This window comes from Cupressus sempervirens, chromosome 4 (genome assembly GCF_028749045.1).
Source record: "Cupressus sempervirens isolate cs-2001-9-10 chromosome 4, ASM2874904v1, whole genome shotgun sequence".
Lineage (NCBI taxonomy): Eukaryota > Viridiplantae > Streptophyta > Pinopsida > Cupressales > Cupressaceae > Cupressus > Cupressus sempervirens.
The window spans coordinates 206,843,791-206,915,879 of record NC_143121.1 but is presented as its reverse complement, the minus strand read 5'-3'; the positions used below and the strand labels follow the sequence as shown (position 1 = coordinate 206,915,879).

Here is a 72,089-nt window from a genome sequence, read left to right as displayed (position 1 = left end):
GAAATGTGCCAATAGTTTTGAAAAGAAGTTGTGCACTACCACTTAATTGTCAATTGCTATTTTAAAGCATTCCATGCATCATAAATACATTTTGATAGTATTTTAACTCATAGAAATGCCTAGAGAATGCCAAGCTTCCATTTTTTAGAGCTCCCAGAGACTTCCAAATCATCTCACAACTTCTATCTTTTTATCTTCTCATTCATCTATTCTTTTCTGTCATCTAAAGGATTGTGCACCCCTTAATTGATATAAATGAGGGTGCATACCTTATTAGCACCATTTAGAGAATCAATTTGTATATAATTATATTTTTTGATTAGTTTTTAGTATAATTTTTGCATTAAAATATATCTCACTCCTAACACAAAAAGAGGAGACTATTTGTTTTAAATATATGGATGTAATATGTACTTCAGGGTAGTATTTTAATGTAACAATATATGCTATTAGTGCTCTCATTCTGAGTGTAGTTATTCTTCCAAGGATGTGTTATTTTTGTCAATATATGTCCATGAATAATAATAGACCTAATTTCTTTATAGAGTTTTTATAATTGTGCGATGTTTTAGTTCTAGTATTTTCGTTGTGTTAATGAGTTCTACTATTATGACGAATTGGAGAAAGGATCATTTTTGTTCTTGCATGGCATTTTGTCTTGTATAAGAACACTTTCTATTGCATTGCAATTTCATGAAACATGAAACATCTTTTAGTTATTGTTAATGTTCCCATCAATGATTGAATCAGTGTAATTGAGGAAGAACTACACCTAATTTCATTGATTTCCTACTAGCTCCTTTGTATAATTTAATTTATAAACAAGTTACTTTGGCTTATGTCTGTTAGGAATTTCCCTTTCAATTGTTTTCTTAAAATCCCTCATTTCTCTATTTTTTTATTTTCTTTTCAAACACTTGGTTAAAATAAGAATTCATATAGTCACATTGATAAATTGTATTCATCATAAAATAGAAAAAATACAAAATATATCTGTTTGTAGTTATATTCAACAAAAATTATCTAGATTGGTTAGAATCAACAAAGGTCTCCTTGTGAACATATGCAGTTATCTTCATTTGAGTTACCTTGTACGTTGAAAAGCAACCATGTGGAACCTTGGAGTTGGTTATTGATTAGATATTTAAGAGAGATATTCAAAAGGGTCTCTATCATTCAACATCATGAAAAATGATAGCTCAACATGTTGTATGACCATACCACAACACATAAGGTGTCTTGTTTGAGTTGGCAATATGGTAAGATAGATATCTTGAGAGTTGTCATTTATGGCATGTTAGAAATAGATTATACTGGAGAGAGAGGAGAGAGGGGGGGGGGCGGGGTGAATTATTATTTTCAAACTTTTTTCCCAAAACTAAATATTATTAATTGCCTTAATACATGCATAAGGAAGTAAACCAATAATACTGAATACTATAAACAACCATACATAAAGAGATCTCATAACACCATATTTTGTCAACTAGGGAAACCCTAGCTAAGGTAAATCCCCAATGGGGATGATACCCACAAGATGATTCACTATATAAAGGATTTGGTTAAGCATATTGACTCTGTTAGGAGTCTATTAAGAATGTATAGTTTCTTGAGTCTCTATTAGGAGACTATGCCTTGTTAGAAGCCTCAAACCTTATTAGGAGTTTCTTTTACCCTGGTAGGAGTTGGTAGATCATATATAAATATGTGCATGAAGAGCCCACTACCCTAACATGCAACTATACAATAATTTCCTCAAGATAATAGATATACATATAATATTGGATCACTTGTTGTACTTCACAATTCTTCATATTATCAGTTCTTCATACAAGGGGTGACTGGACATATATTAATTCACATCATATCACGATCACACATATGCTTCACTTTGAAATTAAAGTTCTTTACTTATATCAATCATATGGATAAATTATTCCTTGGTCAGTGCACATATCATCCTTAGGGTCAGCACAACAAGACTTATTAATCAAAATAATTTTGCAAGTCATACAAGTTAATTTTCTAACATGCTATGTTCTATACCGTGATACTATATGCTATCAAAAAATCTTGTCATGTTGTTGTAATACTATCTAATACTTAGATAATTTTCCTTCACAAATAATCATGGTTAAACTACAAAAAAAAAAATTCCATAAATGTTAGCCACATATCTTAGCTTATTTGATTGATTGGCCATGTTTCCAACAATCTTTGCCTTTGGCATTGATGGAAACATTTTGGGTAAATTGGTTAAGTCCCAAAAATGTTGTCATACCACTCAAAGTAAATAGCCATAACATAGTAACAACATTGTATTCAAGTTTTGAAAGGATTACATCCCTTATAACTCTAATTAAAAAGTTACTTAAACCAAGACTTACTACTATACTTCAGATTCTAACTATATAAGTTATAATTACAATTTTCCTTATTTCTCCCCCATTGACATCAATGAAAAAGGTGCCAATAAATGATCTATAAAAACTAGTAGTTGCACCAAAATGTGGAAAAACAATCACTGAAGTTAGTCTTTAATTGTGCAACATGTTTCTTCCAACTCTCTTTCAATGCATCAGACACACTAATTAGTGCACATAGTGCAAATGCGGCTAACTCTATTGCATTCAAATATGTAGCCACAAACTTTTCATATAAGAACTTGGATTCCAAGTATTCCTCCAACTAATTTTCTAGAAATGTAACCTATGGTGATAAATGGTCTCTTAAAAGAGTGAATCTTTTGAGAACTTTCTCCATTTCTTCTTGAGTATCCTTGATGTTTTCATGAAGTGCTTGCATTTTATGCTCAATGGTTTCTAACTTCTGATTATATTTCAAAAAGAATTTAGTTAGCATCTAAAGCTTAGTTACCTTCTCTTTGATTTGCTCATCAAAATTGTGAAGATGAAGGTATGCCAAGTTGCAATTATCATAAGTCTATTTCTCTTACTTTGTCTCAATGCCTTCATGCATACATCTAGTTTTTCTATATCATTCCTTATATTTGTACACATGGCATTAAGAAGTTTACCATCATGCTTAGTTTGTGCTTGAATTCTAGCCATATTGATAAGTATTGTAAACTCATTATCAAAGGTTTTGCAAAAAATTGCTACTTTTTGTTGGATATTTGTAGGTGTGTTGATAGGACTTAGTGTCTTTTCCAATCTATCTAAAACTAAAGTCATAGTCTTCTCAATAGACTTGATAGATTTCTTATTTTCAAGAAGTTTACTTAATGAAAATATAAGATTTTGTGCCTCATCTTCTTCATCTGACTATACTACTACTACTGTGACCACTGCTACTTGTGTAGGTGGTGTAGAGGGTGTTTCTATTGCTAAAGGCACACTTAAAGTAGCTACTTCAATTGTAGAATCAATTTTCTTTGGAGAAGGTGCATTTTCTTCCTTAGGCTCTTGACCTTTTTCTTCATTAGATGAGTTATTATAATGAATAATAGTGCCAACAATGTTGGAATCAAAATCTTTAAATGGGTTCTTAGTTTTATCAACTATCACATTGGTGTTATCAACTTGCATAGATTCACTGCCAATCGTAATATTTGGTGAATCACTTGAAATTAGTGTTTTAGATGGTTGTTCAAAACTATGAGGTGGACTGACTACAATAGGATGTGTTTCCTCTGTCTACATACTCTTCTCAGACTCCTTAGGCATAGGGCTTTCCTTCTCTAGCTGCACACTCTCCTTTGGCATAATAGACATATATGTGACTATTTCTTTTTGAGCTTCCACATTTACTTCTTCATAATTTCCTCCCATGAGGAGAATGGATCTCTTCTTATTCCTTGATAATGGTGCTATTCCTTTTACAATTTCTATTATTTCTTCCTCATTATTTACAATACATAACATTTTCACCATATTTATCCTTAGTTTCTTATCTTCCTCAGTAACTCTTCTTTTTCTATTTAAAAGTCTATTGTACAAGTCTTTAGGAATTTGACCTCTTATGCTATCAAACCTTTTAACTTTTAGGGTCAAATTTCTAACTACAACATTCTCTAGCTATCTTCTATCCATATTATTATACAAGTCATAGTACTTGTTCAATTGTACAAAATTATTGTCATTGATAATTTTTATATTAAGATTTTCTACCTTGGGTTTCCATGGTTTTCTTCCTACTAAAGTCTTTGCTTCCTGATCTATTGGCTCTACAGGTTTGTCACCAATTTCTTCTTCAAATTTAGAAGAACTAATTTGCAAGGATCTTCTTTTCTTGCAAGGTCCACTTGTAGTTTTCTTAACTCTCTTTTTAGGAGGGGTTTTTGCTTTTTAAAGCCTTGTGGACTTCCTTGGTGCTGATGCTTCTTCTATCTACTTTGGATGCATCTAAGGTTGATACTATGCAACTATTATATATGGTACTATAGGTGCTTGCACACTTGTTTGGGCAACTATGGCCTCTTCAGTAGGTCTTACCACTACAATAGATGTGGAGTTCAATAGCTCAGATTGACCATTAGCCTTCATTTCAAAGTCTATCCCTTTTACCTATTCAAATTCATTTCTTGACATTCCTGATTCCTTCGAGATATAATCAATCACTTTTTCTACATTCTTCTTGGAGTCCTTGATTATCTGACTTGTTTTGACTTCTCTCATCTTCTCAATATATGTCCCCATCTAGGACATTTAGAACCAACTTCTAAGTGTAGGATAATCTATGCATATCCTTTAATTAGTTCATCACACATTTCATAGCCCATAGGTTTAATGAACTTAACTTTAGGAACCACAGCCTCCATACATGTGAAATCTATTTCTACCATGAAGCATAATTCATCCTTATACTTTTCTACTAGTGCTAGAGGTATCCTATACGTTTGCTTCATTTCAGCTTGGAAATATTTCATCATTCTATCAATATCATTATCTCTGACTATTTTTGGTTTGGTTCTAAATGCATGAGTGATAGTCTACATTGCACACTCACTTCTATCCCAATTTGTGATGCTAGGAAAATTTTTTGCTGCGTAGAAGAATATATCTATCAATAGGGATCCAAACCTAAAGACTACACTCCTTGACTTCTTGATCCTTGATATGTTATCTGACAACTGTGTCTAGATAATGTCACATAGATTAACCTCTTCACCCTTTAATGCCATGTAAGCTACATGAAGAAATCCTATAGGGACTGAATCTATCCTAGATCCATGGTTGAACTTATATCCCAAAATTTTATGAATAAGTCTCACTCCATCATCTTGAATGGTGTTGACCTTCATGTTTTTTCCATCAAAACATATGTTGAGATTTGTTTCAACTAACTTGCACACATTCTTTATGTTCACTGGATTGCATCATTTATTGTTTAAACATGTGACCTTGTGAATTAGGTCATTATCAATAAATATGATAGAATCTCCCAACCATAGAAGGTCATCATGAATTCTTCTCAAAATTATTCTTGTACATTAATGATTATCAAAGTCTATATAGGACATGTGCTTAACTAGCTTAAGTTGTTCTAGGTATGCATGTTCTAGTTTTAGTGACAAATCATTGTTGCACATTTTCTCCAATTGCTTATGAATCTCTATTTATCCTATGCTTTCAATTATATAGTGAATATAACCTCTTATACCTTTGACATGAAGTACATTTTTTTATATTTGCAAAACTTCTCCAATGGGGTCATCAAGTAGAGAAACAAATAGGTGTTCCTTGAAATTATATCTAGGTCTATTATTTACATTAAACACTTATTATCTTTCCATTTCTAAAAAATATAGTCAAAAAAATAGAAAATACCTTAATTTTGTATTTTAGGGTTTTCAACAATTTCACATGACTCCAAACTTCTTCAACACTTCAAACTTTTCTTCAATCTCACACTTAAGATTTTGCATAAGCAAATGATGTTTGTAAATCTTTTTGCATCCTTTAAATATTTGGCAATTTGTACTTTGCATTAAATGTATATTTGCCACTAGTCCAAATATTGTTTTTGTATAATAGAGAGGTTATTCTTCTTATATATCCTTATTATAATCATATTAAGCAATGCACACTTTACTGTAGACTTTTATCAATGTCTAGTTTATACTATTAACTGTGTAGCCTATGATATTCTCTCTAACGTTAGCTATTAAGAACTGACTCACTATTTTACTAAGAGTGCTTAGTGTAGGTAAGATGGGTCATAGATAATAAGTTATTTTACTATCTTTTTAGGTACACTAGGATGTGCTTCTTCCTAAATTGTATGACAGCTTTCAAGTTCTTTTTCTTTTACAAATGTTTCCTTGACTTATTCTATATGTTTCTTTATTTCTTCCTTATGACTATCATCATTTATTCTATTATTCCTTTTATAATTTTAATTCCTATTTAGGTTTCTTCTATCCATTCTATAGAACTTTGCTATGTGTCCAAAGTTATTACATAACTAACACACAGATACATTCCTTCTTTATTCATTAATATGGTTGTTAGGTGCTTTGCAATTCCTTGCAATGTGTCCAAGATTGTTGCATCTGTAACAAACATTTTTTCTTATTTCTCTACTTTCATTACTAAGAGATCTTCTTTAGTTTCCTATATGGTTAGTGTTCCTAACCATTCTACTATTTACATTATCATTATCAAATTTAGGTTTCTTACAATCTACTGCATGATGTCCATATCCATGACAATTATGACAATACAAATTTGAAATAGATTTAAAATATTTACCTTTGCAATCATCTCTAGTATGTTCAAGTTCATCACACTAGACATGAGATTCCTTTCTCTTATCTTGATTAGATTCTTTAGATTTCTTAGAGTGAACAACATTCTCCTTGTCTTTAGATGTGTCATCTATCTTTCTTATGCTTAGATCCTTTTTGACTTCAGGGGTATTAGATTCTTTTCTCTCAATAAATTTCTTGGTGGATTGTCCAAGGAAAGATCCAAGTCTAGTCTTGTCAACACTAGGTCTTTGTACATATATTTATTCTTCAATCTTTTCACTTCTGGTATATAGTTACTAAATTTTTTGTTTGGTTTGCATGAACTCACCTTTCACAATAGTTTTGTATTTCTCTAATTCTACATGCTCTAACTTGATAGATTCTAATTTAGATGTTACCTTTCTTAACTGGGATCTTAGATCTACATTTTCAGCTTTTATTTTAGAGTCATTCTTTCCTCCATTTTACTTAAGACTTATCTTGAGTTCAACTATTTTAATTCATGTTTCAAGATCTCATTTTCTTTCTTTAGATCTTCAATATCATCATCACTAGTTTCCTCACTAGGTTTTTTTTGCTTTAGGTCATCCATCTTGTCCTTTAGTTCACCAATGTAAGCTTTTGCATCTTTATATATGTCTTGTAGGCCATCTCTTACACCAGTAAGGAGATCAATTTGTTCAAGAGATACTTCAAGATTCTTCTTCAATTGTTCCATATCCATAGGAATCTTATTCAAGTTGTTAAGCCTCTTCTAGTTAACTAGGCTCTGATATCAATTATTACAAATAGATGATACTAAGAGGGGATTGAGGGGTGAATCAATGTTTTCAATATTTTTTTCCAAAACTGAATATTATTAATTACTTTAATACATGCATAAGAAAGTAAACCACTAATGCTAAATAGTATAAACAACCATATATAAAGAGAGCTCATAACACCATATTTTTTTTGTTGGAATATTCAAATATGGAAAGAATACTTATGAGAGGAGGGCGGGGGGGGGGGGGTGGGGGGTGAATCAAAAGTATCACACTTTAACCAATGAAACTTTTAACTGAAAGTAAATTGCATGCATGTAAATAAATCAAGTAAACATGAAACTAAGACATGCATCAACAACACATAACACTGGAATTTGGTAACCCAAAAACCCTCCAGAAATAAGAAGGTAAAACTAGGGTGGGGATGATACCCACAAAAATCACTGCAGTAATATTGTTCAACCACTTCTGATGGTCTGCCCTATTAAAGGCTTTACACTGTGTAAATAGTGACCTGGTTAAAGGATTTACAAACACTTAACATGAAGTGTCACCCTATTAAAGGATTTAATCACCTTTTGATAAGGATCTACAAATAGCTATTAAGCCAACCTATCTACATAGGATTTCCTTTCTAATACAATGGTAAGAGAGTATTAGGTATTATAAACTTGATAGTTTGCAATCCTTGATTGCTGAATGTAGGCACTTGTTCTGGCTCTTTCTTTGATTTCAATCCTCTGAGATCTAATTTCTGTTCATCTACTTTTCTTTGTTCTGATCAACTGAATATTGAATTGCTACCCTTACTCTCTATGTCTCCTTTCACTAAATTCCACTATGTTTTCCCCTTAACACTATTCTCCTTCTCTCATTATTTTTACAGTGAGACTTTCATATTCTTTAAAAAGAATTCGAAGACTTAGGGTTAGATATGGATCTATGATCCACATTGAATCTCAATTTTTCGCTCAATACTTGCCTTTTGTTGATTGGTTGCATGCCTTTCCAATTTTCTAATTTGTTACATGCAGATTACATAGGAAATGTAAAAGATTCATTCTTATCTCTAGATCTTTTGAGATTTACCTTGTGTTGGCTACAAAAATGGTTCACATCATAGTTTGTACAATTACAAACTCTTATGCTAATATTCTGAGTTACTCGGCCCATTAAGCATTACTGACGCTTGGCACATGCTATTTCTTGGATAGCTCAGCACCCAAACAAAATTGTATCACTCGGCACATGATATTACTTGGTACTTGATATTACTTGGCACTTGATATTACTCGGCACTTGATATCACTCGGCACTTGATATTACTCAGCACTTGATATCACTCAGCACTTGATATCACTTGACACTTGATATTATTGGATTGCTCGGCACATGACTGTGACTCGGCTCCTACTGTTTGCTTGACATGTATAGTGAAAAATGGTTAAGTGTATTGACAGTCAGCTATCAAAATTATTCTTTAAACCAACAATCTTCCCCTTTGACATGAGTGGCAAAAACACTTAGCTAAGATCCTATGATCTTGACATTATTTCATGCATCCTCTTATTTGCTTCAAGAATTTTAGGAACAAATAAAAATATACCTTATGACTCCCTATGAGTTGATTATCCCTTGTACACTCAGTGACTTTTGTCCTGTTTCTACATTCTGACCAATATGTTATATCAAAAATTCTCTTCAAAATTCTCCCCCATACTTAATACTTAACTTCTACTTAACTTAATCTCTACTTAACTCCCCCATACTTATTCTCCCCCTTTTTGACACTTAGGTCAAGGGTTCTATAGGTAAATGCCATACTTGGCCAAAAATGTACTATTTGCTTCAAGGAGTACCTTCAGAGCTGCATCCCAATTTGCTAGTGCAACATCCAATGACTTATACTGCATAGTAATCGCTGCTGCTAGGTGTACAAGTCCATCAGATGTAGAAAGATTGGGGTCTTTCTTGAGGATTGTCTCTGCATTTATTTGCTCCTTGTGAATTATTTCCAAATGAGGAGTAATAGAGGATTGAATTTGCATCAATTTGGCTTTGGTGGTTGCCTCCTCTACTGCTAAGACCACAAACTCTCTTTGTGTGTGAAGTGATTGGGAAAAATGCTTCTCACTCTGAGCTAGATTTGTAGGGAGTTGTATGCTTGAAATCTTTAGATTTCTCTCCAAGCTCAGTATTTTTTGGCTAGTGTCCTATGTGAATGTGGAAAAATCAAACAACTTGTTGTATAGGGAAAATATGTTTCCAAGTACAGTTTTGACTATTTCAATTTTCTTAGCCACCTCCACTTGTGATAGTGCTATATCACTAGATATTTTCTTATTTACCTTGTCTTGGAACTTTCTTTCTAACCATTCCAATAATTTGGCATTTTTTTCCTGGTCTTCACTAGTCACCTAGTCAACTATATTAAATAGTTGCTCTATAATTTGCCTTGACTCATCTAGAGACTGTAAGCAGAAAGTTCCTGTGAATATGTCTTTGATTTCATTCAAGGTATGCTTGTGCTTGTGTTCTCTTCTTAGTGCTTCTTGTCTCTTTCTTCTATCCAATGCACTTTTAATTTCATTGATCTTCTCTTTAGTGAGAGTGCTGGATTCATAGTATGGAATCTTTATTTCTTCATCAAGATGAGGAACTCCATAGTGAAGTTTCCTGACTGCCTTTGATGAGCTCGAGCTTGGTATCCTAATTTGTAATGGTAACCTATCAGTGCTCAGCTGCTAAAGAGTCTATGTTGGAGTACCAAATTTGGGTAATGCAACCAATGTTTGTATTTTAGACTCCTCCTTCTTACTTGTCTCATCTTTTTCTTCAACTTGTTTATCATTTTGGTGATCAATAGGTGGGGTTGAACTTACTGGCTATTTAGATGTTTCTTTGACTTCCCCCACTACTGTACTCAGCATCTAAAGTGTATCAGTGACTACACTTGGTGGAGGTGGTAGAGGAAGGAATAGAATACCAGTAGGTTATATGGTCGAAGGTGGTTATTGTGTTTTCACCTTGACTACCTTTTTTTTAACTACAGGATTCTAAAATTCATCAACACTGACCAATATAGGATCTGAATATAATTTTGCTACTAGTGTTGATTGGTCAAGGATTTTTGCTAAATTCTCTATAGTTAATGGATTGATGTTTGGACCAAAATTTTCTACAACATCCTTGATTTTGACAATCTCTGCAGGTGTGATGATGGCATGAGGAGGACTAGGAGGTGATAGCTGTGTGTCTTGCACACTTTGATCTTGTTGCTCAGCTATATCGTTCTCTTCCTCTTTCTCCTCTATATGTGCCTTTTCATCTTCCTTTTCTTCTTCAACCTTCTTCTCCACTTCTTCCTTTTCTTTTTCCTTGATTCCTGATACCTTCATCTCCTTTTTCTTGGCACTTTCTTCCACTTTATATTCTTCATTGTATACATCTTCTATTTTCTTGTAAACTATCTTCCACAATCTTGTGGATTTTGTAACTACATCCTCAATTTTGTTCTGCAAAATGCTGAAAGCTTTATGTTTGGGAGTAAATCTATTGTTATGCCTCTTGACTACATTCATTATTTGATCCTTAGTCAAATCAAGCAACAATCTAGCTAATGTTGATTCCCTTATCTCCCTCTCCATTTGCAAACAAAAATTCCATTTATCCTCTACAATTTTGTACAATTCTTTAGGTATGGATTCATCTAACTCTAGAGGTGTGTGCTTATACTCAGCCATCATAGCATACACTAATTCCTATAATTTATTTTGTTCCTCCTTGGTGAGCTTAGAAAAATTTAGGTTCTTTAAACCTTTCAAACCTTTCAAATCATCATTCTTGATCTTTGCGCATAATTTATCAATAGTAGACTAAGGTTTGTGCCTTACCACTTAAAATTGGTTGTTGTCCTCTGACTCAGTCTTCTCTTCATTTGTTTGAGGCTGGGAAAAAAATTTTCTTTTCTTCTTTAGCTCGGCAGTAGTCTTCTTTGAAGCTTTCTTCTTCTCTTTTGCCTCCTCTTGGGCTTTTTGTGCTACAGACCTTGTAGTAATTCTTTTTGGTGCAGGATCAACTACTTTCTTTCCCTTGGGTTGAGGAGCAGAAGGAGTTATGGCCTTTCTTTTGGTGACCTTGGTTCTAACTTGTGCTTCCTCAGCTTCTTCTTCCTTAGAACTTTCCTCTTTATCTTCTCCTAACCCTTGAGTCAGACCTTGAGGTTAATCTCCCTCATTTTCAATGTCTTGTTCTTCCTCTTTTTCTGTTCCTTCTCCTTCAACACCAAATTTTCTCTTGACTTGCCTTACCAATTTTTCTTTCTTCTTTACTACTAAGGCAGTCTTCAAATCTGTTATCACCCTTGATTTTACAACACCATAGGTTCCAAAGGCTTTTGCATTCTTATCAACTTCTTTTGCAAGGAGGGTTGTTATTGCTGTAGAGGCTTGATCAATATCGAGTTCATAACCTAGTGGCCTAAGCCATCTCACTCTAGGTATGACTTCTTGTATATAGGTATAATCAATATCTACAAGAAAGAAAATGTCTTTTTCATATTTCTCAGTCAATGAGACTGGAATCCTCATTCTTTGTTTCATGGACTATTTTAAGTCCTCAAAGTAGCTAGTCATTTGGGCATCAAAATTATCAGCCATCTATTCAATATATCCATTGATTTGTTCAACAATTGTTTTGTCTAGATTCTATTTCACCTTACCCACATAAGGGAATTCTTTCACTAGATAGAAAAATATGCACACCAAAACTGATCCAAATTCACACTGAGCTCCCTTGCTCTTCCTTATAGCTCCTAGATTCTCATCAATTTTTTGAAACATGAGCTCCGCTAGATCGTAGGTATGATCCTTTTTAATCTTTTTGTATGCAACATCAACTGGTATACAAGTCACATTGTTTAACCTGCTAGATTGATAGAATTTTCGTGAAATGATTCTCACAACAAAATCTAGTAGGGGTTCTATGATTGTATGAATAGTCATTCCCCTATTGTTCCATTTAGCACCCATGTTTTTTTTTATTACTTCCTTTTTGTCACTACGCGGGATCTTTGGCCGATGTAGGGTTGGAATACTAGTAACCCTATGAACAGTTTTCTTGGTAAATTTTGCTGGCCTTGTTTCTAACCAAAAGGCTCCATCATGTATTCTGCTAAAAACTATGCGTACCCATTCAACTTTGAAAATAATCAAAAACTCTAAGGTTTTGGTCAATCCTTTTCTCTTGACTATTAAGAACTTATCTTTCAGTATTTTGTTCTCACAGAGCTTGCCATATGCATTGTAAATTTCTAAATCTCCTATGGCTCCGATTTTGTAGTTATAGCATCTACAAACATCTTGGACCATGACAACTTTATCAAAAATAACTAATAATGCACTTGCAGGATCATTCTTGTATGCAACTTTTGGAATGGGCTTGAATTTTGGTTGCTTAACTTCATTACTAACCAACTATATTTGATGACTCCCCTTGCCCTTAGTGGTTCTAGACCTAGATGCCATTTTTTGCCAAACTAGGGTTTATAGTTTAAACAAGGTTATAAACACTACGTAGCTCAGCACACAAGTAATATACCTTAAATTGATGAAACTCGTGCTAAATCATTGTGGAAATCTTTTGCAAATGGCTTTGAGCTGACCTTGATCTTTTGTGCTCTTCTCATCTTAGCTTTGCATTTGAATGGTGAGAAGTGATCAAAAATCAAACTATATACCCTTCAAAATAGAGCAATTAATGCTTAGTGTGCTGACAACTATCTACTCGACACTTGAAGGATTTCAACATGACTCGGCACCCATTATGTTTCACTTCACTTAGCTCCCATTGATATTTCATAGCTCAGCATCATCTATCAACTCGATCACTATTAGTAACTCGACACCTAAAGACAATTTCAAAAAATTTTGCAAAACTCTCAATTTTGACTTAGCATCTTTGCTTATGTTGATTTCTTCTTTGCAGTTCTTCTATGTCTTGGGACTATTGTATGATGTAACTTAGTTTATCAGTCCCACACATCCATTCTTACTTAATTAGATGAAGTGTGATCACTTGACCCATTAGGTGAAGTGATCTTTGCAGTTGATGTTCTGCACTCATCTTTCTTCTTCCATATCTTATTCATCTCACTTCTGATGTGTTCAACATCTATCTTTGTCTTTTCATTGTTGAACTCAAAACTTGGTGCCTTCGACCTTGTTGGGAAATTCCTTCTGACATGACTAGTTTTCAAGCAACTGAAACATGTGGTTTGACTCAACAATCTTTTATAGTTCCCCATGAAATGTGTTCCTATGTAATTCTGGGGTATATGTCCATATTCTTGGTAATAGTGACAATTGTACCTGGTGTTATAATCCAAATAGTAGTGATTTTCATGGTTTGATGTCTTTGTTGGTTGATTTGATATCCACATAGGCTTTGATTTTCATTCAAAAGCTCTATGTCCATACTTCCTACAATTATGGTAGTGACCCTCAAATCTTGATGTCTGAATAGTCTTGGTTCTACATTCATGTACTTGATCACCTTGCTTCTTGCACTTATGACAATAGTTTACATTCTTAGGCTTATCATGTTGATGGGCACTCTTGCTTCTACATACATTGGATGTATGTCCTTTATTTCCATAGAAATGACATGAAGGTTTGACATTTTTACCTTTGATGTTCCTCTCTTCTAATGTCTTGGATGTCTCTCCTTCTTCAGTGCTAGAATATCCTAGTCCTGAAGTGTCATTGTTGGACCTTGGGGATTTTAGTAATTGCTCAAAATACTTGATGGCTTCATTGGGTTTGTTGAAGCTTTTTGAAATTTCCTTTTCTCTTCTTAAGTCATTTTGCAATTGTTCATTCTACATCTTCAATATAGAGATCTCAATGTCTTTCACATTGAGTTCATGATGAAGGTTCATCATTTGGGCAAGTGTATCCATCTGCATGTTTGAGATCCTTTTCAATTTAGTACATTTTTCTTCAATTCTATTTGTAATATTTTTTTTGTCATTTTCCATCATGAATTTATCTTCAATTGCTCTATTCTTTTGTTCAATGATTTCACATAACATTATGGCCTGTGATTCATGTTCCATATTGAGAGATCTTATCTGATCTACTTGAATTTCTTTTTTCTCCATCAGTTCTACAATTGCTGCATCAAACTCTTTAGTAACTCCATTGGCAAATATGTTTGTGGTATCAATCTCCTTGTAGTTTATCTCATTTTCAGCTATGGCTAAATCCTTTCTTCTTTTCAAGGAATTTCTCAATTTATCTCTAGCTTCCTCCAAGCTATGCAGAGCAAGTTGCACATCCATCACTTGGTTTTCAATGATCTTTCTGAGTTTGAAAACTTCCATCTTTAGATCTTTTAATTCAAGCTGTTAGGCTTTTTCTTATGAGAACCTTGATGCTCTAATACCAATTGTTGGAATATTCAAATATGGAAAGAATACTTATAAGAGGGGGGTGGGGTGAATCAGAAGTATCACACTTTAACCAATAACACTTTTAATTGAAAGTAAATTGCATGCATTTAAATACATCAAGTAAACATGAAACTAAGACATGCATCAACAACACATAACACTAGAATTTGGTAACCCAAAAACCCTCCAAAAATAAGAAGGTAAAACTTGGGTGGTGATGATACCCACAAAAACATTTGCAATAATATTGTTCAACCACTTTTGATGGTCTGCCCTATTAAAGGCTTTACACTGTGTCAATAGTGACCTAGTTAAAGGATTTACAAACACTTAACATGAAGTGTCACCCTGTTAAAGGATTTAATCACCTTTTGATAAGGATATACAAATAGCTATTAATCCAACCTATCTACACAATATTTCCTTTCTAATACAATGGTAAGAGAGTATTAGGTATTATAAAACTAATAGTTTGCAATCCTTGATTACTGAATACAGGCACTTGTTCTGGCTCTTTCTCTGATTTCGATCCTCTGAGATTTGATTTCTATTCATCTACTTTGCTTTGTTTTGATCAACTGAATATTGAATTGCTACCCTTACTCTCTACATCTCCTTTCACTAAATTCCACTATGTTTTCCCCTTAACACTATTCTCCTTCTCTCATCATGTTTACAGTGAGACTTTTGTCTTCTTTAAAAAGACTTCGAAGACTTAGGGTTAGATATGGATCTATGATCCACATTGAATCTCAATTTCCCGCTCAATACTTGCCTTTTTCTGATTGGTTGCATGCCTTTCCAATTTTCTAATTTTCTACATGCAGATTACATAGGAAATGTAAAAGGGTAAAAGCACAAACTTGTGTCACCTTTTATAAAGAAACGTGATATCAGAATGTGACAGTTCAACATTAGTGACAAAAAAAAATGGTATTTGTGTTTAAAATATGAAGATGATGTGAACTAATGAAATGTGTAGAATTGGATGAATTTTATGCCTATAATTTTTATAATTATTTTGAATAACAATTTATTCACTTTATTTTATTTTGAAGTCCCTTTTTTAACTGTAAAAAATATAGGATGTAGTTCCCATCAAATTAGTATATGCAAATCATCTTTTTTTGTTCTGATTTGAAAATGTCTTATAGACGACATGTATAGCTAGTGCACAAGAAAATAAATAATTATTTTTGATGTATATTTTCTTTGTTATAAGTACTCAAGTTTGACCTTATTAGAATCCAACAATTTTTTCCTCCCGTCAAAACTTTCCTATGAAACCTATACCTTTTTAAAAAAATTACATATTTGTTAAGATGATTCTCTCCTCTAGAGATAAATATAATTTTTTTGTTTTTTTGATATGATTTACTATTTTTTTTTCCTTTTTTGAGGGAGCATCTTCTGAAATGTTAAAATATCATCTTATAATACTTTGAGATTATAACATATTATAACTAATCAAAACACTCAAAAATTTATATAATGATGATATTGAATCTGAGATCTATAAAAGGGTATTTTTAGTTTTTGAAAAAAGTTGAGTTTTGATAGAGAAATGAGATTTGACCAAAATAGGTTTTGGTATCACAAATGGTGACATAGATCTATGCTTTTACCCAAAAGATTTGTTTTTATCTCTAGATCTTTCAAGATTTACCTTGTGTTGGCTACAAAAATGGTTTACATCATAGTTTGTACAATTACAAACTCTTATGCTGATATTCTGAGTTATTGCTCATGAAGCATTACTAATGCTTGACACATGCTGTTTCCTAGATAGCTCAGCACCCAAACAAAACTGTATTACTCGGCACCTTATTTTACTCAGCACTTGATATTACTCGACACTTGATATTACTCGGCACTTGATATTACTCAGCACTTGATATCACTCGGCACTTGATATTATTGGATTGCTCGGCACATGATTGTGACTCAGCTCCTACTCTTTTCTCGGCATGTATAGTGAAAAATGGTTAAGTGTATTGACACTAAGCTGTCAAAATTATTCTTTAAACCAACATTTTTAACTAGGGAAACCCTAGCCAATAGAAAACCCTACTGGGGATGATATCCACAAGATGATTCACTATATAAAGGTTCAGGTTAAGGATATTAACCTTGTTAGGAGTCTACAAAGAATGTGTTTTGAGTCTTTGGTAGGAGACTAGGCCTTGTTAGAAGCCTCAACCCTATTAGGAGTTTCTTCAACCCTGTTAAGAGTTGGTAAATTATATACAAGTATGTGCAAGAAGAACCCACTACCCTAACATGTAACTATACAATAATTTCTTCAAGAGAATAGATATACATACAATTTTGGATCACTATTTGCAATTCACAATTCCTCTAATTATCAGTTCTTCATACAAAGGGTGACTGCACATATATTAATTCACATTATAGTGCTCACACTTATATTCCCATTACATATTATTGAATTGCATTCACAATCTCACATTATCACGATCACACATATTCTTAACTTCACAATTGAAGTTCTTTACTTATATCAATCATACCAATAAATCATTCCTTATTCATCTCACATATCATCATTAGAGTCAGCTCAAAAAGGCTTAGTAATCAAAATAATTTTGCAAGTCATACAAGTCAATTTGTTGACATGCTTTGTTTTATACTGTGAGGTATCTATATCAATATTTCTTCCATAACTTGAACTCGGTTGATTGTATGGACATGTGCACTGGTATACATCATTAGGATATCATGCATCTATCGTTAACTATGCAAGAGAATATTCTAAGGGAATATTTTGCTATCAACAAATCTTGTCATGCTACTGTGACACTGTCTAATACTTAGACAATTTTCCTTGACAAATAATTAAGACTAAATTTTTAAAAAAATGTTTCCATAAATGACAACCATATATATCACCTTATTTGATTGATTGGCCATATTTCCAACATGGCAATGTGTATTCAACATTTTATTTATGCATTTAGAGTTTAAAAATTGTCTAAGTGTTAGATAGTTTACAACAACATAGAGAAAGATGTGATGAGTATGGATGACTTATTGAGAGTCATCTTATGCTTAGTTGAGAAGAGATCTATGACAATTTCATGATGACATGTATCAATGCACAAATGTGTATGGAGTATACGATGTGAGTTATGATTGAAATACCAGTATGAGTATTCGATGGAGCAGAACAAAGCATAGAAAATAATTGAGTTGTAGAACTTAAGGAATTATTTTAGTAACAAAATAATTAATAAGCCATGATGAGCCAACTTTGTGGATTTTATTCCATAAGTTATTCTATATTATGTCAAGTGCGTGAAGATATAAAGGTCGACTGAGCAGAGATTTACTAATATGCAATGTATAAGTAAATATATTATCTTATGAAGATAAGCATGCAAGATATGTCTATTGATGCGAAGTCAACAAGATGAAATGAAAACTATATCTAATAGATTTGGCATCAATTTGCAATGGCTATGTGTCACAATTATGACAGCAATGTGTTGTCACTGTGACAGACATTGATGTCGTACTTATTTAGTCACAATTTATGACGTCTACCACTTGCCCTTGCATTTGTGAAGCCTATCTATCGCTATGTAGCCACCTTATTGGCACATCAACCCCATCATAATTCTTGTGTTTTCCATCTCAATTTTGATGGGGTTGTCGTCGCATCTATAGTAACTCCATCGCAATTACTGGGGTTGTCGTTGCAATTGTGACGGTAACCCTAGCAATTGCGGTAGAATCACTATAGATATGACGGCAACCCCGTTGCAATTTCTTGGGTTGCCATCACAATTGCGACGGTAAAAGAAATAAAACAAAAAAAAAAAAATTGTGTTTGTTTACTTCGGTGCTCTATTTTTCACCCTGCTTAACATCATGTTCAACAGATTTATAAAGTGGTCTATTACTATGATTCACCTTCCCATGTTCTACAAGCAGAGAGATTCAAAGTTGTATCTTGCCTGGGCTTATTCACTTCCTACATGGGTCATGAGAGTTCCTCTCTCACTCTTGGAATCTTCCATATGGGTCATTCTCACCTACTATACCATTGGCTTTACCCCAAATCCCCAAAGGTATTAGATTCAAGACCATTCATTTCCTCATAATGCCATCAATTTAGCACTTGATGACTCTAATCCATTCTCTCATGCAGGTTTTTCTGACAGTTTTTACTCTTATTCATCCTACACCAAATTTCTCTCTCACTTTTTCATTCAATTGCTACAGTTGGACGAAGTAAGCTTGTGGCAAACACCTTCAAAAAATTTGTACTCCTGATTGTATTAGTCCTTGGAAAATTCATTGTATCCAGAGGTACCATACCATTGTCAACAAAGTAGAATAGATTCTAGTAATCCATACTTAAAATAATTTGACATTCCTCATGGATCTTTTGTTTGCAGAGGACATCAAGCCCTGGTGGATGTGGAGGTATTGGATATCTCCTCTCATGTATGCTCAAAATGCCATTGTAGTGAATGAATATCTATCAATGTGTTGGTTGAAGGTTAGGATCATAGCTGTGTTATAATGTATATAGATCAGAAAGGGGCATTGATGTTTGTTTTGTGTTTAAATTGAGAAATGTTATGATAATGTGATGATCAGTTATTGTTGCAGCATGGAGCAATCAATGAAACAATCAGTGTGGCAATATTAGAAGCTCATGGATTGTTTCCTGAAAGCTACTGGTACTGGATGACCATTGGAGTACTGGCAGGATACACAACTCTCTTTAACTTGCTCTACACCCTCACATTGGCCTATCTAAATCGTAAGTTAAATTCTTGATATTCTCTTTATCTTGATTGTATTGGGTAATTCAAATTATTTAGATTGTAAGTTGAATCCCTGAAATCCCCTTTCTCTTAATTGAATTGGGTGATTAAAAATACTCAAGAAAATAATGATCTGCCTATCCATGTAAATCATAGTTTTTTTAGAGTCAGTTTTTCATCAACATTTTGCATCACATCCTGAGGATGGATCACAGAGTGTGTTTCAAAATATTGATGAAAAAATCCTTTAACAATCGATTCTAGAAGCATAAACTGAAGAATTCTTATAAATTATAGAAACTTACTATTAAATCATTACTTATGCAGCTCTTGAGAGACCTCAAGCATTGATTCTAGAAGAAGACTCAGAGGAAAGCCAAACAGAAAGAGGGAGACTACAAGAAATGAAACTTATCTCTTTAGCTGGAAGTAAGCTTGTTTGAAAGGTTTTTCTATGTTGTTTGAATAAAATTTGGAGTGGGTAGGGAGGGATTATCATTAATGTTTCTAAGGTGTTGTGTTTGAACTTTGGTCTCAACAATTAAAAGGGGAATGGTGTTGCCTTCTATCGCAAATTATGATGCATTGTTGTTACACTTTTTCATGGCTCTACTTGTCCTTACTATCCTAGATGTCTGATATAGATTTGTGGTGACATTAATCTTATTTGTCAATGGAAATGCAGTCTCCTGCTATCAATAAGAAGTGTTGAATTTTCTAACTTTTATATTATTCTATAATTAATTTAGGAGAAAAGTGGAGAAATAAACAATAAAACTCCTTATAGTTTTCTTTATGAAATACAAATTATAGCCATTCTCTTCATATAGTTACATGTTTTTAAAAGTTATAATAGATACACTAAATGCAATCTTACACCAACATGCTAACCCAAATTATCATTCTCATTAGTCTCTACCTCTAGTCATTATATTTGTTTGAGAAGTATAGTACTCATACAAACTATCATCACAACAGGAGCATAAAATGCTCCACCAAATTGATGCTACAATTAGCATATATGGCTGTCCATGATTGAATTAGGCAAAATTAATTCACCAAATAAACTATCTACACTCAATACTCTATTAGGTATATCACAATTAAAATAAAATTGATGGATCCACACAGTGTAAGCAAATGCTGCATAATAATTGATATAATATTACAACATAAGCAATCCATGTAGAGAGTGTCATGATTGTCTCATATCAAAGTTGAACTAAAAGAAATTACCATTTTTGTGGGCAATAATAAAATTACTTGTCAAGTACTCAATAAATTTTCATACATATGAATTCAGCTATACGAAGAGTACAAGTTAATATTTGGCCAAAGACATAGTCTCAAAATTTGGCAAATAGAGAAAATGCTCATTCAAATATACAAGGCTCGTAAAGCCTAGTAATTATAACTTCTACAATTAGTGTCAAAAAATCAAATTCTTGAGAATTGGAGAAATTACCTGGTATGCAGTGTCTGTGTCGTCACTCCCTTGTTCCTGTGACGAAAAATAAAGCATTGTCACATCATGCGGCATTCAAAGAAGCGAGAGCAAGAAAACAATTTGATAGCTGTGAATATGCAGGTAATAAAGGCTAAGAATTATCATTATGTATTGTCAATGTTGCAAGTTTGATAAAGCATGTATTCAATTGTAGAATTACCTAGAAGCCATTGTAAAGTCATTATCCATTTAACATATGTTTGAGTGAATAATTGCTATCTCAGTATTCATTTTTATATTTATATCATAGGCTTTCTTTTGGTTGTGTTGCATATGACCTTCTTCATGGTGAGTTTAGCTTGTAGAATTTCTGCTATTACACGGATCTAGCCAAGAAAATAGAAGCCAGAATTGTAGGAAAGAACAGAGAAAATAGAACAGCACATAGTGACAAAACAACTAGTTCTATAATGAAAAATGGAACTGCCTAAATTACAATGATGGAATCCACCAAATATAACAACACATTACGGTGATGATGTTAAGAATTAACATTAAGTCCTCTTCACAATCAAAGCATAAAATCCCACAATTTGAGAAAAAATAATGCAAAATATTGCATGATAGATTGATGGATCAAATTGGGTCTTCCATAAATTACCTTTTGAACTAAATTATCACCAACAGATCACCGTTAGGAATGAACTAAACTGACAGTTGGAATTTTGAATGCTAAGAATATTAATTTATATCTAATTAAATTTAAATAACACTCTAACTTTGTGTAACCATTTACTCAGAACTAAATCCTTGGTTGCTAATATGGCCTGTGGCAAGTGCTTCTCTCTAGGAAAAATTAAATGACCATCATAGTTCCTAGTTTTTTACATACCCTACAAACATTTCCTAGATTAAACATTTCATAGTATTCCTCTATTTTACTCAGTTTGTGAGTAGCATCAATAGTTTGACAAATACTACAAAAGCATGCCAATAAAAGATATTATTAATATATTACATGGAAGCACATACAAAGTGATAAATGATTGTTTTTCTTAGCAACAAAACATAGAACCTATTATTGCATTTAGTCACAAAGCTATGAGCATTTGATAATGATGCTTCAAATGTAGCTAATTATGACTCGCTTCTTAATTATTTTCTCTCTACCCTAAACTTTCACAACAAGATGTTTATATCTTGAAATTTAAAAAAATTAAAATAAAGACTCCAATGAAGCATTCAGTCATGAAACTATGAGCATTTGCTCATGATGCTTCAAATGAAGCCCTTTATGACTTATTTCTTAATTAATCTCATCTCTATCATCAGCTTTTACAAGGAGATGTATGCATCCTATATTTATAATAAAAAAATACAAACAGACACTTCAAAATGTCAAATATTATTATATTAGTCCAAACAAAATAAAAGATATTCTACCATGCCTAAATATCGTAAACAATCTTTTGTCATTTTCCTTGTCTCAATAGTTCCTACACATGCAACTTCTAGCTTCTCTGAAAATTCAAGTAGTCTTGGATTTTCATCTAGTTTTTCCTTACCGTAACAATAGTAAAAGAAATTAAACATGGAGAAGATACTAGAAGTGAATCTAGATCATTCTTAGGATGAATGCTTGTTAGATCTGAAAGAAGTTAGTGGATACATTATCATGTAGATGTTGGTCAAAGCCATAAATAGAATGTGGATCACCCATCAATCATTGAACTTCTAAACTAGGTGCTCATACCTATGTGCAAGCCCATGTGCTAGTTTCACCTCCCTTTTGATGAACACGAAAATTTTGAGTTACTATACCATGAGCTACTTCAGACTCAATAGTCTTTCCATCAGGGAAAACCTATGAAATAACTAAAATTAGGAATGATTTGTGAAGAATGGATTTACTAGTTTCAAATTATTCTACAAGTCCCACATGGATAATCGTTGCAAACAACTAAAAATATTCTATATGTAGACATTAAATTTGGGAAACTTCAACAAACTGGGAATGCAATTAGACTTATGAAAATAGACAGAATTAAAACTGCATCCAAATTTTAGTGATCGACCAGAACATTTTTAGTCTTCTAACAGAATAGATGTTCTACATTGTTAGGAATCTCTTGGCTCTGTAGAAGATTAAGATTTGAAATTTTGAAAAATGATGAGGCAAAATTAACTCAGATACAGAGGATTTTGGATCTTCGCTAACAACCCAGAATAGGTCCTCTTAAAACTGGAATACATGAATCATGAGCCCAACTTGAGCCATGCCATTGTGCATGTTTATATTCAGTCACAACAATAAATATTAAAAACCTCTGAAAGTTTCACTTTTGAAATATAAGATCTTCACAGCCACAAAAATACACAGAATCATGGACACATCTGCTAGACATTTAAATGCATGCAGTTCCACCAATGGATAAAAGTGGGAGCACATAATGTCCATATAAAGATGTCTTGGTGTGTACATGTAGACAAGCTTGCTTGAAAATGAATGCCATGAAAATGATAGGCAATACCCCAAGTAGAGGATATGAAAATTGAGCTTAATTTAGAAAAATATTTAATTAGAGCATACAGCTCATGAACCAAATCTAAACCAACTTAAAGTATGAAGAAGAATCAAGGTATAGAATATGATGAATGTGTGCATGTTGGCTAAAAAATAACATAAACACTACTAAATAATCCCATGTTTAAAAATGATTTACCTTTAAGAAAACATATACACCAAAAAAATAGGTAATTGAACATAGTTATATATAATAGTAAAGTGGATTACAATCTCACCAGGACAGATGTCATCAGACCAAGAGTTCCAAATCCCGAAAATAGAAAATCTAGTTAGGTTTGCTTCTAAAGAAATTAATCATGTTTCCTTCCTTAAAAAAATGATTGATATATGTAAGATTAGATATAATGATCAATTCAAAGCCAAATTCAATTAAAAATAGTATTTTGCACCACTAACCCTATGCAAGGAAATCACTCTGCACATCACCGTTATAATTTTGGCATGCCCAAACATAGGCACCATCACTCTTCAAATCATAGGCTACCATGTCATCAATAAGCCTATGCTCATACCTGCTCATGAATCAATCATTGAAAGAAGTTATTGTGTGCTCGATGGAATCAATATAATCAACATTGCAATCTTCATATTATTGTGCCAAGAAACAAAATCAACCAGATTCCTGTTGTGTCATATTTAGCTTTCCAACTGGCCTCATATACCTCATAGAAGATATCTTTAAACCTACCAATTTAAGTCACATATAAGAAGAATCTTCGAGAATATGAGAATCCTTAAGCTAGAGAACGATAAAGAATGATAACATGAGAAGTAAGGTGTGTTAGAGAAAAAGGTAAAAATAAGATCATCAATCCTTGTCATTCCTATAATGTCAACTATAATGTCATTCCTAAATGACTCTAAAAGACCTTTTAAACCACTCTTCACACACCTATAACCTTAACTAACCCCATTCAAGGCTAAGTTAGCTTATGTTGCCAATGTTGGCAATTTTACAAGATCTTGCACTTTGAGTGCATTTTACATCATTTAGGGGCTTTAATAGCCTATTACATCATGTAAACACTACCATCCACCCATAACTCTTCCTAGGACACCCTAGGACTTCAAATGACCACTTACATCATATTGACTCCCTATTTGTGCCAATTTGAGCTTCACTTACATCTTATTGAGCTTCACTTTGTTTCGAGAATAGTTTAATATTCTCTACTAAACAGGGCCAACCACATGAAGGTGGAAGCTCATTTGGCCCCACCCCACTCCCCCTAACATCACTCTACATTCCCTATTAACATCTAACATTCATTCATTCTTTCAACCATTAATAAAATGTAACATTCAATCAATATCACATGATAACATTCATTAACACATTAGGTTCATAAACATGCAACATTCATCAATATTTTGCATTAACACATAATTCATGAACATTCATTAGCACATAATTAAATTCATTGAGACATGAAATTCAGTCATTATCAATTAAGGTATGTAGATGACAATCGTTTCTTTTTTTTCTTTCTATTTCTTTTTTCTATGTAAGCTCTAAGAGGAGCATCAGTGTCATCATCAATTACCCCCTCATCAGTTCTTTTCTCTATTCTTGATGATCTCAAATTCCTATGCTATTGCAAAGGGGGGTCCTCTGCAATAACAAATAAAAGAGTTAAATTAAAAATAATTTATTATAATTGTTACACATATTTAATTATTTTAAATAACATAACTGTGGCACTCTTTACCTGATTTGACTACATCATTTTGTCTAGACTCAACATCAACATGCTCATGAACATCCACCCCTCGATCCTCTACAGTTGCTATACAAAATGTTACGTTAATCCAAACACCAATTGCAATTACATATAAAAAATTTAACAGCAAATGTACACCTCCACTAGTGGGATGCACATCATGCAAACCTTTAGCATTCATAGATTATGTAGAAGGATTGTCAAGCTGCATTCCAATATCCTACGCATTGTTATCATTGCTTGCTTAAAATAGATATACTCACTTTATATTGGAACTTAACATCAAATAGACTAATTGGTAAAGTATTCAATTTGAAATTAATTTTATTTAGCTTATTTACATGTGGCTCAGATGCATCATCATTAGAACCTTCCACACTGATTTCAGCTCATAGCCATTCAGGCACAGGTCTATAACCTTGTTGGAAGCCAATTCTCTTATCCTCTTTTGTGAGGCATTTCTTGAACTTTGAGCCCTACATTTTTGCATGGTATGGTGAATTTTACTTGCATTGTTTCATCAACCAATGGAGGGTAGTTAAAATATCAAAAGGAAATACAAAAGTTGCAAAAGTTGAGGATTAGGAATACTTGCAACTCATGCTTGAAGTTTTGAAAAACCACCAGAGCCAAGCTTGTGTGTCCTATGCTTTTCTAGTCTTGCCTTTGTTTCCTTTGATGTGTCAGGCAATCCATGAAAAGTTTGAAATATGTTAGATAGTATAAATATAGAGGTTAATTAGTACATAATTACATTCTCAATAGTATCACATACCTTGGCGGTGTACTCTTTACTGGTGTAATTGTATTTGTCTTGTCAACTTTATACTTTCCATCCAAAATCAGAGCCTGCCACTTAGCCTCAGGAACATAGGGTGAATGCTCATACCTAGGGTTATCCCATAAATTTTTTCTATACTGGTCCCTAATATACTTCAAACATAAACCACCTTTTTCAAGGAGCTTGTTTCTCTCAAATGCACGAGGTCCAAAGAGTTGGGTCATGCTCTCTATAAGATCATCCTTCAACTTTTTGTCTTGGAGATTCCACCTTTTAAGTAAAAAAAAACATGTTAGACTCATAGATGAAGTGAAGCTACCTTTAATATAGTTCAAGGAATGGATGAAAAAGAAAACTATTCTAGCAATGATATGAAATCAAAATAGTGGTTTGGGGTTTTAGTTAGGATATGATGTTCTACCAGGTATGCATGGTGGGCCCCAATATTTGCAAACACTCATCACCAAGTTTTTTCCAAAAAACATCATTCCCTACAAAATAATCATGGGATCATTAGTTGATGAAGAGTGATCAAAAACTAAATTACTATTATATCACTATAGAAGAATAACTTTAAAGTACCTAGAACTTTGGCTAGTTTTAATGGAATGCCTTCATCGTCGCTGATGATCAATATGACATCCTTCACCATTCCCGTACTAGGAACATAGGAACATCTAGGGAATGATGCTTCAACTCATATTGCAAAAATTTTCATAAGTTTACAAGTTTACAAGGTTACAAGGTTACATAAATAAGTCTGCAAGGTTACATCAATAATTCACAAATGGTTGACTTTCTTTCTCGCTGTTTCTCAAGATGTGATATGCAAATTCTTTAGGTAATTCATATTAAGCAAGCTAGCTAGTTGCTGGTGCTCAAGATCTGCTACCCCTTAACCACATAAGTATTCTATTGTTGTTTTGTCACTAGGGTAAGGATGGGGACATCATACATTAATGAATTTGACTTAGAAAATTACACAGCAAAATCCTAATAACAATATCACAAATTGACTTTCTATGGAAATATGTCCTTCTTATGTATTGAAATTTCTATGCTGTGTAAACATCAGTGAAACAAAATCAACAATTAATGTATTTTTCAGTCTTATTTTCTACTATGTCTTGCTAACAATAATTTATCAAGTAGCAACTTCAAAATTTCAATAAAACTTATGATCTTTCTTGTTCAATGATTCCCATTCTTCGATTTGGGGGATGATTGCGTGTAGAGAATATACAAGGAAATAAGAAAGGAGGTAGCATAAGGGTATGAGAGAAGCCTACATGATTGATAATATTCATAGGTTTATGTGGAGAAGTTTGTATTCTTTATGCCATTAATTGTCAAATTGTATGGAAGGAGACTCTACATATTCATATTTTTGTTAAAGTTGTGCAAGGTTTAATTGCATATCTTAGTCAAGTGAATTGTGAAGGAGATTATTATCAGATATATTCTATTTATTGATTTTTTAAATTTATTGTTGCTACAAATATAATATTTCTGTGTATCTATATTGTATTCTGACATTTGAAGTGATTATGGAATGTTCTTTGTGTGGGAAAGTTATTTACTACATTACTTTAGTTTTTGTCACAGAAGATGTGCTTTATGAAAATGAATTTATTTTGTTTTAGTTCTTGTTTCCATGAAGACTAGGTTGGATTTTGTTGGTGATTGTGGATTTCATTGCCATCAAATCATATTAGAGCCTATGTTCCTAAGTGTGCAACCATCTTCATCAAAGGGTGGCAATTGGCACTAGGATCTACGTGTCAAGAAGGGTGAATAGTAAAGAAGTTGTGCAAAATAATTTGTTTGTCCTCTAGAAAAGATGAAGCTAGGTAAGAAGTGTGTAGATTTTTTCCACTAAATGGAAGTGAGTGGAAGAGATCTTGGAGAGGTACCTCTTCTAGAATCTTATTGGTTATAGAGGATAGAAGTGACAACAATTGAAAAAGAAGGTAAAAAGGTGAGAGTTGGAAAGACTTGAAGTGATTGATGGTGAAAAGAAAGAAAAAGAAGAGAGGATTTGTTATTAGATGGATTTTGACAATCTTGTGTTGGAGAAAGATTGAAAGAAGAGATAGATGAGTGTGATTCAGAGGGAAGTGCAAAAGTTGAGATGAGAAGCACCAATGGTCTCAAAAGTGATGAAAGAGGAGATTAAAATGGATAGATTTGCATCAGTGGAGGAATTTCCTTTGGAGGACGTGGATGAAGCAAATTAGAATGAAGGTCCAGTGTTAGACAAGGGACCTATTGATAAGAGAAAGTTACTTGAGGAAGAGATCAAGCACCTAAATGGTACAAAAGTAGGGGAAGCTGTAGCAAACCAATTGAAGGCAAAGAATGTGATGGAGAAGAAAATGCCTCATAGGCTGAGGAAGTGGTAGAGGAAGATTTGTGGGCATAGTTTTTCACAATAGAGCATGAGTGGATGGATAAACTTGGAAGGTGTAAGACAGATGGGATAGTGAAGATGAGGAAGATGTGATTGCAGCAGTGAAATATGGAGAGCTCATGGATGATGGAGCAGCATAAGAACATGGTGCAAATTTTGATGAATTTTGTGATATAGAATTTGGTTTACCTTTGTTGAAGGTAGGGAAAGATGATGGCAGATTTTCTTGTGGGATTCAATTGATTACATATAGAGAAAGTTGAGAATGTTATATGGCATCCATGGAGGTGGTCATTTTGCAGTGGATATGATTCCACAAAGAAGGGGAGGAGAAGAGAGATTATGTGGAGGAAAAGAAGAGAAAATTCTTTGGATGAGGAGGTTGGACTATGGTGAGCACAAGTCCACAAGAGTGAAGAAAAGAAGAGAACAAACTATGTAGGTGGATGGTGAGAATCCCAAACAAGTGCTGGAATAGGTAGAACTATCTCTATCTATGTCAATGATAGATTTTTGTTACAAGTTGACATAGTCTAAAAGAGTAGTCCTACTATGTAACTCCATTTGTGAGCCATTCTCACCAATCTTTACCTAGTTGGGGAGTTTGATGTATGAGCATCTGATGCAAATCAACAACTGACCACAAGGAAGCTGATCATTCCTTTATGTTTGAGGAAATTTTATTGCTGGGCATCTCATGTTCATTTTGTAGCTATTTTTGTTGTATGTGGACAACATTTTTCAAGTCCAAAGGTTGTCCTCAGCACCTGATGCCTCATTTTATTAGTTTCTTTTGCTTTTCCTTAAGTTTTTTTGGAAAACTTTTATCTTCTAAAGGAATCACAGATGTCCCTATTGCTCACTTGAGGGTTCATTCTTCAGTGTGATGGAAACATTCTAGTAATTAAGAATATGTTTTGGAACAAGGATTAGGATCATCATGTCAATATAATATTGCTAACCATACATATTTAATGAGCCTGTAAGTTGATATATAATGTACTCAAAGATGACATTGTAAACACATAACACTTAAACACATAACAAAAGAGAGAAAAAGAGGGATTTGTGTAATAGTAGATGGTGCAACAGTCGATGCCTATAAGTTGCATGTTGCCAACTCAACAGTCAGAAAGAGATTTGTGGTTGTCTTGGATGGAGGTGGTATCATCATAGGATCTGAAGCTGAAGAATAAAATTGTTAGAGTGTGCATAAATATAGAATGTGTGCATAAATTTAGTCTTAATTGCATGTATTGTCAATGATTATGATAATTCCTATATATATTCAATGGAAAACACAAGTGGGGAATGGAACATGCGGTCTACCTGAACCACCTGCAAAACCCTCATCATGGGAATGGGGCTCAAAATCATGCAAAAAACCCTGTAAAGACAACACATTCATATTTTAATTAATGTCATAAAATAGCATAACATAAAAACCATTATTGAACTCCTATTTTTAATTAAAAAATTTATTAATCTTAGTTTTAAGGTTTTAGAGGTGTGCAACAATTCAGATGCCCTATTTTGTATTTCCTGAGTAGTAGGCTTAATGGTTTCCAAACGTATAATTTCTCTGCCAATTTTCTTTAGCAACTTTTTAATTGAACCGATTGAGTCATCAATCTCTGCTAAATCAATATAAAATAGGTCCTCCTTAAGGGCGGGCTACTGAGGGACTATAGGTTCCTTTCCCTCCCTCTGACCACTGGCCCTCTGTGACAACAATAGTATTAGTATTAGCAAAATTACTCCAAAACAATGAAGAAAACAACATTAAAAAAATAACATTTTTCTTCTATCTAGTCTGCACAATTACAATGAGTTTTACCTGCTCATGTGTAGATGAGCCGAGAACATCACCAACATATCCTCCAGGAGGTTGCTCCATATTGTGCCCCTATGTCAAAGATCAAGTATAAAAATGTTAGCCAATAATTTATTAACTAAATGGTATGTTGGAGTCATTGATTAGAAGTTGGTTTAATAGTATGTACCACCCCATGATAGTAGCCTCGTTTGTATCTATGTGGTTCAAATTGTAATAAATAAGAAGCTCTTCCCCTGCACGTATTGATTTTATCACATAGATGAATACATGATTTCCCTTGCACGCCTCAAATATGCAATTGGGTTGCTTTATAGTTGACTCGGATCATGTACTATTTATAAAACTTGCAATATTCCCTGTTTCTTTTGGCCTTCCATCAATGTATATAGCCACACTTTTACTTTGATTATTGTCTTGCTACTGTATATAATTTGTCGAGAGGGCATACCTATGCATCCAACTTTTGTAATCGAAACATGGTCCAACATACTCCATCAATTTAGAAACTTTTTTGTAAGAAACCTTTATGTTGTCCATAGAAAATAGGCCCAAACCATGTAATGATGATGGTGCTATGCGATATATCCTCTCGTTAACACAAAAATTAGTTTTTATTGGAGGAAGTTCCTTGGGTACCCAATGTTTCTATAGATGTTGGTACCTCAAGGGCACCTTGATGTCGCCTTCCATCTCATCATTATAAGAACATGACCCCCCTTGAGCAAGGAAAAATTTCATGCATTTATTGAATTTTCTTCTAGTCCTTTGACCTTTAATTAATCTCCCTATTCTAGATAAACTGCATGTCTCACTTTCCTCTTCTATTCCTATATTTCCCTCACTCGAGGAACACACTTCTGAAAAATTGCTATTCACTAGTACCTCCAAATGGGAGAGATCTTAGAAGACATCAATCTTACTATTTATAAGTGTATTAAGTAGACTGACTATAAGGAGTATTGACTTATACCTGTCGATCCATGAGACTATGCGGGATGCTCCTTAAAGGGGTTCAGTTTCCTGCAAATGTAATTCAATTATCATGAGCATAATCACATCATTATCATAAACACATCCATCATAAGCATCACATAAAAATTAAAAACATTATAGGTACATCACATAAACTATGTAACCATATAAGACAAATATATTTCTATCAAGAAATTAATATTAAATAGATTAAGGATTGATGGAATACCTCTAAATTTCATCATCATCATCCTCGTCGTCATCATCATCATCATCATCATCATCCTTCTCATCATCTTCATCATCCTCATCATCGTCATCATCATCATCATCATCATCATCATCCTCATCATCATCATCATCATCATCATCATCATCCTCACCATCATCATCGTCATCGTCATCGTCGTCATCAACATCATCATCATCAACATCAACATCATCTTCATCATCATCAGTAGCAGCATCTACATCATCTTCTACTTCTTTGGCATCTTCTTATTCCATCACATTATACTTTATTAGCCTTCCTCTTGGTTTGTCTAACAACAAATGACCAACCCAGTTTATGTAGAACCTCTGAGTAAAATACCTGCTGACATTGGCTTGGAAGAACATAGGGCTCATCCCCAACTAGCTCAAATAACCTTCTATTAACCATTATAAATCCATTATCATGTTCAATAATAGTTCTATCAGGATCATTTGGATTAATTCATAGCCTATACCATTTGACAACGAAGAGTACTAATTTGAAGGAACTAAAGTCACACTCTAGTATATCATCAAAAATGCCATAGTATCAATTTTTAGACTCTCGAGGATGTAAGTCATATCTAGATGAAATATTAGTCACTTAAAAGACTGTAGTTATTCCTAAATCACAAGTTTTCTTCGTGTTATCCAACACTTTGACGTGAAATTTTTGATCATTACAGAACATAGCCTTGTGGTCTTTAACCTGCAATAATATGTGAAACATGTCAAAATTATTGTATCATGAGTTGATAAATATATGAGTTATTAATAAATTTGTACATACCTACAAATCTCTTAAACCACGTGCTAAATCTATTTCCCTTTGTGTAACATTGGAATCTCCATTATGATGAGCTTCTTTAACCAATTAAGATACACCTTCCCATGTTAATGCCTGACCAGAATGTTGACATCGTTCAATCCATACCATCATCCAATCAAGATTTTTTGCAATATACAAATGTAGTGCATCCCACTCTCGAGCACCTGTACAAGAAAAAATAGACAACTTACAACCGATTTATTTTAAAAATTAAGAAATAATTTATTACAATAACATCTTATAATTTATTACCTCTCACTTTCCTCAATGTACCTTTCCCCATCAAGTACTCCCTTTCTAATTTTTTAAAAGGCTCCAGATCCCAAATGTGATCTACACGGATATTTGATGCAAACTTAGGAAGATATTCAATAATGTACACCATAGTTTGGTATACCATATATCCCTCTACCATAGAACCCTCAAGATGTGCTCTTTATCAAACCAAAGCTTTCAAAGATTTCAACTGCCTCTCAACCATCCACATTGACCTAGTGTGTATAGGTCCACACAATTCAATCTCCTCAACTAGGTGTATGAGGTAGTGTTCATGTGCATTGAAAAAAGTTGGAGGTAGACACTTTTGCATTTCACATAGTAAATGAGGAATTCTTCTCTTCCAATAGTTTATATCTTCTTTATGGATTTCTTTAGATGACAACCACCTACATTGAGAGATTCAAGTCACAAAAAATATATAGATATGAGACTTTACAAAATAATATACAATAGGTTACATAGCAAGAAAATCAAATCACGAATATAATAAATATATACAAAAAATTAAACAGATACTACTGCTTACCTTATGTATTTTCCAAGATCGTATATCACTTGTTTGATGTTATTGTTGAAGGGCTCTGGGAGAGATAGAGGAAGCATGTACTACAGTAATTATAAACCAATCATTTCATTATTTTCTAACATAACATGGCGAATAGTACATGTATTTTATGAATATATTATAAATAAAAAAGAACATAACTTACCTTGATGAAAGTATGTCAATCATGCGTTTTGAGCCCTAGCCCAAATTCACTTTTTTTTGATATGAGATTGTTTATGTTCACAGAAAATCTTGTGGGAAATTGAATTTTTCATATGACTTCTTTAATGGTATCACTTTGATGCTCCGTTAATAACCAAGGAAGGGTACTTATATTAATTTGATCTCTGTTGCTATTTGAGTGAATGAAATTCTTCAATGCATGATTGGATTCATGAATGTCATTACAAATTTTGACAATTTTTTCTTTGTCATGCCTTCCATCCAATATTTTTCACAATGTCTCTGTTATATTCTTTCCAATATACATAAAATCAAACAAATGCACAATTTTTAAGTTCTCATAGTAGGACAACCTGCTAAATTATCTAGGATAGCTTTTTAGTCCCTTTGGAAGGTTGTCAGTATTACCTTGATGACCTTCATGATCATCAATTACATAATTAGTAAACAAAAATCACAATAGAAATATATAAATTACAAACATAAACCATTAGGTGGAACGACATTACCTCGACAATTAATTCTATTATATTCCAACTTCCATAAGCAAGGTGTCACTCTTCATGGCTTTGATGTGGTCTCTTCTTTCCCATTGAAAAGATTTTTTTTTGTACTTCAATACTTATGATTCCTGTAGAGGAAGTGTCTACACTCATCAAACACCTTTCCTAAACTTTTTGAATGGCGAGATTTCATTTTTGGACCACAAACTAGACATGCAGATTTTCCCTTTGTTTGAAGACCTACAAGATAATGATATAATTGGATTATTAAATAAGTTGATTTTTATAATTAGAATTATTGTGTGAAACTTGAATTCACTATAACATACCATAAAAATGTCTTAGCCCTAGGGCATCATGGATTGTCCATGCAAGTATTGCATGGAATTGAAATTGTCTTTGTCCTATTGGTCTAGACATGTCATACATAGTGACACCGTTCCATAACTCCACCAACTCGTCGATAAGAGGCTCAATATATACATTCATATCTTTATCTTGATATTTACCTACTTGAATGAATAGTAACATTACATAATTATGGTGACCATTTTACTGCAAGATTTGCAAGTACATGTAAATTAATAACTATCAAATGATAAGATACCTGGAACAATCATTTCCAACATAATGTGCTCCCTCTTTATTGACATCCACAGAGGAATGTTGTTGTTGATAACAAAAATAGGCCACACTGAGTAAATAGATCTCATCTCTCAAAATGGATTGACACCATCAGTTGCCAATGAAAGCTTAAGATTATGAGGTTCTTCTTTGAAGTTTTGCCACTTTTCCTCTATGTGTATGAATGTTAAACCATCTGTAGGGATTCGAGTAATGTCATCCCAAATTCTATTGCATGCATGATAATCCATAGATTGAGCTAAGCTACTACACCTGAATAATTGCCGCATCCATGGAATAATGGGCATGTAATGAAGTACCTTTTGAGACACCTTTTTTGTTAGTTGATCTATTTGATATCTACTTGTATGACATATAGGGCATTGTGTTGCAAATTCATGTTATTTATAACATATAATATGATCATTAGGACAAGCATGTATTTCTTGATACTCCATTCCAATATCTTTCATAACAATAGATAATTCTTGATATGAGTGAGGTAGAATATTTGATGATGGTAACAGAAACTCGCCTATCAATCTATAGGAAAAAATATAAGTTGTTAATATAAACAATATTAGTGGTACATTATTCACCCTATGTTAACTATAAAGACATATATGACATACCTTAACATACATGACATTGTTATGTTAGATAAACCACTCATAACCTTCAAGTTCAACAACAACAATACAACCAGAGAGAAGAGTTTTTTGGAAGTCTTTATATAGGGGCTTGTATGCCTTCTCAAGTAGAGGTACATCGAGGCTATCATCATCATCATGATTAGATATGCTTGGACTAAATGAGTCATGGATCAATATATTTATACCATCATCTTCAATTGTGTTTTTTGGTGCATGATCATCATCTTCCATGGGATCATTATCTTCACCTTGGATATTTGCACCTCCATGTGTGTCCACTTCGAAAACTATATTCTTTGGATTGTTGTGGTTCATATCATGTACTTCCCTGGGGAGATCAACCTATATAAAATTGATTAACATAAATAAACCACGATCATCAACTCATCATCAAGTGATTTCATATGTATATAAATTGTTAAAATGGTATAATGAACGAATTACCAGTGGATGATAGTTATGCCCCCCTTCAATGTGACCATTCTCCCTATAATGTTTCTTAGCTATTTTGATTAGCAGTCTTCTATGATTTAAGCCCTTACAAATTTTTCAAGGACAATAACATTTTCCATCACCTTTTCTTTCCAAGTTAGACCACAATCTAGCGATTGTCTCCCTAATTTTTTTCTTCACTTATATTATCTGACATGATTGTTCTTTGCAGAAGAAAAAATTAGGCTATGAAAACTTTGGTCTACAACTTTCACAAACTAAGAAAAACTACCAAAAGTACGCAAATCTTCTTAGACCTAGATAAATACTTTAATATTTTAAAAATACTTTCTTTGACTTTATTCCTAAGACATTTAATCCAATCACCTTTTATAACATTCAATCAATTGCTCTAGGAAATTTTTTGGATAAGATTATTTGTAAAACATTGACCAACTGCCTGAAGGTCTTATTTCAAGAGACCTTACAACATTAAGCCACTAAAAAATATGCAATTTTCATGCTCGATCCCGTGGCTATATAACTCGTGCAATGGCCTTCTTGCTTAGCTGTAGAAGCTCTCCAACAATCAAATCATGCAAGCTACAAGGCCTAACAGAAATTTCAAAAACTATAAGCTAAAATTCTAGTTAAAATATACATTAGATTAAAAAATATGCAATTTTCATACCAGAGCACATGGCTATATAACTCGTGCAATGACCTTCTTGCTCAATTGTAGAAGCTTTCTAGCAATCAAATCTTACAAGCTAAAAGGATTAACAAAAATTTCAAAACATATAAGCTAAAAGTATAGTTAAAATATACATTAGATTAAAAAATATGAAATTTTCATACTCGAGCGTGTGGCTATATAACTCGTGCAATGACCTTCTTGCTTAGATGAAGAAGCTGTCCAGCAATCAAATCATACAAGCTACAAGGCCTAACAACAATTTCAAAATATATAAGCTACAAGACAAGACATATTATATGACATGAAAAAAGGAAAAAAATTTACAAGTTTTAGCAAGACATATTAAACAACATCATAGTGCTAGAGAGATCACAATTATATGAGTCAAACATAGTCATGAAAAAGCACATAAATTATCTGGTTATTGATTTGTTGACATATTGTTGTTGATAATTCTTTGTTATTATCTAGTTTGGAGATTTGATATATACACATTGTTGCTGTTTAAATGCTATTTAAGTGCATATATTTAATTACATTATTATTATGATGGTTTAAATGGTGATCAAATATGAAAGGGTCAATGTCCTAACATTTGAATATATATGAATGATTACACCATCCAAATGTTGCCATTCTGAATAATCTAGAAGAATTTAAATTTTTTGGAAGGGATAGGGTTATTATAAGAAATGTTGATGCCTTAAAAGACTTATTCATTGTTCATTAATGTTATTTTCTCTTCACCAATAATTGAGTTCTCTGCGATTTTCAGTCTATCACAAGTTGATTGAGTGTGCATATGTGCATGATTGGACATTTGTCATTTTGAGGTTATATTCTTTGTGGTAATAAACATAAAATTTATATGTACTATTATATGGCTATGTGATGTGAAATGTACTTTGGGTCACTTAGGGATTCATACTCTTGGTTGAGATGCCAACTGAGTATGCTTGTTGTACATTGCCTTTCTTGTAAAAGGGGATCGATGAGATGTTGTGGATATTGTGATTTGGTATATTAATATATTGGGATATTTCTTGGTAATGTGAGATCTTATTGAGATCCACCCTCTTGGCATGTTCACCAATGGAGTCATGTTATTATATTGTGTGATCATCTTGGGACCTGCACTCTTGGTGAAGACCAATCAAGTCTTTTGAGTTTATATTGTTACCTTCTCTAAAAATTTTAATCCATGCATGACTTCTGAGGGTAGTATGCATAATAGAATCCCTGAGCACACCATGAGCAGTTTCTCAACCCCCAAGAATACCAAGAGTGCTACCTCAAGGCAATGGGTGACTTGTGAGGGTAGTTTCACAATTAAATCCATGAGCATAATACCATGAGCACTTCCTTAAGGCAATGGGTGAATATTAACTCAGCTTGTGGGCAAGTTTGCTAAATTTTCTTATAGTAAGAACAAGTTTTTTGTGTTGCACAGGGTACCAACAAAATAGTGTATAATATCTTTTTCTTTACCTGGCTTTCAATAAGGGCTGTCAGTGGAAAGTAATCAAAGAGATCTGTAAAATACTTCCATACATTTGCATTTCCATATTTTTGCAGACATTCATCGTAAAATCCATACCTGAAATTGCAAGAAAACAAAATAATTCTTGAACACAGTCAAAAAATTAAGATAAATTACATAGTCATGAAAAGGCACATAAATTAGTTATTATATGCAATTAAAAGATATATAGTTAGATAGGGACATCCATAGGGCATATTGGAGAAATGAAATGATCATATAGATTTCATATAGGATTTTGAAGATGATAGTGTTCTAAGGCAAAGAATCAGGAATCTACCTCCAGTCAAAAATGTTACAAAGAGAATGCACTTTTTTATATTGATTGTTTTTAATGATTTTGCTACTACTTTGCATAAGTTTTTAGCATGATATAGCTCTAAAATAATTGCCAACGATTTTATTTTGTAGTTTTGGTGGTGATGTGTTTATGTGGCTTGCTTTGGGTTGCTTCTTTGTTCATGTTCAGAAGCATGTTAATTGATGTGCATGTGTCATCAATATTTCCAACAATGTTGTGTTTAAGTTCAAGCACTTGTATTATATTATGCAGTAGGCTAATCACTAAGTAATGCACTCAAGGTGATCATTGAAGGTTTTAGAAGCTACAAGGAGCAGGTGGCGACTGAGCCATTCAGTCCCAAGCATATCTTAAATCTCTTTTAGCAAAGTCTGAATTGTAACATATATGCTTTATTTGTATAGAATCTTTATCTTTAAAAGGTTGTTTAAAATTCATGCTATATTATTGCTGTCAATAAAATGATACTATGGAGGAAACTTTACAAGGTTAATGAGGTGCAAGGGTGAATGCTTTGAATCGATAAGATAGGTACCATACCAGGTCACATGTAGAACATACCTGTAAGTTTGAGACAGATAGTTAGACTTTTAACTATAATCGTACTCATATTCCCTCTTCTTTGAAAGAACCCATGGACAAGAATCTATGTGTACTTGATCAAACAAAACCATGAAAAGTTGTCTTAGATTGCATAAAACAGAGATATGAAAAATCAGTCATAATTTTGCTCACATAGGGAATTTATTGAAAAAAATGCCGAATACACATTACAACTATGGATGATTGGTGGGGTCTTTTTTTTGCTGGTGACATTTTGGTTATGGGAGCCAAGTTTAATCCCATTTTTAAGGGTTGGGGATCCTTTAAAAAAAATTGTGTTCTTTTGGAGATCCTCTAAAAATCCCATTATGGTTGTGGGATCGGTTTGGGGAGTCTTCTTAAACCCTAGAGTTTCAAATCACTTTCTAATGATCATTTCTATGAGGTATGTGATTTTTAAAAGACTTGGGAATCCTATCAAAATAATTGTGCAATCAAATTCAAAATTTGGGAGCATTCCAAAACCCCAAAGTTTTAGTTGGATTTTTGATGATTGATCTTCTAAGGTTGTGGGTGATGATATTTTTGAGAGCCATGTTAAAACCCATAGTAGTGGCTATGGGAGCCAAGCCAAAACCAAATGATGAGGTTTGTGGAGCCTTTCTAAACCCCGTGGGTCCCCTTGATAGATAGAATGATTATGTTATGTGTTGCTTTAACATTGTGCTAACTTTTGGGCAAGTGGATCTTTGTTTAACTTTATTTTAGTTGTCAATTGTTTTCTTGTTTTGGGTTGTTGTCTTATAATACTTTTTCTATTGTAGCTATTTATTTTAGTGGGGTACCATGTCCCCTTAAACATTTTATTGTAAAGGGTTTTGGATCCCCTTCAAAGACTAGTTTTTCCCTAATAAAAAATATTCCTTAATGTTCCAACTCATCCACTTGAGTTATCCTACATTTGAGATTCAAACTTAATCAACTAATTACCATGGAGAGTTGGTTCTAATGACTACATATCCATCATGTATTGATTTGCATCTATAGACTAACTTTCAAAGTGTGGAAATCTTTATTTTTGTAAGGATCAATAATTACTTTAGTGTAGATTAGGCTTTTATTTGTGAAGAGTAGATTCAAAATTTTACTATAATGTTCCCTTGCTATAAAGACTTGTGAACATATGATGATTTCCCTTTAAACTAATGATATTAGAGTTCCTTCCTTGATGTTTTTCAATGTCCCAATGAGTCACAATCTGATTTTTCAATTTGATATCTGTCTAATGATATGGGTTTTGTATAGAATGGCCCAAAATAGCTCTCATGCGAAAAAACTTCAAGAAACCTATAGGAGATATCCACATATAAAGTTCTAGGAGTATTACTAAGCATGATATTTTATAGAAGCATTTTTTTAGAAGGTTCATATTTCTATGAACATGGCATTGATATAGCAGAAGTAATGTTTTGAAATTCGAAGGCATCAAGTAGAATTTCTTATCATAGAACTATACTAAGCTTTCCTATGATGAATAGAACGTGGCTAATATATTATTGAAGAACCAACAAATGATCTATTCAAAATTTCAAAGAGAGGAGTACAACTCTTGTAGGATCTAAAATAAAAATAACTTAAGATTAGTCCACAACAGATGTTATACACAGGAAAAACTATATCATCAGCATGCAACAAAGAGTAGTGTTAGTTTAAAAGCTATCACATTTTCAAGACACGTTAACTTCATTACACAAGTGGGAATATTTTTAATATATAAATAAAAAAATGAAGCACAAAGTTTACTACCGGTTGAAGCTTTGAAAAACGGTAGCATCTACATTAAGAAAAAAATAAAAATTATGTAAGGAGCTTTCAGAATAGAAGTATGGTACTGGTCTTCACTGAAATAGTTTTTTCTAAGAGGCACCTAATGACCATGTTTATGAATTTCTTGAGTAATAGTAGGAATGAAGAGTATATCAAATATTTCAAAAATATTTTCCAATGCAAGAGATTTCAACATTCTTTTTAAAAATAAATCTATCTAAAAGCAAGCTTTCAATTTTATTAACCTATGACATGTTGACAAGAAATACTAAAAGAGAAATATTTTATTTAAAAAATCACAAAGAATTCATCAAACAAGAAAGTTACAACATCCTTTGAGAATAAAATGAAGACTTAAATTATCAAACAAAAGTAACAATATGGTAAGAGTAAGAGGAGCAGGAGCCATTGATAAAAAAATTCAAACAATACTTCTTGACATGCACCTCTCATAAACTATTTAGTTGGAAATCGATGCAACTAATTCCATGCCCTTGAATACGTACCCTTGAATCAGAGAGGAATCCGATGCATTCACACTTCAATGGGAACTCTGAAGGGCAATCATGACACATGAATTGATCGATTCTTTTGCATGAACCCTGTAATCCATAGAGTCAATGTTTCTCCTAAAATCTTTGCACCCTCTTTCTTGTTTGGCTATAATTTCCCCTTAATTTCCCCTTACTCCACTCAGAATGCTCAACTCTCAATGGTGGTGCCTTCCTTCATAAACTCTTTCGCTCCATGCAGGGACCCTTGATCAGAAACTCTTGAAGTGTATAATGACAACCAACATGAACTTTTTTTCTCTTATAACCCAATGATGTCGCAATTACAACGTCGTTGAGCTATAACTCAAAAAAAAAACCCAAAATAACATAATATTTGCCCACCATCGCAAATTGGCATCACAAATTGACCCCTAATCTATTAGTGTATAATCTTATGTATGATCAAAGCAAGTACAAATTAAAATAGTTAGAAAGTATTGTATGTGTATCTATTCCTGTGAAGAACTTCATTGTATAAATGCATGTTAGGGTAGTTGGCTCTTTTTTCATACATTTTATTTGATCTACTAGCTCCTAATAGGGTTGAAGTAACTCCGAATAGGTTTGAGGATTCTAACAAGGCCAAATACTCTAACAAGGACTCAAGATACTATATGTACTTCAAAGACTCCTAATAGGGTCAATATCCTTAACATGATTATATTTTTTACTAGATCATCTAGTGGGTATTATCTCCATTGGGGTTTTCCCTTGGCAGGGGTTTCCCTAGTTAAAAAATAATTGTGTTATGAGTTCTCTATGTGCATGGTTATATTTATTTTTCAATGTTTTTGGTTTACTTTCATATGCAAGCTACAAAGTAATTAACAATTCTTAGTTGTGGGAAAAAGTTCTTAGTGATTCACCCCCCCTCTCAGTATTATTTATTTCTAACAATTGGTATCAGAGCCCAATTGCTCTAAAGAAGTTTAACAAGTTGAGTAAGATCCCTATTGATATGAAATAGTTGAAGAAAAATTATGAAGAAGCTCTTGAACAGATTGACCTTCTTATAGAAGAAATAGATAACCTGATAGATAGATATGAAGATGCAAAGTCTACATTGGTAAACTAAAAGACAAGACTGATGATTTGAAATATGGCAAGGAAACATTTGTGTAGACTAATTACAATGATGAAGTAGGAAATCTCAAGAAATAAAATGAGATCTTGAAACATGAATTGAAAATTTTTGAAATTAAGTTGAGTCTTAAGAAAGATAGTAGTAAGAGTGAACTTGAACTAAAAAATGAGAATGTAGACCTTAGATCCCAGTTGAGAAAAGTAATATTTGAATTAGATGCTATCAAGATTGAGCATTTAGAATTAGAAAAATAACATATCATTTTGAAAGGAGAATTGACACAAGCTAAGTGATAGTTAGGAAACTTTATTCCAGTAGTGAGAAGATTGATGAACAAATATTTCACCAGAGACCTTCTTATGATAAGAAAACACTTGGATATCTTATTGGAGATAAATTAACCAATAAAATTGAAATAAGAGATCAAAATCTAGTTATTGGTTCCCCTAAAGAATCAAATTTGAGTAAAGAAGAATCAAGCACAACTATTGATGTATGAAAAGAGATTGAATTAGTTTATTTGTTAGCAAAACATGATGAACCTAAGAAAATAGAGAAAGGTGATAAACCTAAGCAAGATGAACCACCCAAGGAATTAAGAAATGAATTTAGAGGTAGATGTTTCGTATGCAATTAAGTTGGTCATATGAAAAGATATTACATAGGTAAGTATTTTAAACCTATTACTAATCTCTATTGTTATAATTGTCATGGTTATGGGCATAAAGCATTAGATTGTAAGAAACCTAAGTTTATGGTAATAAAGAAAATAGTACAATGTTTATTAATACTAACCCTATAGGTAATGAAACAAGGAGATCACAAAGAAAATCCAATGATGGAGAGAAACCTAATGGATAAAAGAACAAGTTTGTGTGTTACAAGTGCAATAAACCTAGACACATTGCATTAAATTGTGAAGCACTTGAAAGTGACAATCGAACCAATTAGAGAAAAAAATGCACCTATATGTTAGTTATGTAATAACTTCAGACACACAAAAAGATATTGAAAAATGGATAGATGAAGTTTTAATAGAAATCCTAACTATAGAAGGAACAAGAACAAAAATGACTAAAGGAATGAAAATGGTAGTGATACCACTCAAAAGGAAGTAGTCAAGGAACATGTTGACGAATTCAAAGAGATGTTTTTGATAGCTAAGGTTCTAGAATGATGTTATACAATTTTCAAGGAACAATATTTCAATGCACCTAATAAAAAATTGAAGTCACAAATTGTTTCTGACTCATCCTACCTAAATTAAGTAGTTTTAGAAGAGGTAGAGTATCAGTAGGTCAAAACTAGTGTTAGAGTGTGAGTTGCAAGTTGCATAGTTAATAGGATGAAAAGGACATTGAGAGGAAGCTATGGTAATGCGTTCAAGTCTAGATATAATTGCAATAAGTGAGAATTTAGAAAACAAGCTTACTAGTAAACTAAGACAATGTTTGAATTTGTGGTAAATACATATTTAATGCACAATGTAATTTGAAATGATTTAAGGATCATGAACAAGATTATGTGTACCATTTGTTAATGTGCAATGTCTTGAGAAAATTAAAGAGTGATTTGATATTAAAGTAAAGCATAAAGAAAGATGTTTAAACTGCAAAGTTTTAGGAGCCCTAAAATGCAATTTTAAGGTATTTTATAGATCTAAAACTAAGGTTTTTAGTGTATATAATTGAATTGTAATGGCTAATCAAATAGTTTATAATGTGAGTGAAATGTCACGATATGTATCATTGAAACAACCATTTTTTTCACTTATGGATAACCCATTAGGTGTATTTTCACAATTTCTAGAAAATATGCTTGATGTTGAAGACATTAGAAGCTATATACATTGAAATTTGAGAGCATAGGTGATAAATATTTAGATAAGGACTTAGGGAATATGTGTAATAGTGACCTATCCTTGAAGTCTACATATGCATACCTAAGTGAGTTGAACTTGGTAAAGTATATGTTTTATATGAAGTTTGACAACAATGATTGGACCCGAATCATTCTAAGTAGGGTATATGATGATATGTTCTAGTTAGGATATGTGCAAGTTGAAAATAATAATGACCTAGTTCACAAGGTCACCAGGTTGAGTAAAGAAGGATGCAATCCCATAAATGAGAACAATCTTAGGAAGATGGTTGAGACTAACATAAATACAAGATTTTATGGAAGGAATATGAAGGTAGATTCAATTTAGGACAAAGAAGTGAAATTATTGAGTAAGATATTAGGGTACTATTTTAACCATGGCTCAAGGCTAAAATTAGTACTAGCTAGATTCTTACATATAGCTTATGCAATGGAAATTTAGGGAAGAAAAGTAAATTTGTGTGAGATTATTAGATTATAGTTGTTAGAAAATATTGAAAAAGTGATGAAGAAAAAGGGCATAATCTTCAGATTTGAGTCCTTACAAACTCATTTATTATTTTAAGAAACAATAAAGTTCCTAGGAGTGGAAAATTGGGATAGCAATGAGTGTACACTAAAATTCGTGGCTCAATGCTATAGGTCAAAGCTAGAGAATGTCAAAGATCATGACATAAAAAAAATGATGAAGAGTTTCCATATTGAAATGAAATAGAGGTACAAAATACTCCCATCCATGGTAGAGAAGTACAACGATGATATATGCATCATGGTGGAGATAGACAACACATGCATGGAAGCTTTGGAACCAAGAGTTAAGTTCATAGAGCCCATGGGATATGAAATGAGTACAAAGCTTATAGAAGGGTATGGGCAGATCATACTTCAATTTGAGAGGGACACAAAATTCCCTAGATGGGGAACCTATGATGAGAAGATGAGGATAGTTCATTCTAAACTACATATAAAGGAAAGAAAGAAGAAATTTGTGAAAGTAAGTGATTCCATCCTTAAGGAATTAGACATGACTCAAGAGGAGTTCAATGAGGTGAAGTGAATTTCTCTAGAGATGAAAGAAAGTGGGTAGTCTAAAGTGCTAGTGGCAAATCCTATTGTTATTGTAGGACCTTCAAAAGGTGTAACCTTTGTACAACCATCTGCATAGATGCCTAGGTTCCCATTGCACCACATGTAGCAATTGGACAAGTGCAATTAGTAAAGACAAGAAGTGAACAACCTAGGCGGCAGCCGGAGGTCAAAACACTTGTTGTGTAGAGGAAATTAGTGAGATTGGTGAAATTTAAGCAAGAACCTACACCATCTATTCAAGAAAAGGGTCAAGTAGACCCCCATCAAACTACAAAAGAGAAGGAAGAGACTACAAGTCAATGATTCTAAATAATCTAAGGATGAAGCTAAAGATAGGCCAGAAGAGCAAGGAACCCATGAAGGCAAAACTCCAACAGATAAGAAAGCATGGAATCCAAAGGTAGAAAATATTAACATCCAAATTATTAATGTTGAAAATTTTATAAAATTAAAAAAGTATTATAGTTTGTATAATGATATGGATAGAAGGTAGTTAGAGACTAGTATTGAAGAAAATGGAACAAAAGTGGAGAAGATCCATAGTATGATTAGAAGAATGGAATCATATAAGGAGAAGGTAACAAAAAGGTTTTCTAGTCTTAGAAAATCCTTATCTCCAAAGATTGGAATTTTGTAGAGGCAACTAGAGGAATGTCTCTCAACAAATACCTCATATGATGAGTTTACTTAGAGTAACTTGAGCACAATTGAAGTGGCATCCTATGCACTATGTATACTAATGAATATCTCTAATACAATAAAGGACAATTGGAAGAAGGAAGTCAACAAGATAAAACTTGTTTATGTTGATTATTTTTCTAGATTAATAAGTTGATCAACAATAGACTGCCTAGTTTTTGGATATAGTTTTTGACACCTTCGCTATTGATGTCAAAGGAGGAGTAATATGTAAAGGAAAATTGTATGTATGTATTACATATATAAGGGGGAGTACACTTATGTATCAATGTAAAGGAGTGATAAGAAATGTAATGATCCATCAAAACATCAATAAAATTGCCATGATTTGAAGGAAACTTTGTGTAGTAACTTTATTTGTTTTTGTTATGTATGACATCATTTTGGGATATAGCCAATTTTCCCAAATGTTTCCATCAATGCCAAAGGGGGAGATTATTGGAAATATAGTCATATAGATATCTTGACAATTTTCATTTATGGTAACATGTATTCAACATTTCATTTATGCATTTAGAGTTAGAAAATTGTGTAAGTGTTAGACAATTTGTAGTGACACGTAGACAAATATGATGAGCACAGATGACTCATTAAGAGTTAGCTTATGCAAAGTTGAGGAGACATCTATGACCACTAGTATATTATAAGTGAAAATTTCTCCAAAATTTTTTACCAAACATTTTTTTGGTTTTTATGCCCATGTTGGTCAAAATTTCAACCAACTTGGGTTGAAATAACAAAAAGACAATGTTTATTTGTTACTTGATACTTTAATTTTCATTTTGTTTCAGCACATGATTGGAGCATCTGGTGTGTGGCATTCATTGAAGGAAATTTCCTTTCTATTTGGAGTAGTTGGGCCTTCCTTGTTCTCCTACTAGTGGTCATGGATGCTCATCAGTGTCAATTTCCATATTCTCTACATTCCCAAATTTCTATACAAAACATTTTGAGGTATGAGTTCCATTCATGCCTTTCATGTTTCTATTTCCATAGTCATGGCATTCTCGAATTTCTCACCACTCTATCAATTTAACACTTCTTGCAATGTCTTCATACTCACAATGCTATAATTTTATTATTTTCTCCATTGTTGCTTTGTCCAACTTGTAACATCTCAACAATTTTAGGATAATCAAAGATCATAAAGTTTCAAAATCATCTAACAATGTTTCTAGTTAATAAGACCCTTCTATAAATGAACTATCTAATGTTTTGAGATTCTTGAATCCATTTGGAAGACTTGAGCTAGAAAAGCACTTTCAGAGAAAGGTCTCCAAGAATGTAAGCTCCCCAAACCATGATGGAAGACTCACTAAATTGTTACATTCATGATTTTTGTGTGACATTGGTTGTTCACCATCTAAAATCACACTGTCATCTTAAACAAGATGGTTGAATTAGTTCCCACAATCTCTGGATTGTTTAGCTTGTCAATTGGAGGTAATTTCATGTTGCTCCATAGTTATAAGTCCTATCATCACCTTGAATTGGTATTCCAATATATTTTAATATCTAATTGATTTAAATTAGAAAAGTTAGGAATTTAAAATGATGTTTACTTACCATGAGAGTTGGAGAGGGCCTCTACGATGATAACTCTTGTAGGGATTGCAATGATCTTTAGTATTTAAGGTATCACAATATTTATTTCCTAGATTCAGTTCTTTGATATAGAAAAATCATATATTCTAATGCACACAACCTCCTTTCTATTAGTATTCCTACTAGCAACATAAACTTATAATAGATAGAGAATAACATAATAAATAAGATCTTGCAAGGGATATGTTGCTTACTGTCTCATGGGAAACATTAGATAAGAAGACAATGGTTTCCCTCTTATTAACATCAAAAAACCTAGATGTGCCAAAGACATTAAAAGAATTACAAATATCAATGAAGGAATTGTATGTAGAAAACCCATTTCCTACACACCCACTTGCATCTCCTCCAACTATGGAGTTGAAGAAATCAAATGAAACAATCAAAGAGACTCCTCCTCCACTAGTTAAAGTGGAAAGAGAAGAAGAAGAATAGGGGTGTTCATTATAGCCATCCCCACAATAGGCATCTCCACTTCCACAATATCTATATTGACTACAATAGAGTTCATTACTACATCCACATTTTCCACCCTTTATTGAACTAACTTACTTTGTATGGTTCATTATAGGCAACACCTTTTGGTGATTTTAGATGAGCATTCTAATAATATGAGCTTTTGCAAAATATTTTCAAACATTTGAGTTTTTCAATATCTTCTTGAGTAAGATTAAGGTAGTGTAGAATGCATGGACTATAAACTAGAGATATACTTGTGCATTACGAGTTTCCTAATAGAAATACAAGTGACAATTGTGTTTGTAATAAATTGAATGACGTGATGACTGACATACATATTATTGTGTAGTAGTGACATACATAACAAATGCATATGTTTTGTAGATAAGAATATGAATGAATTTAAAAATGAGGGATAGAGAGAAGATAAAAGTGAGAAAGAGAGGGTTAAGGTTACATTTAGATGTGTTACAGAGAGCAGGATCAAGATAGAGATATGAGGTGATATATGCAGAGATAGAGAGGGGGAATTTTCATCCAAGAAGCTTATCCAATATTTATCAATAATCCAATAGTGCACATGCTATAAAATTCCCCACTGGAGTTTCGAGATTTCTTACTTTTCTTTGTAGAGTGATAATTTTTTTGAAACTCTATGGAATGGTGTGAGAATCAACATGAATTTTGTGTGTTGATGATTAGATTAAGCCTTTCTCTCATTTACTAAAGTGATTTTTTGAAAAATTATAAATAATTTTGTACATTATATTTTTGAAAATAAAAAATGATTGATGATATACTAGGGTCTTTTTATTTCAAGTATAACCATTTTTACCTTGATTTTAAATAATACCCAATTTCATGGTTAGAGATTTTGCACAAATACTCATAATACCCATACTCATGCACCCATTTTTGTGATTTGTATATAGAGACATAGAATAAGATATTGATTAGTTTTCTTTAAACTACAAATCAATAAATTGTTTATTATTGTTCAAAAAATGGCTACAGTACAAGTAAAATACCAACATGTGATCATCAAAAATAACTTGGTGATCAATTTCTAAAGAAAAAATTTCCTAACTTAGTTTATTGATTCACAATACTCACAAGATCTATACGATAATTTCAATGGTGTCTAGGGTTGAATGATGTATGTCCTAGTTCATAGATGGAACTGAAAATTGACAATTTCCTTATATATAATACTTAATTAAAAAATTGGTCTTAAGCTCACAAAATTCATTATGTGTGAGCATTGGATTCACATATACATCACAAAAAAAAACCATCTTCTTTATGCCTAGAGAGTATAGGGAAGATGTATTAGGTATAGCAAGAAGAGAAACATAGTAAGAGGAATGAAGTGTTCAACATAAGTAGCCATAGAGGCATCAATTTTCTAAATTGACCAAAGGTAAATCTACTTGGACTCCAAAATGTGCTTGATTTTTTATTACTTTATGTCTTGCGTAAACCAAACACTCCATTTTGTCTAGCATTCTATAACATCACTAAAACCATAGATCAGTTGTCCATTCAACTTATACATAGCTTGAAATGCACCTCCTCCATTGCTTCTCATGTATAAATCTACTACTAGGAAGCTAGCTAATATTTTTCTACATTCTCATAACACATACAAAGTATCTTTTTAAGCTAGTTAGAGTTGATAGTATAGGCTTATGTGACACTAGATTGTTAGGGAAAAGTCCCCAAGAAGAGGGATTAGCTTGTTCAAGTCAAAATTTTTGATTTAGCTTACTTTGTGTAGCTTTCGTTTGATAAATGAACATTACCATATTGATTCTAAACTACGTAATTTCATTGGTAAGAAATTCCTTCAAAGGCCTCTTTTGATGATTGAGAAGTGAAAACAATAAAGCACTAATTTTTTGCAACCATGTCACTCATGGTAGGAGAACATCCACCATTTTTTGTCATTCTTGATACTGAAAATGAGTATTTCATGAACCCAATTATAGTAAAGACTTTGGTTAACCATTTGGATGATCTAATATAGTCTTCAATGAATTCTATAATGATTTTAGATGGATTAGCTACTAAAAATGATGCAATCTCTTTTAATGTACTTATAGTAGACATAAAAGTTGTGATGCTAAGGTAGGTGCATCTGAAGGAATGGTAAAGCCGAATATCATTCTTGAAATTGTAGATGTCCAATGCAAGACCCAAAAAACAATTATTCAGATGAATACTCACACTATCCTCTTGTTTGGAGAATCTTATAGGAGGGGTACCCATGTAAGACTTCTCTCAAAAGGGAATGCATTGGTATTATAATAGATCTTCATCTTTCTTTATTTTTTTAGCCTCATCAAACTTACTTTCAATTTACCTCTTTAATGTGAACTTTCAACTTCATGTTGATTATCTTGGAAGATTGGGAAGATTGTTGGAAGATTGGTTGGAAGCATGAATGTTGATGATATGATGATATGTTACATTCATGACTGAGTTTGTCATTGATGTCAACATAGCATGTTTGATGTCTTCTACAGTATGTGATAGAATAATAGTGGAAAGATCAAGTTGGTATGGATGACTAGTTGAGCATTGTAACCACTTGAGGTTATGGGAGATACTTTTATGTATCTAGAATATGCATTTAACATCAAAAGAACAAAGGATAAGTCTAGAATAAGTTATGTAAGTTTTTGTGATGTTTGTTCTGAGATAGAGTTTACAAGGGCATGTTCTAGTAAACTTGTTATATCTCTTACTAGGGTTGATATCTTGAGGATCAAGGTTGAGGACATGTAGAAGACATGTTGAGGATGACATAGATAACCTCACACATAATAATTTTGTATGTACAAAAAATAATTTAAGTTGCAAGATGGAAGATTAATGTTATTGCTAAGTGTAACGTCTTCTTAGTGTGGTCCTATAATAGTTAATTGAGAAGGACTAACAACCAACTTAGGGAATTTATTTATGGACTTGGTATAAAGGAAGGGAATTTTCCTTTATCATGGTATTAAATAAATTTATTATGAATTGATGATAAGAAGCAGAAAGTGTGGAATGTGAAGTTAACCAGAGTAGTATAGAAGTGAAGGAAACTTCATTGCCAAGGTTTTCCTGAGTGATCTGAGGTTTTGTATTTGGATCTAAGAGTCATGACTTGGTCTACAAGGTTTGATACTAATTTTTCTAGTTGACAGGAAAGAGGAAAGGACAAAAGGAAAGAAAAAGATAACAATAAATTACTTTTTTTATTAGTGAGCCCTTGTAATTAAAATTACATGTTTGGGCAATGGACTCTTCTTGCATACATTGTACTTCAACTCCTAACAGGATTGGAATCTCCTAACAAGGATTTAAAGTCTCCTAATAGAGACTCATTGTAGTAAATGTTGTAACAGACTCCTTACAAGGTTTATCATGTAATAAGGAATATTTATATTGGTACATTATCTTGTGGGCATCATTCCCACTGGGTTTTTCCCTCTAATCAAGGGTTTCCCTACTCAACATATCTAGTGTATTTGATTATAATTTTTCTTTACTTTGGTTGAATGGTTAAATCTATTTAAACAAGATAATTTTTTAAATTTTTGGATAACTAATTCAAACCCCCACCTCCACCCCCTGCCCCCCTTTCCCTCTTAGTTATCTTCATGAACTATTGTTTCTAATAATTGGTATCAGAGCATCAAGTCCTTGAAGAAAAAAATTAACAACTTTAGGAGATGTATGGTGAGAGGATGTTCAGGAAAGATAGTCCGAAGTTTGATGGAACAAACTATGATGATGTGAGGCCTTGCCCTGACCCATTGTAGCATAGCTGATACATTATTATTTTAATACTCATGTCTTGATATGTCAAGACACTATCAGATATATTGAACATATTATGTTATTTCGTGTTGTGTGATGTTTACTTTTAGATATTTGATTTTGTTGTATGAACATGTATTTTGATAAAGTAAGTGAATGTAGAATTAACACTATGATTATTCAATTTCAATGATTGAGAATATGAGTAGAATGAGATAAACAACTGATTAATTGAAAGATGAATGTTTTAATTTATGAGATTCCCCTAATATGTTATATACATATGTGCATGTAATTTTCTTGAGCTACTAATGTGTGCAGTGAGTGTGTAGGATATTATAGCTAAGAGACCTAATAGAGAAATGAAATTGAACCCTACATGTACCATTTGTGGAAACCTCACTATTTGTATTTTATTTGTATCGTGAGATGTGTGAATGTATCATTCTATAATCAGTGTATGTTAATGTTTTGTAACAGTGTCTTTATAGTGTCACCTGACATTCATAAATTTGTATATGCATTCCAGTATGATAGTTAGGGTTAACCATGTAACCTAAAGATCTAAGTTGCAATAAGTTAGTGACCCCTTTGCTTATCAGGTTTTAATCAAGATTAATTATTGCTAATCCAAATTAGTGTTTAATGTACATGTTGAAGGTGTTAGATAGTCCTAAAAATGCTTAGCATTTGTTAGGTCCCAAATTAATCCCTAAGGCCTAAAATCATGAAATCTTAATACCCAAGGGGTATGGGTATGGGTTGGCAGAATTTTCTATCCCCCTCTTCCCTTTTATTAACTTTTATGGTCACTCAAAAATCCAATTTTTTCTTTGTTACAAAAATTGATTGAACCCATCATGAATTGGATGACCTTAACTCCACCTTGAGGTTAGCCTTAGGTCTAATTATGCTAGAAGCCTCTAGAACTTTTGGGCAAGTGGGGTAGTTATTTCTTTTAGAGTTGGTTGAGTTTAGGATCTAATTTAGAGACAATTTTGAGAGGGTTTGGGGTGTTCACCCAACCTCTAATTTTAGAGGGATTTTCAGAATTGAAGGAGAAGGAGAGCAAAGCAAGCTCATCTCAAACTTGTTCATTTGCCATAACATATTTTTTCTGAAGGTAGGATTACTTCACCTCATTTCAATTTCATGTTGTGCTTTATGTTTTAGTTTCATTGTTTATGTATGTATGTATGTGTGTTGAGTATGTTTGGAGGGACTGAAAATAGATTTTCTTAAATGTCTTTCCTTTGTGTTTTGTTATGAATTTCAATTTTTTTTTTTGGATATTTTGGCATTACTTTCCCTCGGATAGGGTAGAAGTGGTCATTTTCAAGGAAAGGTCTTTAGTTGGACTCCAACAATGTAGAGTCTCGTCAAAGGACAAGAAGAGGGAGAGAGGGTAGGGTGTTATGGGTCCCTACCTATCACCACAAAACAAGTATAAGTTTTGGTATGTAACAATGGAAGAATGAAAGTTCTTGTGTTATAGCCCTAATACGACACCTATTTTGGTGTTGTGTCTAACATCTCCTATTGGAAAAATCCACCTTCTCCCTTCTTTGGTTCAATTTCAAACCCATTGTGAAAACCCAGTATGGGAGTAAAAGTCTAAATTTGACTTCATGTTATGTTTGGTTTTCTCCTACTTTATTTTTGTTCTATCCACTATGTCTGTGATGTTTTGCAGAATTTGAAATGAATCCCTTGTTAAGGGCCAAGAAGGAAATTCAACTTGTTATTGAAGTTTAGTTATGTTGAAGAGATTTCTCTTCGGAATTTAAATCCTATGTAAAATGTATTTAAACTTATTTTTGAAGTGTCAACAATGTTAGACTTTCTTCTTGGTTCTTTCTTGGAAGAGCCTTTCAATTAGGTTGTCAATAAAATAATGATTGAGTATTATCCTTGTTTATACAATTTTCATAAATTTAGTTATATGTATGTGTATCGAAAATGAGATAAAATGATCATGTTCAATTATGCAAATTTTGAGTTCAAATATGTTAAGGCATAAATTATTTATGTATGGAACTTTGATTCATTTCGTGATTATTGGGAAATAAAATCAATCTTGTTTTGTTGTTAAAATGAATTATCCAATTTCTAGGTTTAACTAGGTATTTAGCAAATTCTATTAGAAAGAAAAATATATATAACTTCCTTGTTATAAAAACACATTTCTTGGAAAAAATCTATACTTAGTAAATATTTGCAAAAAATATCTACACTTAGACAAAATAACACCTAGAAAAAAAAATTGATTTGTTGCAACAGAGAATATTCTATTATATTCTCTTATTAACCTTGCTTACTTAAATTAATATCTTGAAAGAAAATTAATTTTAAATCAATTAAATATGTATCTACCTAATATCTTCTTATCGTAGGATTCTACCCACTTATCTTTTTGTCATAACTTTTCTCCCCTTTTCATCTCGCCTAAAAATCTTTAAAACTTAAAAAAACTTACCTCTTTATCTTGCTAGGTGTTGGTAATATAGACCTGCATCATGACACCCCATGTGCCCCAAGTTGACATGATGGACATGTTGACCAATTGAATTAAAGGGAGATTTTGGGTATGCAAGTTGTTTTTTTTAAAATAAGTTTCAACTCCCTTATTTCTTTCTTCCCCACATACTTTTCTTGGTGAATGGTTGGGCTACATTTTTTTTAAAAAAAACTTAGGAGGGCATGTAGTGAAAGTTTTGGGTGGGTGGTTAGGTATTTGGGAAGGGTTAGTTGTTAGGTTAGTTTGTAGTTTCAATAAAGTTTTCTTTTAAATAAAGTTAGTTTTAGTTTTAAATAGTATTAGTTTAGGACTGTTTTAAATGTTGAGTTAATATAGATTATTAAATAGTTTTAGTGTAGGTTAGTATGTTTTAACTTAAGTTTTTTTTTTTAAAATTACTGTATTAAATGTGGATTCAAATTAATGTCAGTATTTTTAGAATTGTGTTATTAGCATTAGTTTATAAGAGTATGTAGTTTAGTATTTCTTATGTAGGATTAGTTTTTATTAAAAGTTGTTTATTTAAGTTGCTTTTAATTTATTAGTAATTTAATTAATTTGATGGAAGTAATAGTATATTTTAAATTATAATTATATTTAAATTATAGTTAGTGTTAAATGTAGATTAATTTAGTGTTGAGTGTAGTGATTATTAGTTTTATTGTCAAATTAGTAGAAATTATTATTTTATTTTACTATCTAGTCATATGTAATTTAATATATATTGTTGTTATCTTTAGAAATATTTTATTTCTAATAGAATTATAGATTTAAAAAAAATTATTATTTGAATAAATTTTAATTAAAGTTTAGTGGTGGACGTAATTTTATTTTAATGAGAAGTTCTTTTTATTTCAAATGTTTCAAAATAATTAGTTCCATAATTATTTAAATGGCTATTCGAATTATTTAAATATTTTAAAAGTAAATAAAGGTGTTAATCAGTTAAACCTTTTAACTTACTTAAATTAGATTGTTTATTTAATTGATTGATTTAATTATCATTAATTTTTATTTTTATTTTAAAATATTACATGTGTTTTTTCCCTCGGTATTTTTGGCATCATGTTTTGGTATCAGAGCCAGTGTTTCAACTCTAGGAACCTAAAAACATTATGCTTCTGAACTTAAGCTAAGCTTTAGATTGTGTCAGATGCCTCTTGTTACTTGAAGCAACCAATGAGGGAGAGGTCGTAGGGCGAGAGGTGGTAGAGAAAAATAGGAGGATGGACCACCACCACTAAACCTGAATTAGCATATTTTGGATGCCCTTCAGAAATTGATTGGTGTAGTCTAGTAGAGGGTACTACTAGAAGTATAGCCAAGGCAACAGATTCCTATAGTGGAAGCAAAGTGACTCAATGGAGGTAGGGTCTGAGATAGAGAGAGGAGTAGGAGACCCCATTGAGCCAAGTTGAGGGATAGGGCAAGAATGAGGGTGAGTTGATACACCAGAGAGGACCACCACTTGATAGACCTCCTAGACATAAAGGGGATGAAATTAGGGAGTTGATATGACTTGGGCCACCATTCTTCACCGGTTCCACAGAGGAGATAGTAGCAGAGGACTAGTTCCAAAGTCTTTAGCGGTGCTTTGGATTATGTCCTTATGAGAGTAATTTGAAGGCACATTTAGCAGTCCATTAGCTGAGGGGAGATGCCTCCAACTAGTGGCATCAAGAGGAGACTATAGGAGGAATGGATACACTCACATGGGAGTCATTCTTGGAGAGATTTTGGGAGAGGCTTCTATCTGAGCACTTCAGATAGAAGCAGATAGAGGAGTTTCATTCTCTATATCAGAGGGGTCTCATAATAGCTTAATATGAGAGTAGGTTTCTTTAGCTCCTTCCTTATGTTGAATACATGAAAGATGAGAAACTATGAGTTCATCACTTCATCATGGGCCTAAATTTCTCACTCTAGGGCCCAATTCATTTGGCCTTCCCTACCACCTTCAGATAGGTAATTGAGATAAGCATTAGTTGTTGAGGATACTCGAGGTAGACAGGAGTCACATGATCGATCTTAGAACTGAAACTCTACCTAGTAGAAATGACCATGGAAAGGAAATCAAAGCTATATAGCAGAGTTCTATTAGGGCCAACATTCTTAGCAGTAGAAACCATAGTAGTAGTTGTAGCAAAAACCCTCACAAGGTTATCAGGGCTCTAAGCCCAAGTAGTGGTAGTCAAAGAGTCCCAAATAGGATCAGAAGGTACATGACTCGGAGTCACAATTAGCGAAGACTTAGTAGTCTTCTAGGGGTGGATACAATGGATCTAGCAGGTCAGGAGGCCCACATTAGTCTGGATCATAGGGTACACGATCTTATACCCAAGGACCCTGCTACACTTGTGGTGGCATGGGTCATATAGCTAGAGAGTGTCTGCAAGGATAGGTATCTAGTGGTCACACAAGGGCTTTTTCAGAGCCAACAATTGGTGACATGGGTAGAACCCACAAAGTTTTTGCAGTGGTTGACAACTACCAGGCTGAGCATCAGGCCACAATTATCAAGGATATAGGTATTATACAAGGTTGTATGGTTGTATTTTTATTTGATTCTAGAGCTACTAACTCTTTTATATCTCCTTATGTAGTGGAGCATTATGAGCTAGTGGCAGTTAGAGAGGATGTCAGTTGGGAAGTAGAGTTAGCCTCAAGAGCTAGAGTTTCAATTAGTTTCATGGTCCATAATTGCCAAATGCAGATTAGAGACATGTCCATAATGTCTAATTTATGCATTACCCCTCTAGATTCTTATGATGTTGTTCTTGGCATGGATTGGCTTTATGCCCACAGTACCAAGATGGATTTTTGATAGAAGAGGGTAGAATGTGTGGATGAGTTTGGGATCTCAAGAGTGATCTTTGGGGTAAAAAGACTAGTATCCCTTCATATGATTTTCGCTATGTAGCTTAGACGGTATATGCGTAAGGGATGTCAGTTGTTCACTATGACCATTAGTGATAGAGATGAATATTCAGTGGGAGAGCCATCCCTTGATGATTTTCCAATCTTGTAGGAGTTTGCAGATGTGTTTCCTTCAAAGCTCCTTGGTATGCCTCCACTTAGAGCAGTGGATTTTCATATTGATCTTCTATGATGCAGGAGCATCTTGCATGGAAGAATTATTGAAAAAAAAAATTTGTGGAGGAGAGAGAAAGTGACAAAAATTAGAGGAGAAATAATAAAAAAAATTTTAAAAGGAGAAAAGGATAAATTTCTATTTTTGAGGTGCATAGGTGGCATAATAGAAAAAAATAAAAAATAAAAATAGTTGTCATTCCATTTATCGAGGTGTGTGGGTAGAATTCTAGAAAGTTATGAATATTTTAGAAAGTTGTAGATATTGTAGAAGGTTATGGAAGTTGTAGAAGGTTGTAGAGGAATTCTAGAAGGTTGTGGATAAGTCATGTATTGGGTGCTAAGTGCCTATTTAAGCAAGGCATATGAGCATTTCTAATAAAGCTCAAGGAGGAGAAGCTCGAGAAGGAGAAACTTGAGTAGTGGAAGCTTGGAAAGCTTGGAAAGCTTCAAGGTGTAAAAGAGAAGGAGGAAGTGAAGAGTGAGTTTTCCTAAGTCTATGAATAGAGCACCAAATGTGAGACAGTTTACAACAAGATTGTGGTCGAATTGTGAGTGTGTAGACAAAGCGTCGAATGTGAGGCAGTTTACACTTGGATCTTGGATTAGGTTTTTGAGAAGAGCTAGTGACTATGGTTTAGAAATAAAGAGATTGCTTGGTGGCTTGCGAGCACAAGTTGAGATCTCAGAGGTTTCTACCAAAGTGTGGATTTGGACTAGCTTGTGTTTGGATTGGATCTTGAGAGATCTTGGAAAAATGTTATTGTAATTACTATTGGATTTTCAAGTATAATAAAATTGTCTTCATATTGTTTCATTCTTGGTTGTGAGTTGGTAAGGGTGGTGTGGCCCTTTATTAGTGGTATCAGAGCGTATCTTCATCAAGTGGTATCAGAGCTATACTTCATCAATTTTTTAGGAGTTGAGCTAGTATTGAGAGCACTATATAGGATAACTACTCATGAGCTCAGTGAACTAAAGAGTTAGTTGGAGGAACTCTTGGAGAAGGGGCATATTCAACCTAGTATGTCACCTTGGGGTGCACCAGTGATCTTCATAAAGAAGAAGGATGGATCACTTAGGTTGTGTATTGATTATTGGTAGTTGAACAAAGTAACAATCAAGAACCGATATCCTCTTCCCACAATCGATGATCTCTTTGACTAGTTGTAGGGTGCTTGAGTGTTTTCAAAGATTGATCTAAAGTTGGGTTATCATTAGTTGAGGATTGTGGATAGTGATATCCCTAAGACTGAATTTTGTACTAGGTATGCTCCACAAATGCTCCAACCTGTATTCATGAGCCTCATGAATGGAGTATTCTGTACCTTTTTGGATAAGTTTGTGGTTGTTTTAATTGATGACATTTTGATTTATTCTCATGATGAGAAAGAGCATGAGAAGCACCTGAGACAAGTATTGCTAAAGTTGAGAGAGAATCAATTGTCTCGCAACTTATTGAAGTGTGCATTCTATAGACCTGAGATACATTATTTGGGTCATCATGGATTGGCCAGCACCCACCAGTGTCACTGAAGTGTGGAGCTTTATGGGACTAGTAGGATATTATAGATGCTTCATTGTAGGATTCTCTAGATTGGCACACCCAATCACATCTCTTCAAAAAAAGGAAAAGAAGTATGAGTGAACGAATAAGTTTGATAGAGCTTTTCAAGAGCTCAAGAGAGCCCTCAAAAGTGCACCAATTCTTGCAGTACCATATCCCTCTGTGGATTTTTTGGTGTGTAGAGATGCATCTTTGTATGGTATAGGGGCAGTTCTTATGTAGGATGGTCAACCTATTTCCTTCGAATCTAGAAATTTGAACACTTGTGAACACAATTACCCTACTCACAACCTAGATCTTGCAGTAGTGGTTCATGTTTTAGTGAGGTGGTGACACTTCCTTCTAGATCATAGATTTGAGCTTCATTCTAACCACCAGAGCTTGCAATACATATTTACGTAGCTGAACCTTAATGCTAGGAAAAGAAGGTGGACGGAGTTCCTTTGTGAGTATGATTTTGATGTTCAGGTAAAAGCAGAGATCTGTGTCACCATTTGTGATACCAAAACCTATTTTGGTCAAATCTCATTTCTCTGTCAAAACTAAATTTTTTTCAAAAACTAAAAATACCCTTTTATACTTCTCAAATTCAATATCATCATTATATAAATTTTTGAGTGTTTTGATTAGTTATATTATTTTATAATCTCAAAATATTATAAGTCAATATTTTAGCATTTTAGAAGATGCTCCCTCAGAAAAGGAAAAAATAGTAAATCATATCAAAAAATTAAAAAATTATATTTATATCTAGAGGAAAGAATCTTCTTCACAAATATGTAATTTTTTTTTCTGAAGGTATAGATTTGATAGGGAAGTTTTGATGGGAGGAAAAAACTGTTGGATTTTGATAAGGTCAAACTTGAGTACTTATAACAAAGAAAATATGCATCAAAAATAATTATTTCTTTTTTTGTTCACTAGCTATACATGTCACTATAGGATATTTTCAAATCAGAACAAAAAAAGATGATTTACATATACTTGTTTGACGAAAACTTCACCCTATATTTTTTACACTTAAAAAAGTGACTTCAAAATAAAATAAAATAAATAAATTCTTACTCAAAAAAATTATAAAAATTGTAGGCATAAAATTCATCCAATTGTACACATTTCATCAATTTACATCATCTTTATATTTTAAACACAACTACCATTTTTTTTGTCATTAATGTTGAACTATCATGTTCTGATATCATGTTTCTTTATAAAAGGTGACATAGGTTTGTGCTTTTACCCATTCATTACGTCAAGGGAAAAGATAATTTTGTTGTAGATGCCTTTAGTATAAGGCACCATGAGCTATCATCTATGACTACTTGCACTGATTTGAGAGAGCGGATCCTTTAGCACTTGCCAGCAGATGAGCTCTATGTAGAAGTTAGTCAGATAGTGAATTATTAGAGACCTTTGGAAGGGAAGTATTCAAAGTATTCTTTGGAGTCCGATGTACTTTTACATCATAGAGGATGTATTTATGTACCTTCCATTGGGGGTTTGCACAAGCTCATTATACTTGAGGTTCACAAAGCACCTTATGCAGCGCACCCCGGTGTTAAGAAGTTACATGCAGATCTGAGGTAGGTATATCACTGGCCAGGCATGAGAGTGCAGATTGCTAGTATTATTGTGAGATGCCTCAAATGTCAAAGGGTGAAGGCAGAGCACCTTCATCCCAGTGGGATTCTTCATCCTCATGAGATTTCAAAGTGAAAGTGGGATGCTATACCTATGGATTTTATTGTTGGTCTCCCCATGTCATCTCACCACCATGATGCCATTTTGGTGATAGTTGACACATTGACCAAGGTTTCTCATTTTTCACCTGTGCATACTACATACACAGCATGAGACATAGCTTAGGTGTTCTTGTGGGAAATTGTTGGACTTCATGGCATTACTTGTAAGATCATCTCTAATAGAGACTCATTGTTTACCTCATTCTTTTGGAGAGAGTTACAGGCAACTTTCAGCACTAGGCTCAATTTTAGTATAGCATACCATCCTTAGAATGATGGTCAGACCGAGTGTGTGAATCAAGTTTTGGAGGACATGTTATGTAAGTACGTGATGGATGACCAGGTCAAATGGGAGGAATACCTACATCTTGTTAAGTTTTCCTATAACAATGGGCACCATTCCTCTAGAGGCATGCTGCCTTATGAGGCCTTCTATGGAAGACCATGTAGAATGCCCTTGATTTGGGATAGGATCAAGGATAGAGTATCTATTGGTCCTCAGTTAGTGGAAGAGATGGAGCAGTAGGTGACCCTTATTAGACAATTCTTGAGAGAGGCACATGATAGGCAGAAGAAGTATGCTGATGCAAAGAGGATAGATCGAGAGTATCAAGTTGGAGATAGAGTTTTCTTGAGGGTGTGACCACACAAGAGTCTGATTCAATTCAAAAAGGGCTCTAAGTTGGCACTATAGTTCATTGGACCATTTGAGATCCTAGAGAGGATAGGACTAGTTGCATATCATTTATTTAGCCTTGCCACCTAGCCTATCATGCATCCACAATGTGTTTCACATTTCAATACTTAGAGGACACATTTATGATGAGTCTCATATTATAGATTGGGATGCTTTGTAGGTGGAGTCAGAAAGGCATCTAGCACTAGAGCCTATCCATATTATTTCCCAATGGACCCTAGCACTTTGAGGCAAAGAGCTAGACTAGGTTAGGGTCGAGTGAGATTGTTACGATGAGGTTGCAACTTCATGGGAGGATGCAGTACGGATGTGATCTCAGTACTCTTATCTTTTTTATGAACTCCAGGAGGAAGTTCATGCCTAGTGGGGGAGGATACAAGGTCTCGCCCTGACCCATCCTAGCATAGATGATACATTATTATTTTGATACTCATGTCTTGATATGTCAAGACATTATCAAATATACTGAACATATTATGTTATTTCATGTTGTGTGATGTTTATTTTTAGATATTTGATTTTTTCATTTAATGTTTTATGAACATGTATTTTGATGAAGTAAGTGAATACATAATCAATACTGTGATTATGCAATTTCAATGATTGAGAATATGAGTAGAACAAGAATAAACAACTAATTAATTGAAAGATGAATGTTTTAATTTATGAGATTTCCCTGATACATTATATACATATGTGCATGTGATTTTCTTGAGCTATTGATGTGTGCAATGATTGTGTAAGATATTGTAGCTAAGAAACCTAATAGAAAAATAAAATTAAACCCTATGTACCATTTATGGAAACCCCACGTTTTGTATTTTATTTGTATTGTGAGATGTGTGAATGTACCATTCTGTAATTAGTATATGTTAATGTTTGGTAACAATGTCTTTATAGTGTCGCTTGAGACTCGTGAATTTGTATATCCATTCTAGTATGATAGTTAGGTTTAACCATGTAACCTAAAGATCTAAGTCAGACTAAGTTAGTGACCTCTTTGCTTATTAGGTTTTAATCAAGATTAATTAACCCTAATCCAGATTAGTGTTTAATCTAGACTTTTAAGGTGTTAGATAGTCCTAAAATTTCTAGCATTTGTTAGGTCCCAAATTAATCCCTAAAGCCTAAAATCATGAAATCTTAATACCCAAGGCATATGTGTATGGGTTGGGGGCATTTTCCACCCCCCTAGCCCCTTTTGTTGACTTTTATGGTCACTCAAAAATCTAATTTTTTCTTTGTTGCGAAAATTAATTGATTCCACCATGAGTTGGATGACCTTAACTCCATCTTGAGGTTAGCCTTAGGTCTAGTTGTGTTAGAAGCCTCTAGAACTTTTGGGAAAGTGGGGGAGTTATTTATTTTAGAGGCGATTGAGTTTAGGATCTTATTTAGAGGCAATTTTGAGAGGGTTTGGGGTGTTCACCCAACCTCTAGTTTTAGAGGGATTTTCAGAATTGAAGGAGGAGAGGAAAGCAAGCTCATCTCAAACTTGTTCATTTTCCACAACCTATTTTTTTTGAATTTAGGATTACTTCACCTCATTTTGGTTTCATGTTGTGCCTCATGTTTCAGTTTCATTTTTTATGTATGTGTGTGTGTGCTGAGTATGTTGGGAGGGATTGAAAATAAGTTTTCTTAAATGTCTTTCTTTTGTGTTTTGTTTTGAATTTCAAAGTTTTTTTTTTTGGTGTTTTTGCATTACTCACCCTCAGATAGGACAAAAGTGGCCATTTTTGGCAAAAGGTTTTTAGTTGGACTCCAACAGTGTAGAGTCTCTTCACAGGATGAGAAGAGGGAGAGAGGGTAGGGTGTTATGGGCCCCTACCTATCAGCACAAACCACATATGAATTTTTCCATGTAGGAATGGAAGAACGAAAGTTCTTGAGTTATAACCCCGATAGGACACCTATTTGGGAGTTGTGTTTGACATCTCCTATTGCAAAAATCCACCTTCTCCCTTGTTTGGTTCAATGTCAAACCCATTGTGAAAATCTGGTATGTGAGTGAATGTTTGAATTTGTCTTCATGTTATGTTTGGTTGTCTTCAAGTTAGTTTTCATTCTCTCCACGATCTCCATGATGTATTGCAGAATTCAAAATGAATCCCTTACTAAGGGCCGAGAAGGAAATTCAACTTGTAGATGTTTTTGCAAATATTTTCTAAGTATAGGTTTTTTTTCAAGAAATGTGTTTTTATAACAAGGAAGTTATATATATTTCTCTTTCTAATAGAATTTGCTAAATACCTAGTTAAACCTAGGAATTGAATAATTCATTTTAACAACAAAGAAAGATTGATTTTATTTCCCAATAATCACGAAATGAATCAGAGCTCCATAAATAACATAATCTCTGCCTTAACATATTTGAACTTGAAATTTGCATAATTGAAAATCATCATTTTATCTCATTTTTTATACACATACATATAACAAAAATTATGAAAATCATATAAACAAGAATAATACTCAATCATTATTTTATTGAGCACCTAATTCAAAGGCTCCACTAGTAAAGAACAAGGAAGAAATCTTGACATCATTGGCACTTCAACAATAAGTTTAAATACATTTTACATAAGATTTAAATTCTGAGGAGAAATATCCTCAACATAACTACTTGTCAGCACAAACCACATATGAGTTTTTCCATGTAAGAATGGAAGAACGAATGTTCTTGGGTTATAACCCTGATAGGACACCTATTTGGGAGTTGTGTTTGACATCTCCTATTGCGAAAATCCACCTTCTCCCTTGTTTGGTTCAATGTCAAACCCGTTGTGAAAATCTGGTATGGGAGTGAATGTCTTAATTTGTCTTCATGTTATGTTTGGTTGTCTTCGAGTCGGTTTTCATTCTCTCCACAATCTCCATGATGTATTGCAAAATTCAAAATGAATCCCTTACTAAGGGCCAAGAAAGAAATTCAACTTGTTATTGAAGTTCAGTTATGCTGAGGAGATTTCTCCTCAAAATTTAAATCCTATGTAAAATGTATTTAAACTTATTGTTGAAGTTACAATGATGTCGGGCTTTCTTCCTTGTTCTTTTCTGGTGGAGCCTTTGAATCAAGTGTTCAATAAAATAATGATTGAGTATTATCCTTGTTTATATGATTTTCATAATTTTCGTTATATTTATATGTATGAAAAATGAGGTAAAATGATGATTTTCAAATATGCAAATTTCAAGTTCAAATATGTTAAGGTAGAGATTATGTTATTTATGGAACTTTGATTCATTTCGTGATTATTGGGAAATAAAATCAATCTTGCTTTGTTGTTAAAATGAATTATTCAATTCCTAGGTTTAACTAGGTATTTAGCAAATTCTATTAGAAAGAAAAATATATATAACTTCCTTGTTATAAAAACACATTTCTTGAAAAAAAACTATACTTAGAAAATATTTGCAAAACCATCTACACTTAGACAAAATAACACTTAGAAAAAAATTACCCCCTCCTAGTGCAAAACGTTCTCTAGATTTTGCATGGAGAAAAAAATAAAATCCATTTGTTGCAATAGAGAATATTCAATTATATTCTCTTATTAACCTTGCTTCCTTAAATTAATATCTTTAAAGAAAATTAATTTTAAATAAGTTAAATATGTATCTAACTAATATCTTCTTATTGTAGGATTCTACCCACGTATCTTTTTGTCATAACTTTTCTCCCCTTTTCATCTCACCTAAAAATCTTTAAAACTTAAAAAAACTTACCTCTTTATCTTTCTAGGTGTTGGTAATATAGACCTACATCATGACACCCCACGTGCCCCAAGTTGACATGATGGACATGTTGACAAATTGAATTAAAGGGAGATTTTGGGTATGGAAGTTTTTTTTTTTTTTTTTTTTAATAAGTTTTAACTCCTTTATTTCTTTCTTGCCCTCATACTTTTCTTGGTGAATGCTTGGGCTGCATTTTTTTTAAAAAAAACTTAGGAGAGTGTGTAGTGAAAGTTCTAGGTGGGTGGTTAGGTAGGTGGGAAGGGTTAGTTGTTAGGTTAGTTTGTACTTTTAATAAAGTTTTCTTTTAAATTAAGTTAGTTTTAGTTTTAAATAGTATTAGTTTAGGATTTTTTAAATGTTGAGTTAATATAGATTATTAAATAGTTTTAGTGTAGGTTAGTATGTTTTAAATTACTTTTTCTTTTCTAAAATTAGTGTATTAAATGTGGATTTAAATTAATGTTAGTAATTTTAGAATTGTGTTATTAGCATTAGTTTAAAAGAGTATTTAGTTTAGTATTTTTTATTTAGGATTAGTTTTTATGAAAAGTTTTTAATTTAAGTTACTTTTAATTTATTAGTAATTTAACTAATTTGTTGGAAGTAATAGTATATTTTAAATTATAATTATTTTTAAATTATAGTTAGTGTTAATGTAGATTAATTTAGTGTTAAGTGTAGTGATTATTACTTTTATTGTCAAATTAGTAGAAATTGTTATTTTGTTTTATTATCTAGTCATATGTAATTTAATATATATTGTTATTATCTTTAGAAATATTTTATTTCTAATAGATTTATAGATTTAAATAAAATTGAGATTTGAACAAATTTCAATTAAAGTTTAATGGTGGATGCAATGTTATTTTAATGAGATGTACTTTTTATTTCAAATATTTCAAAATAATTAGTTCGGTATTTATTTAAATGGCTATACAAATTATTTAAATATTTTAAAAGTAAATAAAGGTGTTAATCAGTTAAACCTTTTAACTTACTAAAAATAGATTGTTTAATTAATTAATCAATTTAATTATCATTAAATTTAAATAAATAAATAAAAATTATTACATGTGTTTTTGCCCTCAATATTTTGGGCGTGATAGACAACTAGAAAGAAAAGATGAAGACATAATTGTTGTGTATGGGTGTGGGATATTGGATTGTGACAAAATTAGTGAAGAAAATCATTCAAGAGAAAGACTTGGAATCTTTTAGTAAGGCAGAAAGAGATATTTTCATGTGTGCAATGAGAGCTAGAGAAGCACTATTGATTAAACTTCCTAAAATTGAGTACAATCTAGTAAAATCACTTGCCACCTCACATTTGATCTGGAGAGATTTACAAGATAGTTTTGAAGGTGATGCACATTCTAAGAAGTTGAGGCTACAATGTTGGATTTGTATGTTTCAAGATGCTAAGATGATGGTGTTGGAAATGAGAATAGAGTAATTGAGAGGGGGAGGGGGTGAATCAGTTACAACAAAAACTTTCCACAGTCCCTAAGATGTCTGAATATACCTTTGATCTGATTAATAAAATGTTGAAACTTGATAATGTAGCAAATGATTAAGAACTGGTATGATATCATGCAAAAAGTAATTTAGCAATTAAGTACACAAGAGACACAAAATTTAACGTGGAAACCCAATATGGGAAAAAACACCAATGTAACTTTTTCACTCTTCTGAAGTGAGCCCTGTTAGGAGCCAACCCTGTTAAAAGTTAAAAAAACACACTGTTAGGTGTGACCCTGTTAAAGGATTTAATCACCTTGTTAGGAGTGGCCTTGCTAGAGGTCTTTAGAACAATTCAACTGAACTGTCACCTTGTTAGAGGATTTATTGAATGGCTATTAAACCAACTCTGTTAAGAGATTTTGAATACATTGTTACAATGGTTAGAAAGCAACAATGAAATGACCTGATATAATGTGCAACTTATCTTTGCTATTTGCATATCTCTGTTATGCTTGACTGGATCCTTACTAATCAAATACAACTTTGCAGCTCCTTTAACACATCTGATCCTCCATCAGACTTTTCTCAACATTTTCCTCTTCATGTTATAATTCACATTCGTAACTTTTTCATAATCACAATCTTTAATTCATAACTTGAATGACCATATATACCTTTTAGATTATCTTAGTCGGCTCAAATCACTGACTAAAACAAACAATTACAGCAGTCAGCTAAAAGTAATTAATTAGCAAATCCCTATACTGGCCAACCTTGCATGGTGAAGTTTGTTCAGAAAATAATTCTTGTGTTAACCAACTGAGCTCGTTTGATACAGTGAACTTCGTGACAAACCATCAATCACTGGGAGAACTTGGTAATTATTGAGTTTCCTAAGATAACTGAGTGAGCTCGGTGGAAACTAACCTTTAGAGACTAAGTGAAGCTTGGTTAACACTGAATTTTCCATAATTCATTTGATGATCAATTGAGCTTGGTGGAAACTAACCTTTGGAGACCGAGTGAAACTTGGTTAACACTAACTTTTCCATAATTCATTTGATGACCGAGTGAGCTCAGTGGAAACTAACCTTTGGAGATCGAGTCGAGCTTGATTAACACTAACTTTTCCATAATTCATTTGATGACCAAGTGAGCTCAGTGGAAACTAACTTTTGGAGACCGAGTGAATCTCGGTTAACACTAGCTTTTCACATTTCCTTCGTTGACCGAGTTAGCTCGGTTAACACTATCTTCCACATTTCCTTTGATGACCAAGTGAGCTTAGTTGGTACTGTAAATTGCATTGTAGACTGTCTGAGCTTGGTGAACTTGAGACTAATGACTGATATGACATTTGTGTGACATCAAGGACAACATTATCCAACAATCTTCCTCTTTGGAATTGATGGAAACACAACATGTCATTAAGGAAATGAAATTTTGAAAACAAGTTCAACAAGATAATAGACTTCTCCCTCTTTCAATAGTCTCCCTCTGTTAAGGGACTTCATGGCAAACTTTTCAAAATTTCACAAATTTCAGAAGGATATGACAATAAAATCTCTCCCTCTTTGACAACACATGCCAAAGACAATAGAAGTTAAGTGATTTATAATGAACCTTTAGTATTGATTCATATGCAATGATTTCTGATGAAACTACATCAACAGATAGATCTTCAATCCTGTATGTGTTGATGCATTACTAGAACTTATTTCTAGTGGACTTCAGATAGGGGAATGACCCCCAACTTACCTCTGAGATACAAAAATGCATCCTTAGGTAAAGGGTTTGTGAATATGTCAGCAATTTGTTCTTTTGTATGGACATATTCCAATCTAATCTCCTTGTCTTGTACCAACTCTCTGACAAAATGATATTTTATTGCAATATGCTTGGTCTTGGAATGCATCACTGGATTCTTAGATATGTTGATTGCACTAGTATTGTCACAGAACATGACAATTGGTTCTTTGATTTCCATCTTCATTCCTTGCAATAACTTCTTAAACAAAACAATATTTGAATAGTTTACTGCTGCAGCAACATACTCTGCCTCTGCTATAGATTAGGATGTACAATTCTGCTTTTTGCTTGTCCAGGAAACCAATCTTTTTCCAAGAAAGAATGCTCCTCCACTTGTGCTTTTTTTGTCATCAAGGTTTCCTGCCCAATCAGCATCAGTAAACACTTTCAAATCCAAATTACTTCCAAATTTGTACCATAAGCCATAATCTTCAGTTCCTTTCAAATATCTCATTATTCTTTTGATTTCCATCAAGTGAGTTTCTCTTGGCTTTGATGAAAATCTTGCAACAATACCAACTGCAAGGGCAATATCTAGCCTAGTATGAACTATGTATTGCAATTTTCCAATCATAGATCTATACAATGTTTGATCTACCTCTTTGGATTCATCATCTTTGGTAAGTTTCAATCCAGTACACATTGGAGTTCCAACAGGTTTACAATCCTCCATACCAAACTTTTTCAATATCTCCTTGATATATTTTGATTGAGTGATGTAGATGCCATTCTTATTTTGTTGAATTTGAAGACCAACAAAGAATTTTATTTCACCAAACATAGACATTTCAAATTCCTTGTTCATTTGTTCTGAAAATTCTTCGCAAAGATCATCATGCCCTATGAAAACAGTATCATCTACAAATATTTCTGTCAAGACAATTTTATTATTTGGTCCTTCCTTTACATACAAGCTACTATTATCATTAGTTCTTTGAAAACCAATCTGAATAAGATAGTTATGCAATCTTTCATACCATACTCTAGGGGCTTGTTTCAGACCATACAGTGCCTTGTGTAATTTGCAGACCATGTCCCTTTTATCTGGATCAACAAAGCCCTCAGGTTGTTCAATGTAAACCTCTTCATCCAATATTCCATTGAGGAATGCTGACTTGACATCCATCTAATAAACTTTGAATCCTTTGTGAGCAGCATTTGCAAGTAAGGTTCTGAATCCTTCCAATCTTGCAATAGGAGCAAAGGTTTCTACATAATCTATGCCTTCTTCTTGAGAGTATCCTTTGCATACCAATCTGGCTTTGTTTCTAGATACTTTACCATCTTCAGTTAGCTTGTTTCTGAATACCCACTTGGTTCCAATTAAATTCTTATTTTTAGGCCTGGGTACTAGAGTCCATGTCTTTTTCTTCTCTATCTATTCTATTTCCTCATTCATTGCCTCAATCCAGCTATCATTTGTTAATGCATCTTTAATGCTTTTAGGTTCAAAATCAGCAAGTAAACAAGTATTTTTCAGTTTGCATCTTGTCAAAGTTCCTTCAGACTTGTCTCCAATGATCTGATCTGGTGCATGATGCCTTTTGACATATTTAGCTAATATAGGTTCTTTGCCTCTTAAATGAGTTTCATTGCTATCTCCTTGTGCTTCAATTTCATGTTTAGGTTGTTCTGGTTCGGTAAGAATTGGCTCAAGTGCTTCAAACTTGGTAGATACTTGCTCGATAGTGTCTGAATGTTGCTGAGGCTCGGTTTGAACTTATTGCAGGTTGGTTACTGATGACTCGGGAGTTGAGGATTCTTGAGTGAACAATATGCTTGGTATAGTATCTGGTTCAATGTAAACAAATCTTTTCTAATCTTCAGGTACCCTTTTGTTTTCTTTTTCAAATTTGTCTGCAGACTCATCAACTTTCACATGTGCACTTTCTATAACTTTGTGAGTGGATAGATTTAAACATTTATATGCTTTGCTTTTGCAAGAATATCCTAAAAATATTCCTTCATCACCTTTTACATCAAATTTTCCTTTTCTAGATTCTTTCAAAATATAACATTTGCTTCCAAATACTTTTAGATAACTTACATTGGGTTTGTAGCCATACCATAATTCATAGGAAGTTTTGAATGAGTCCTTCTTCAACTATACTCGGTTTAAGGTATGAACTGCAGTGTTGATGGCTTCCTTCCAGTATTTGATAGCGACCTTCTTTTCTATCATCAAGGTTCTTGCACAATCCATGATGGATCTGTTTCTTCTTTCAGCTATTCCATTTTTTTCAGGAGTTCCTGGTGCTGAGACTTGTCTTTTAATACCTTTTTCAATGCAGAAGTTGTTGAATTCATGTGAGATGAATTCACCACCTCTATTTGACCTTAAGCATTTTAGTCTTTTTCTTGTTTCTTTTTGTACTCTTGCTAAATACCATTTGAATTTCTCAAATGCTTCTAATTTGTTCCTTAGATACATGACAATCATCATTCTTGAGTAGTCATCAAAAAAAAGAATGAAAAACTTTTCTCTAGTATAGCTTTCTATTCCAATGGGTCCACATAAATTAGTATGCACAATTTCCAATATATCTTCAAACTGATAGTTCTTACTTTTAAAACTAGTCTTTCCCAATTTACCAATTTGACAATTCTTGCATAGTCCAACCTCAGGTTTCTTAATGTCAGGAATGCCTCTTACTTTCTTGAATTTTCTTATTTTTACCAAGTTATCAAAATTGACATGACACAACCTTTTATGCCATAACCAACTTTCTTCAATTTGAGCAATAAAACATGAGCATTCACCAAGTTCTAGATAGAACAAGTTACCTTTAGTTTGGGTGCCATATCCTATCAGCTTTCCTTGCTCATTCAACAGTCTTGTTTTTCCATGCATGAATTCCACCTTGAATCCAATATTGAGTAACTGTGCCACACTTAGCAAATTATGTTCAAGACCTTCAACCCAATAGCCATTATTACATACAAGTTCTTTGGTTAGACAGATTCTTCCTCTTCCTTTTATGAAACAAGGTTCATTATACCAAACCTTACACTGCCACCATCATAGTCTTCAAACTGATCAAACTTAGTTTTATCACCAGTCATATGATGTGAGCAACCACTGTCTATAATCCATGTATCATTATTACTTACATTAGAGACAAGTGTCATTTTATCTTCCTCATCACTGTCAGAATCATATTTAATGGCAATATAAACAATTTCATCCTCACTATTATCATAATCTTTAGAATTTTCAGCCATGAAGCATGATTTCTTACCTTTGTTCTTGGATGTTTTGAAGTCTTTCTTGCCATTCCATTTTTAATCTTTCTTTTCATCATTGTTTTTCTTGTTTGGACACCTTGCTGTAATATGACCAATTTCTTCACAAGAAAAACAGATTAGAGGAACTTTACCTTTGTATTTTCCTTTGCTTCTAGAGTATTTTCTTGCTAGTAGAGCTTCAATCACTTCGAGATCACTATCTGAACTTTGGCTTGATTCATCTTCACTTTATGAATGAGATTCCTTCTCCTTTTTGTTTTTCCCTTTGAGTGCGAGCTTGGCTTGAAATTCTGATTCAATCTTTTTGGAGGCTAGAGCATAGTTGTCAAAGTTATCTAGTTCAAATGCAG

The 72,089-nt window shown here is 33.0% G+C and overlaps 1 pseudogene; it reads right to left on the bottom strand.

Moving 5' to 3' along the window:
* Nucleotides 1–49,367: 49,367 nt before the first annotated feature.
* On the bottom strand, nucleotides 49,368–50,329 carry LOC149560710 (PI-PLC X domain-containing protein At5g67130-like; annotated as a pseudogene).
* Nucleotides 50,330–72,089: the final 21,760 nt, after the last annotated feature.